The following is a 72,089-nucleotide window of genomic DNA, read 5'->3' on the forward strand; positions in this document are numbered from 1 at the left end:
CGACATGGGTATTGTACAATGGTCCAATAGTTCCTGAGCTTCTCCGCTCCACATGGTACCCAAGGCCACAGGCGGATGGAAACCCTGTGGTGATTACCATAGTTTGAATGAGGTTACCACAGCTGATCGCTACCCGGCACTGCATTTATATGACTTTGTGTCCAACCTGCAGGGATCCCACATCTTTCCAAGGTGGACCTTATCCAGGGGCATCATCAGATCCTGATCCACCCAGATGACATTCCAAAAATTACTATTATTTCACCCTTTGGAGTTTTTAAATTTAGAAGGATGTCTTTTGGACTCAAGAATGCCTCTCAGACTTTCCAACATTAATGGACAGAGTGGGATTTGATCTTGACTTTACCTTCATATTACCTAGACAGCATTCTTATCACTAGCCGCAGTAATCAGGAACATCTACTTGCGCAAATTTTTCACTCAGTTGAATGAGTTTGGGCTGGCCATCAACCCGGCCAAGTGTCAATTTGGTTTAGTGACCATTGACTTTGTGGGCCATAGAATAAAAAAAACAGAGCAAAACCCTTACCGACAAAAGTTGAAGTGATCTAGGTATTCGCTAAGCCCAGCACAGTTAAAGGCTTCCAGGAGTTTGTTGGAATGGTGAACTTTTATTGCCAGGTTCTGTCATCAGTGGCTTACTTCATGCTCCCCCTCTTCGCCCTGGTGTCAGGCAAGGCAAGGGATGTCACTTGGGATGAAGAATCGTCAGCAGTATTCAGGGTCACCAAGGAAGCACTGGCTAATGCTCCATTGCTGGTCCACCCAAGGACATATGTCCCGACAACCCTGACAGAGGATGCATCCAGTACGGGGGTAGGAGGGGTGCTTGAACAGTACATCGATTGCTATTGGAAACCATTGTCTTTCTTTAGCAAGCATCTAAGACCTCCAGAACTCAAGTACAGTGCTTTTAATTGAGAATTGTTGGCACTGTACTTAGCTACTGACTTTTCAGGTACTTTCTAGAAGACAGGCATTTCTCAGCATTTACAGACCACAAGCAACTTACATTTGCCTTCACTGAGATAGCATCAAGAGAGACATTTATCATATATTTCTGATTTCACAATGCCATCGAACACATCTCAGGAAAAGCAGATGTGCTGTCTCACCTGGCCATACAATCCTTATAGACTTTCACCAAAGGTACGGACTATGTTGTGCTCGCAAAAGCACAACAGGCAGACAAAGATATTTTGCATTACAGAACTTACTCGAACCTACAACTGAAAGAAATTCCAATCGGCCCGGGGAGTTCAAGCATACCTACAGGTCGTCCTCGCCCAATTCTTCCAGTAGCCTAGAGGTGACGTATATCTGACGAGGTACACGGGTTGGCACATCAATCGATCAGAACAACTGTTCAGATGGTAGCCAGCAGATTTGTGTGGCATGGCCTTCAAAAACAGGTCAGCAATTGGGTGAAGATATGAACTCGTCCCAGCAACACTCAAAAGCCCCACTATAATCTGTCGAGCCAATGTATTGGAGGTTTGACCATGTACACATGGGCATTGTAGGCCCCCTGCAGGTGTCATGTGGTTCCTGTTTTCTTCTCATGATACTGGATCGTTCCACTGGCAAACATGACTACTGATACTTGTGTCAGGGTCCTAATTTCCACCTTTAAATGCTCAAGTCTTGTACTAGACTCCACAGTATGTACATCGGCTTCACCACATACTCATCGACTCAACAACGTACAGCGATTCCACAACGTGTACATCGACATCCATACTTCTCTGCAGTTGAGTATATTACATGTGAAGGTGAGAATTTTGTGGGAGTGGTATATCAATGAGAAAATTACATGGAAATTTAAGCAAAAAAGTTAAAAATTTAACATGGAATTTCAAAATTCCAAGGTATTAGCAGATTGGAATTTAATAACACGTTTCAGTTTGCCGGCACACATGTCTGATGGGGCGCCCAATTCACATCAAGTCTGTGGTCAGCAATATTCACCCTGCTTGAAACCAAGTTGCACCACACAACTCTGTACCACCCACAATTCATCGGACTAGTAGGCAGGTTCCATAGGCACTTGAAATTGACCCGTATGGCATATCTGTAGGGATTTATCTGGGTTGTCGAATTGCCTTGGGTCCTCTTGGGCATACGAGCAGCACCTATGGACAATATAGGTGCCTCATCGGCAGAGCTGGTCTACAGCATGCCACTGATGGTTCCAGGGGAAATTGTATTAGACTTCCGAGGATGAGAAATGATATCCGCAGAGGTCCTAAGCAAGCTCTGTGAGAAGCTCAGTTCTTTAGCACATGGACTGTTTACATCAACTTTAAAGTCAAGAAACATTTCCTTCATCCATTTGTTGTCGAAGAACCCACACATACAAATACAATATGAAAGCTATCCTTCATATTATGACAATTAAATCAAGGATATCAGTTAGTTACGAGACAGTGATTACTTTGGGTTTTTTTTTGTGTATTTTCAGTTTTAACCATTAACAGTACAGATGGAATGGGCCAGATCACATTCCATCCCCTGTGATGTTCGCCATCTCTATAGAATTTCCTTTTCGTGTTTTTACTACTAACAGAATTTAATGGTTGGAATAGTTTTTTTCAGCTTTTCTATTAGGATGCTTATACCATGACAATAATGCAGGGGGCTGATACAGACTCCAATATGCAAGATCTGTAATAGAGGCTTGCAGCCTCATGGCATGCCTCATGGACTGTTTACATCAACTTTAAAGTCAAGAAACATTTCCTTCATCCATTTGTTGTCGAAGAACCCACACATACAAATACAATATGAAAGCTATCCTTCATATTATGACAATTAAATCAAGGATATCAGTTAGTTACGAGACAGTGATTACTTTGGGTTTTTTTTTGTGTATTTTCAGTTTTAACCATTAACAGTACAGATGGAATGGGCCAGATCACATTCCATCCCCTGTGATGTTCGCCATCTCTATAGAATTTCCTTTTCGTGTTTTTACTACTAACAGAATTTAATGGTTGGAATAGTTTTTTTCAGCTTTTCTATTAGGATGCTTATACCATGACAATAATGCAAATTTCATTGTCTGAGGTAAATTGTAGCTAATTTTCTGAGAAATAAATATCGAATATTCTATCTTGAAAATTAACTTGAATTTTCTCATTATATCATTTGAATCAATGCGGTCGAAGTCAATAAATTCTCAGTAATTTGAATTGTAATCCACAGAGATCAGATAGTCACTACCATCACAAGTAAACAAAAAAATTGATTCCAATCCTTCACCATACACAATTAAACTCTAACTACACAAGGTAATACGTCCTCCTGATGTCAACTTACAAATCCCCAATCAAGACACATTTCTCAATTCATGTGGGACTGATGAAATTGGTGCATGGTATCCTTTATCTGTGCTTTTGAGATGATTCCTGATCCTGCCCAGTTGTTTTCTACATGCGATGTATCATATGATTGAATGATACAGTTAAAGATTATATTCTCTCTCTTGCTCTGTGGCAGACTATTTGCACAAGAGTTAAATGTTCACGACCAGCATCCTACCATTCTGATGATGTGTGGCATTGAATCAATTAGACTTCACCATCAAGAAGGACAAGGGTAGTTAGAGCAGGAGAACATTGCCAACTTGAGGTTAACCTGTTTAATCTGATGATTTACTCCAGATTGTACATTAGAACACTGAGTGCATAACCGTACAATATAAGGAAGTGCTGGAGAAACACAAGAGGTCAATCATCATTAGTGTTTTAGGGTTAGGGATTAGGGTTGGGGAGGGGGAGGGGGAAGAGGAGAAGATGAACAAAGGAGAAGGGATCAGGAGCATAGGACAGCAAAAAAAAGTTAATACATGTGGAAGAGTAGAAGTAGATAAGTGATAGGGAGAGAGGGCAAAGGGCCACGAAGGGGAGCCCTCTGATAGAAGGGAAGAGGGTGGGAAAGTGGAGGAAAGGAGATAGAGGGGTAGGGAAAGAAAGAGACAGGAAGGAGGTTGATGGAAATTGGAAGATGATATTACTGGTCTCTGGTCGGAGACTGCCAAGATGCAATGCAAGGTGTTATTCTTCAGTTTACAGTGCCCTCGATTTGGCAGACATGTCATTGTGACAATGGTGTGTGGAAGTAAAATGGTTGGCTATTGGGAGGATCTTGCTGTAGCAGTGGTCTTAGTGAAATGGTGCTCAATGAAGCAATCTTTCATTCTGCATCCAGTCTTCCAGATGTAGAGTGGGCTACATCGGGACCACTAGATGCAGTTAATGATTCCTACAGATTTACAAGTGAAGTATGCTTCACTTGGAAGGACTGTTTCAGGCCCTAAATAGTGGTGAGGGAAGAGGTGCAAGCACAACACTTCTTGCAATCACAGGTACCAAAGCAAAATTGGTGGAATGGGATGAGTGACGAGGGAGTTGCAGAGGGAGCGAACCCAATGTAAAGTTGAGAGGTAAGAGGAAGATGCCTATGGTGGTGGGATCTAATTGTAAATAGAATTTTCTGAGAAAATATTGGATGCAGAGGCTGGGGAAATCCTGTCCTTGTCACATTTGTGGCAAACAATCACCATGAGCATTACCTAGTCCCTCTAACGAATAGAGAAAAATAAGCAAAAGAATTCCCTTCGGAGACACCGAGTGTCAATGTATTGACCTCCAGTGCTCCCACAGCCTCTGCAGCCTTATAGATTCCAGTTCAACCCAATGGCAGCCCAAGCTCCAGGTCCAAACCTCCAATATGATCAGGTAGCTTTCACTATCTTGTGTAGGAGGTAGAACAAGGCAGTGCAAGATTGAGAAACAGACATTAGATGCTGTGGAAGGGAAATTTACTGGAAGCGATGAGGTCGGTGATGGTGCAGAAGATGGTGGCCTTATGCATTTTGGTATGGTCCTGTTCAAAGGGTAGATAAAGAGGAGATATCTGAGAGCTTTTGTCTGACCTCAGCAAAGTGGTCACTGTGCAAATGAAAACAGCACCATAATGATTAGCAGTAGGTTAAATTCACAATGACAGAACTTCAAAGGATAGCTTAAATGGAAAGATCTGGTGAAATAGTAACCAGCTTAGGTAGTACGTGAGCTGGAAAGGAAGGTTGAGAACCACAGCTCAAGACCCAATTGTTATTGAAATATTTTGCTTGAGAAAAATTGTTATTGGCCCATTTCCTTTGGAGTTATGAAACCGTGCACATAACAAATCAATTAGGTATGATTAAAAGAGTGGTTTTCAAACTTTTTCTTTCCACTCACAAACTACCTTAAGTAATACCTTACAGAGAGCTTATGGCAAGGGGATTGTTAAAGGTGGAGTGTGACTTTAGGGAGATAGTTTGAAAACCACTGGTTTAGATCTTTTCGAAATAAAATTGCACATCTTGGTCTGTTTAGAAAAAAGTCAAAATTATTTAAAGTACTGGTTTTCTTCTTCCTGTTGATTTAAGTTGTTATAATGGTGTCTTTCCACACAAATCTCATATTCTTTCTTATGATATTTGCCATTTTTAACTGATTCACCTTCACTGCAACATCATTTATTTTCTGCAACATTCATCTCTGCTAGGAACTGCCCTGAAATTCTTTTAGTGTATTGAATGTACCAGAAGATGTAATCAGCCAAACAAAAGAAGCTGGGTAAAATTTATTATCAAGATTCATGTGGTAAAATTAATTTTTCACTTAGTTTAAACTGGGAAGATGTTATCAATAGGCAGCAGATTTGGCATAGCAGTTAGCGCAATGCCTTTACAGCGCCAGCGATCGGGACTGGATGGGGATTGAATCCCATACTGTCTGTAAGAAGTTTGTACGTTCACCCCATGTCTGTGTAGGTTTTCTCTGGATGCTCTGGTTTCCTCCCACCATTCAAAACATACCAGGAGTGTAAGCTAATGGAATGTAAATTGGGTGGCACAAAATTGTGGGCCAAAATGGCCTGCTATCATGCTGTATGTCTAAATATAAATTTGATAATGAAATTTTATATTTGAAATTTTACATTTATTTAAAGCGGAGTCGAAGCTGATTCTGGCCATTTAAACCTGTGCTACTCAATTACACCCAAATTAACTGACAACTCTGTATATTTTGAAGGGTGGGATGAAAGCAGAGCATGAAGAGGAAACCCTTGCAGACATGATGAGAACTCTTTGCAGACAGTGCTGGATTAGATCCCGGGATGCTAATCGCTACACCAATCTTACATCATGATTCTAGATGTGTATTTTACAGAATATTGATGTCAACTACAGTTGATATTCCCTGTCATTTGCTAGATCACTAGATCAATTAACTTCAGTGTGGTCAGACTTTCAAGCATTTGTTTTAATTCAACTGTTCTATCTTGGTCAGAGAAATCATATTTCATGTAATAGGTGCTCTCAAATATGTCATTCACTAAAAAGCCATCTTTATTGAGTTAATCTATGGCAGGTCAAAATTTTCTTGTGGTATATTTTTGCAACAAACCATTAATAAATACATTTGTTGCTTTTAAATGCAGAGATGTGCCAGTGGAAAAATAACATAGGAAATGTTGGAAAATAACCAGTCAGGCAGCATCTGTGGAGAGTAAAACAGATTAAATGTTTCAGGTCGATGAAACATTCTATTTTGTTTCATCCTTAAAATTTTACTTCAGCTTACATTTTGTGAAGAATTAACAGAAAAAAAACTTCCTTCTATTGGCACAAACGATCTAATTTTCAGGATTCTAGAGCATTTGAAATGCGACTGACACCTGACGAGTTTATTTCAAGGTGAAATGTGCTTAGATTTTATAATTACTCAGCAGTGATTAAAATGCCACAATCTTGCTGCACCCAGTTTGCTCTGAATATTCATCATGGAAGAAACTGTAGCTCTTATTCAGGCCTTTCCCACTTTCCTAGGATGGGCAATACTCCCACTGTACACGAGTCAGGGAAGGGCTGGCTCCTTTTATATTATATTCATTACAATTAATAAAATGAAGAAATAGATTTCCACAACATTGCACAGGTGTTCAAGCCACTAGAACTTCATGGCTGTTGAAATATTATTTAATGTATTCAATCTGGGAAAACTTAGTTGCTTTTGGCAAGGCTCCACAAATCATCAAAGATAATTGACCTGATAATTATTTTCTGATTATATTGCCTGAAGGATATCATTTGGTCAAGACTATTGTAAAATTACTCAGATTTTTATTTACAAACTCCATAAATTCTTTGAAATCCACTTAAGATAATAACTAGTGACTTGTTTCAGGCTCCTCTGAAATTCCAGGTGTTCGTCAGTGCAAAACTCCCTCTGTACCATACTGACAACTAAACTTTGATTACCGGCTTATTCTGTTAAATGAGGCCTGAATAGATTAGATTTAGATTTAGATTTCAGATTGACTGCTTCAGAATAAACTACTTATTAGTGAGTCACACTTTACTCTGGTCTTTTGAAGCTTCTCAAGACTTAATAATGTGACAAAAATGTCATGTTGTAGTCCATGCAAAGCTTTACAGTGTCAAATTCTAACATCCTTTTTCAATGGCCAGGTTTTAAAATGGCAACCTTTTAAGGAGATGTATGGTTAAATTATATTCTATATTGCAGAAAGGGCGGGTCGCATACAATTTGACTGAGATTCTGGTTCCTTGTGCAAATTATTTGGTGACTGTGAAAGGATGGAATAAGAGAAAAAAAAACTTTCAAGATGATATGTGCACATCAGGTAGGATAGAAATTGGAGTCATTGGAAAGAAATAAGGAATAAAGCATGTCATTACTCTGATCATTTGTAAAAATCTGTTGATGACTATTCTATGCTTCTGAACAAATAGCTAATACAAACTGCATTTTCCATGCTGTTATGATAAACAATGCACTGCAGGAAGCAAATTTATGCGCAAATGACTCTGATTTAATATTTTCTGATTTTAATAACTGAAGGAAATTCAGCCATTTCAACAACTGACCACATACTTCAAGTTGTAGACCCTGTAAGTGAAACACTTAACTTCCAGTGAGTGCAGATTTATTGAATTAATTGTTTATGAAAACACAGAAGAGGTACACTGATGTACCATATTAAATTTATGTTTCATAATTTGCACCATGGATGTTGGCCCTGAAAGGCTGTATGATTCTTGCAATTTTCTTCCAGGAATTTGGCAGATAATTGACCAGGAAATCCACAAGCAGTGATAAACTTGCCTGAACCAAAAACAACAATCAAATGGCATCTCAGTTATCCTGTGGCCAAAATGAATAAACAAACCTTTTCACTCTACCTTGGTACATATGACAATAAACACAAGTATGAAATCATTTCCTTCCAAGAATGACCCAGTAATGGAATAGCTTAAGTATTTTATTGTAAGCATTGAATGGATAGATTTTAAAGAGGGATGAATACAAAAAGTAGAGAGCTCAGAGTATTTGGGATAAGAAAAGCTAGTGGTAGGCAAGAATTCTCTTTGCCACTGCTCCATTTGAGACTGTTTTACTTGCCTCATTTAAGTATTTCCATTAAACTTCTCATTGAAACTCAAATGTGATTGATTGGATGGATGCAAAAAAAAAACAAGACATCATTGAAACCTAAGGAAATCGTGCATAGAATAACAGTTGGAGCAATTACACAATAGAGCAGAGAGAATACAACGGAGTTCCTCACAGGCATCTTCAATACCTCACTGCAGCAGTCCATTGTACCTGCAGGTTTCAAAAAAGACACCATCATCCCAGTACCAAAGGAGGCAACAGTAACAAGTCTCAATGACTACCGCCCAGTGGCACTGACCTCCACCAATATTAAATGCTTTGGGTTTGGTGATGGAATGCATTAAAGTGAACCTCCCAGAGACAATGGATCCATTTCAATTCACCAATAGAAGAAATGTTTCCACTGATGAAACTATAACCTGACCCTCCACTCTGTCCTGACCCACCTTGAGAACGAAGACTCATATTCCAGGCTGCAGTTCATCAACTTCAGCTCAGTGTTTAATATGATCATTCCCCAGCGGCTCATGGAGAAAGCTGTCCTTGCTGGGACTCAACTGGATTCTGGACTTCCAAACCTAAATACCACTGTCTATCTGGGTCGGCAGCAGAACATTGAGCACCATCAAGCTGAGCACTGGCCCATCTCAGGGCCATGTGCTCTGCCTGCTCCTGTTTGCACTACTAACCCATGACTGCATCATCAGATACAGCTACAACAGAGTCATCAAGTTTGCAGATATCACAACAGAAGTTGACTTCATCAGCAATGATGATGAATTGCACTACAGAGAAGACGTAGAAAATATCATGATATTGTACAAGGATAACTACCCACATCTCAGTATGAGATGATTGTGGATTTCAGGAGAACCAGGAATGACCATTCTCCACTACACATTAATAGCTCAGTGCTGGAGAAAGTGAAGAGCATTAAGTTCCTCAAAGTCCACTTAAGTAGTGACCTATCCTGGACATAAAACCTCTCCTCATTTGTCAGTGATTGCACTTCCTGAGAAGATGGAGGCAGGCAAGGCTCCATCATAACAACCTTTTTCAGGAGTTATATTGAGAGTGTTCTAGCCAGCTGTATCACAGTGAGCTACATATGCTGAAGAAAAGTGGATCAGAGCTCAATTCACAGGACTGCAAGAATGGCAGAGAGGATCAATGTCGTCTCCATTCCCCCACTCCCCCCCTCCAACTGACATGAAACACTGGGATCGTTGTCTGAAGAGATTGCACAAAAGCCTTGAGGACCCCTTCCATCCTGCACACAGCATCTTTCAGCTACTCCCATCAGGAAATAGATATAAGAGTATCAAAGCAAGCACTACCAGGCATTTCTTCCTACGGGCAATGAGAATGCTGAATAACTAAATGAACTGCTCACACTAACTATCTGAGACTCTTTTATTTATTAAACTATATATAGATAAAATATTTGTCCTCTTTCATTGGGTTGTACTTGTGCAATTGGATGATAAATAATCTTGAGCTAATGCCTCACCATCCCAGCTAATCCTGACCTCTGGTGCAGAATGTGTAATCTGTTAGTTTCTCTCAGTTGCTCCAATTTCAAAGATAAGTTGGTTGGTCGGTTAATTGGCAACTGCAAATTACTCTTCATGTACATTGACAGTAGAGTGGAACTAGGAATATGTTATCAACGGTCATTACTGGATAATGAGATTTGTAGATTTGTATTTTCTCAGAATATTGATGTCAATAGATGAGTTCCTCTGAGAAAGAGCAAGACTCAATAAGCCAAATGGTTTTCATCCCCATTACTTGAAAGCCTGAGAAATATCAAGATGGAGAATCTTCCAACTGCTGCCAGAGTTGTGAGGTGGAAGAATCTTGAGCAGGATTTTTCCTATTGATTCACATTGAATCATCCCCCCAAAATGAGGGAGAAATGGACACTTTTCTTCTGCTCCCACCACTATGTTGACAGTGAGGCTCTCCACAATCCTTATTCAAAATCGATCATGATGTCATTGGATTCTAGTTTTTCTGTTGGGGGAAAAAAAGCCTCACCTGGCTCGGTGCAAATGCTATTCAAGAAGCCCCTTGAAGTTAAGAGTCTTGGAGGTAGAATTTCATTGTGGAACATGATATAGTTTCCACCCCACAATCTTAATGTCCCTTCCCTGACTACACTACTCCAGATAGACAGAATTAAAAAGGTCCCTTTTGGAAAGTGATAAAAAGAGGTATGAATGAATGAGAACAATATTAGTGAACATGCAAGAAAACCATAAGTTGTATGATTCATTTCCTTTGTACTTCTACATTTACATTTTTCTTTTCTATTGATTTATTCCTTTGTCATTTTCCCACTATGCTGTCCTGTGGTATTTTTACATTTCCATCTCGAGGTTGGAAGAGTAGCACTGAAGTTAGTTCCTTGCTCTCGTTACTTGAATCAACATGCCACTCTATTTGTAGGCTCACGGGAGAGTCAGTGTTAGGGGGAGGAGGGGTCAGAAATCTTTCTTTCCACAGCTGAGATCTTCAACTTATGGGACCTTGGAGAAAATAGATCCCTGTGGTCATAGATCAGGCCACTTATACTAGAAGGTACAGACACAATGTGGTCAATGACATGTAATCAATACAAAAATACCTTTAGAGGATAGAAATTGCAGGCAACTTCCACCCACAGGCTTCTGTTAGAGCAACCAGATAAAATAATTGGAAATCATAACTCATGTGTGCATGGGGGCACTCAGCAAAGAAAGAGGTGTGAACAGTGGGATTATAAAAAAAGGAACATACACTTTTTAGAATTATTCATGGCACCACAAAGTATATTACAGTCAATAAAATATATTTGGTGTATCCATTGTTTGTAATATGGAGAATTCAGCAACTACTTTGCACACCACAAGCTCTCATAAAAAGACAGAACATGCCAAGTAACTGGCAATGCACATAGCATTCCTTCAGTAAAGCACGACAAAGCCAGACTGTATTATATACTCAGGTCTCTGGAGTGAGAGATAAATCCACAACCTTCTGACTTGGAGCGATGAGAAGTTACCCATCTCTTTCCTTTGAGACATGGTTGACACAATTTTATGAAGTAATTTTCTGACTTTGTGCTCTCATCTGGGAAGTGGGACAGCTGACCATATCTAAAAATATTCATACAATTTTACAGGACAGTTTTACAACCTATCAATGAAATACCTACACAATATATTCCCATATATTTCACTTGGTTCATGGTACCATGAAGGGACGGATTTATTTTGTCAATCATTGGGGTGAAATTACAGTATGGGTGAGACTGTAATGTTAACCTGGGGTTGGGGGGGGGGGAGGGGCTGGTAATATAAAACTAAAAGCAAAGTTTTCTAATGTACCTGGATTATTAATAAAAATCAAAATCTTTTAATACTCATCCATCCTGTTTCCTGTCATGTTATTTTTGTTAATAAATTAAAGGTCATAGTGTCTCTTAACATAAATTTCCCTTGTTAGTTATATTGAAAATTCATTACTAATGTTCAAATAAAAGCAAATGAAGAGGTAAAGATTCTAAGATGTACAGTAAAACAAAATCAACTCAAAATACTAATGGAGGATTTTGCCTTTTATTTTTAAGCACAAAACAAACTGCCGATAATTTTATGACATTACTAAAACGATTCTAATGATATACAGAATTAAAATGTTGGCATATGTGTATCATCAAATTTTCAAATTCATTTTTGGGGTCTGGATATTGTTAGCAAAGACATTTTTTGCCCATTCTTAATACCCCCTGAGAAATGATGGTTATCTGAACTGCTGCAGTCCTTTGAATTAAAGTAGTTATGCACCTGGTGCTGTTGGAGAGTGAGTTCTAGTATTTAATCCTGAGGACAATGAGGAACTGGTGATACATGTCCAAATCAGAATGGTGTGTGACTTGGATAGGAACTTGCAGGCAGTGGAGTTCCAAGCCATTTGTTCTTCTTGGCGATGGAAGTTATGGGTTTGGGAAGTGTTTTCAGAGTAGCGTGAGCAAATAACTGCAGTATATTTTCAAGACGTTATCTGCTGCATCTGCCATGCATTAATGGTGGAGGGGATGGATGTTTGAAGTGGTTGATGTCATTCAGAGGTTCATATTGCGTGGAGCTTCTTCAGAGTTGTTGGAGCTGAAATCAAGAGGAGAATATTCCAAAACATTCCCAATTTAGTAAATTGGGAGTGTTTTGGAATATTCACCTCTTGCACAATGTGTTTGTGGTTAATGATGACCTCTGGTATGTTAATGATAGTGGAATTGACCATGACAAAGCTATTCACTATCAAGGATGTATGGTTTAAAGCCCTCTTCTTGGATAATATCATTTTTTTGGCAATTTGATGGTGTAAAAGTTATTTGCAAATTATCAGCCCATGCCTACATATAATCTAAGTCTTGATGAATGCAAGCATACTATCATTTTCTGAGCAATTGTTAGTAGAGTTAAACATTGCAATCATCAATGGCTCATTGCTAACTTTATGGTGGAATAAATGTCCTTGATGAAATAGCTGAAGGCAGTTGAGCCTGGTCCATTGTAGTGATTTTAAGGCTGAGATAATCCACTCTTTTTTTTTGTATGGTGCAAATCCATTTGCCTGAGTGTTTTCCTTTTGATGCCCATTGATTTTGTTATCAGGATGTCTTGTTGACCCCCTCAGTCAAATGTTGACATTAAGGGCAATCACTCTAACACAATCAAAGGAATTAGCCTCTTCCAGTGTATACTTGAGACCACTGCTGCAAGTCTAACAATGTCCAGCTATTGGAGGAAATGCACCACTTGTCAATGGCATAGTTATGTTCATTTTCAACTACTGCCAATCAGTTACAGAAAACAGTGACTGAAGAATGATGCAAAGATAAAGAACATCTGTTAGGTAGAGAGAAACAAGAGTTGGAAAAATAGTTGAGTCGTTCACAGAAGCATTCAAGAACAACCCAACATTAACATACATAAGACCAGGGTCTTCCACTAACCAGTCCTCAATGCAACAGACTGCCCTCTGACAATAAAGGATCATGATGAGAATGTGATAAACATCAATCACGTCCTCTCTCACAAGAACCAACTCTTCACCAAGACATCAGTGATTAAGTTCATAGTCACCAAAAATTCGACAGCGCAAACTTTTATTGGTTGAGGAAAAGGTATTTGAAGATCAAGACCTGAGGCCAGGCATAAAGGTCTACATGGTAACAGTGATCCCTACTCTTCATTATGGTGTAGATATCTGGAATATCCGCAACAGAATCCTCAAAGTATTAGGAAAGTATCACCATTGGTTTCTCTACACAGTCATCCAGATACACATCAGAATCCTCTCCAAATCTAACTGCCCAGACATATTCAATCATTAACATTGCTCAAGCCATATAATTTGCATGCTCCATATCAGACTCCCAAAACAAATGTTATATGCAAAGGTCTGCTAAGAGCAGACAGCATTGGATGGATAGAGAATAGACATTGGTTTCATCAACCGAATTGGAGTGGCACAGCTATACAATGCTATTACAGCGCCAGATACTTGGGTTTGAATCTGGTGCTGTATATAAGGAGTTTGTTTGTTCTTCCTGTGTCTGCATGGATTTCATCCTGGTGCTCCAGTTTCATCCCATCCTTCCAAAATAGACTTGTGTTGTAGGTTAATTGATGCATTTGAGGGGCAGTCTTGTGGGCTGGAAGTGGCTGTACACCACTGAATGTCTAAATGATAAATTTTAAATTAAAATGATAATCCCCCTCAGAAACCAGAAAAATAGAGTAGAGACAATTAATCTTTAAACCCAAGATGAAACAGTAAACAGGACTGAAAGCAAAAAAATCAGACATATTTTTCAATAATTGGTTTTGTATTCACATCATGATTGATGAGTTAACTGACAAGATACTTAAAACATTAAAATAATTTGAAAAGTCATCTTCCTTCTAGAGAAATAACCATAGAATCAAGAAACACTCCACAACAGAAACCGGGGCTTCAGTCCATCTAGTCTGTGTCAATGTATTTATTCTATCTAGTCCCAATGACCTGCAGTCCTCAATACCCCTCCCATCTATGTACACATCTAATCTCTCAAAGGTCAAAATTGAACCTGCACCCACCATTTCCACTGGTGGCTCAATCCACATTCTCACCACCCTCTGAGCAAAGAATGTTTTGTTTGAACATTTCACTATTAAGTCAACCTCATTGTCTCACTCAACCTCATTGGAAAAACCCTTTTTGTATTAACCCCTAATTGTACCCCTCATAATTTTGTACACCTCTATCAAATCTCCCCTCATTCTCCGATGCTCCGGGGAATGAATTCCAAACCCAGTCAAACTTTCCCTACAACTCAGCTCTTCAAGAGCCAGAAACATCCATAAAGTAATTCTCTGTACTCTTTCAATTTTATTGATATCTTTCCTGTAGGTAGGTGACTAAAATGCACATAATTCCCTAAATTTGGCTTCACCAATGTCTTATTCAATTTCAACATAACATTTGTAGTCGATGCTTTGATTCATGTCGGCCAGTGGATTTCAAACCTTCTCTATAGGTGCTCTGTGATTAGTAAGGGATTACTTAAGATGGTATGTGAGTTGAAAGAAAATGAATGAAAACCACTGTGTTAATTGTACCTAATTGACTAGTTATGTGCATGGCTTCACAACTCCAAATTAAATGGGCCAATGACAATTTTTCCCAAGCAAAATATTTCAATAACAATTGGGTCTAGAGCAACCAATTCTTAACTTTTTATTTTCCCCACTCACATACCACTTTACTAATCCAGAGCACCTATGGTTTAGGGATTACTTAAAGTGGTATGTGATTTGAACAAAAATTTGAAAACCACAGATATAGGCCAATGAGTCAAAACATTTCTTTATAACATCATCTACCTTTGATATCAATTTCAAATTAAACTGTGCAACTAATATTTCCAAGACAACTTTGGTAAACTGAGGGACAAATTTACGGGGGTATTCTCTACTATACCAATAAGCACATGGATGTAAGAGAAACTTTCCATTTTGTTCCTCAAATATATTCCATTCATCAACAAGGAAATCATAGAACATTACAACATAGTACAGGCACTTCACTAAACCTACTCCACAACAATCTAATTTTTCCATACCTCACAGCCATAACTCTCTTTTTCTTACAAATTTCCTTTATCTAAATGGCCATTTTTCTCCACATCTCTTAATATTTTCAGTTGAACAGAATCTCTCATTTGAATACTGTATAATTATGGACCTATTGGCAATCAATTGGTGTTTATGGAAATCAGTTCCAAGTTCATGCCACATATTTTATTTGTATGATGTAGAGATATTTCCTTATTTCACTACTACAAGGCCTAAGTGTAGTTTTTAGACTATGGCCTGTAATCTTAGATTTTCAACAGGGAAAAGCATTTACCTTCATTAATCCTCTTAACATATTGAAACCTCTGATCATACTATCTGTTAAACTTTTATGTTGCAAGGATTACAATGATATTTTATGGAATTTCTACATATAATGTAAACATTGAAGTTTAGATATCATCTCTAAACTAAAGACATCTTTCTTAAATTGAATTTCATAATACTCTACATGTGGACTAACCAAGTGTGGGACAAATATAACTTATATCCTTCAATTTCCCTAAAGTATTCAAGTCCATTTGAAATTTAAAACAATATTCTTTTGGATAAATTAACATTTTCATTTTGTAATTTATATTAATTATATCCGAGACTGTGCATTCTCAATGTGGATCTTTATCAAAAACTACATGTCCTACTGATCTGATACCTTTTATCTCCCAAATGTCATACATTTTGTAAATAGCATGGCCTTTAAATGTAACTAATAGTTTTAATGAAGGATTTTGTATATTAAATAGCTTTATCAGGTTCACACAGATAACAGAATATCCCAACTCTACCTGAGTCAGCTCTTCAGGATACTCAGTTGGGTTTGTTAGATGTGACTTTCTCTTTGCAAATTATTTCTTGTATATTAAGATGTTCAGTCAGTTTTCCATTCATGTCACTTTTAATTATTTCATTCTGAATCTTCTATTCATTTCATAACTATTCCCATTGAATTTCTGGATATCGTTTACATTTCTATAAAGTATGTTCAGGGAAGTGTGGGATTGGATCGACAATTTGCAAGAGCTCCTGTCCAAAAGAAACCAGGTATCATATCATTGAAGTATGATGAAATATGATAAACGCTGGAGTGCAATGTGATAACTTATTGAACTACAGTATTGAGTTTCACAATAAATGTTATAATTTTTTCTGTTTCCTTCCAGAAATTGGAGGTCATTATCAGTGAAAATATATTTTTTATATACTTTCATGCTCCTATGAAGTTACTACAGATTTAAGTTTCTTGTTAACATGAACTAGAAGATTTCCACCTGGAGCCTTTGAGGATGGGATGTAAAACATTCACATATTATTTACATAATGATCATTTTTGAATATAAATCAAATAATATGTTTGGCAATTTCAAATCCTGTGAAAGTGTATAAACAATTCAAAATCCACAGTCCTAATGCTATGAATGCAATGTGATTCCACAAACTGAATCACATTTCATGTAAATAGTACTTTGTAAGTCTTGGCCAGGACTGCATTAATAATAATGGCAAAGATAACAACATTTATTGTTAATATGGCATGAATCATACTGCAGCATGGGGCTTCCATACATTCCCAACTAAATGTGGAAATTAGATGCTCCTCCATGTGATATGCTGCAAGATAAGAAAAGTAAAGTGATTTTTTTTTTGCCTTGCAATAGAAATACTGACTTAACGGTGGTAAAACAAGAAAGAGCAGGGTCATTTACTGTTAGTATAATTTCTGCTGAAAGATATTTCTGACCCTGGTAATAATTCAATACACGCAAGTCTTATTCTTGTGGTTAGAGTGAGGATTAAATTTGTGTTTAGTAGAAAAACTTGAATCACAAGAGATATTGAGACTCCAGTCAAGAAGGAGGCATGTGCCAGATATGGATAGTCTAGATCAAGAGGATCCATTGAGGAATATAGGTATGTAGGAGTACCTATATCAGAGGATATCAGAGGGGCAAAAGGAGGATATGAGGAGATAATGTAAGGGACAATTATAAAATATTTTAAAAGCATATTAAGAGGAAAATGGGAAAAAAATGAGAGAAAAGTCCCTTTAAGGATTAACATGGTTATTTAAGTGTGAAGCCAAGGGAGAAGGACAAGGTCTTAAATGAATATATCTCATCTGTATTTATTTTAGAGAAAGTCACGGAAGCTAGGGGGTTTAGTGAAGAAAATACTGTAGTGTCTGTAGTATCCACATTGCAAATGAAGTGGTGCTGGTGGTCTTATAGTGTATAAAATTAGATAAATCCTAGGGCCTGATCAATAATATTCCAAGACAGGCAGGAAGAAAGGGAAGAGGTTTATGCAACCTAGGCATAGATATTAGTATCATTATTATCATGGATGAAGTCTAGGATATCGTTAATGTTGTTTCTCTACTTTAGAAAGGCTGCAAGAAAAAGCTTGGGAACTAGAGACCAGTAAACCTACCATCATTTGTGGATAAGTTACTGGAAGAGCTGCTGAAAGACAGGATCTACATACAAGGACTGACAAAGAATTGTCAGTATGGTTGGCGCATGTGGAATTGAACCTCACAAATTAGTTTTTTTTGAAGAGGTGACCAAGAGGATTGATGAGGGTAAAGAAGTAGATGTTGTCTGCATGGACATTACCAAGGCCTTTGACAAAGTCCTTGGTGTTCAGGTCCTGAAGGTGAGATCACATGGGTTCCAGGATGAGCTAGTCAGCTGGATACAAAATATTGTTGGAAGGTGTCAGAAGGTAGTAGAAGAGGGTTGTTTTTCAGATTGGAAATTTATGACCAATGCAGTGAAAGCACTGCCATCTACATTAAAGGTTTAGATGAAGATGTGGTTGATATGCTTGATAAGATTGTTGATGACACCCAAATTGGTAATGTATTAGATGATGAAGATATTCTATCATTACAATAGGATCTAGGTCAACTGAAATAGTGGACCAAGGAATGGCAGTTGGAATTTAACTCAGATGCTGTGAGGTGTTGAATTTTGGACTGGCCGTTCTAACAAAGTAAAGGGTAAGGTTCTGAAAGATGGAGAGAATTAGGGCCCCAAGTGCATTGTTCTCTGCAAAAGACTGCACAAGTAAACATGGTGCTGAAGAAATCATTTGATATGGTCCTTCATCGATCAGGGCACTGAGTTCAAGTGTTGGGACATCACGTGATAGCTGTACAGAATGCTGGTGAGATTGCACTTGGAGAATTGTATGCAGTTCTGGTGGCCTAACTATAGGAAAGAGATCATTAAGCCTGAAAGGGAATATAAAAAAAATCACAAGGTTGGAGCCAGAACTGGAGAGTTTGAGTTTTTAGGAGAGAAAGGAGAGGCTGAGACTTTTGAATTTTTATATTTAAATTTAGACTTAAAGTATGGAAACAGGCCACCTAATTTACACCCAATTAAACTATACCCCCAGTATGTTTTGAAATGTGGGAAGAAAACAGAGCCCCCCCCCCCCCACCCAGGGAAAACCCATGCAGACATGGGGAGAATGCAAAAACTCTTTACAATCAGCATGTGATATGAACCCTGGTCCCAATCGCTGATGTTGTAAAGGCATTGCGCTAACTGCTACACCAACTGTGCCGTCCCATGGTTGTTTCTGGAACAAAGGAAGATGATGGATGACCTTACACACAGTAATGAATGGCATAGATAAGTGAATGCTCACAGTCTTTTTCCGAGGTAGGTGAGGCTAAAGCTAGAAGGCATAGGATAAAAGGGGAAATGTTTAGAAGGGATCTAAGGGGAAACTTTTTCACATAGTATGTGGAATGAACTACCAGAGGAAGTGGTAGAGGCAGGTATAACTACAATACCTCAAAAATATTTAGGAAAGTACATGAATAGGAAAGGTTTGGCACAGACTAGAAGCGCTGGAGGGCCTGTTTAGTGGGAAGCAAATGTGAAAGGTACTAAAGACAAATTCACATAGGCTGCCAGTGCAAACAGAGAAAAATCAGATTCTCTCTCATCAAGGAGAAGAATTACTCACTCGCAGCAAAGATTGCTTTCCCAGGTCCATAATTTAATTGCTGAAAAATGTGTTAGAGCAGAGAATAGAGAATAACAACTGATGAACAAGCATTATATTTAAATATTTACAAATTAACAGGAGAGACTGCATTAAATGTTATGCTGTAGACCAAGCAATGGTCCTCACAACCACTCAATCAAATCTTATAACAATCAAGTTTTCACCTAACTCTGGCAAACAGCTGACATCCCACCCATCCAATGCGCAGACCCAAATTTCCAATGCCACAATTACTGCTCTCTCCAAATTCACAGTCCAGGTTCAAGTTTGTGTCTATGATTCTCCACCCCATTTTCCTCTCTCCTGATCCCACCAGCCACCTTGTGTGGAATCTGTCAATTGTTGCAGTCAGGACTTCCAGCTTCCCTTCCAGTCCAGCAGCAAGACAAATTTTAAAATGAGTAGAAAGGAAATAATAAAACCATAACTAGATTGCTTCATGCAACTTGGCAGGACTACAACTTGTTTTAATTTTAGTTTTCCAATCTAATGAAAGGTTGTTGATCTAAACCATTAATGGTGCTCCTTCCTCCACAATTGAATCCTGACCTGCAGAGTGTTTCCAGCATTTTCTGTATTTTCTTTCTGAATCATCAATTAAAATGAAATATAAAGAATTAACTGTTGTCTATGAGACTTTGAAGTGACTCAATCCTGAGCGGGAAGTTGATGGAACATTTTATTTAAGCTGAAACACATCAATGACTGTCTGGAAGGATAAAGTGTCTTTCCAGATGATACAGGAAATTTCCCTTTGTGGAACCAATAGAAACAAAAAAGATTTATCTAGGGTCAATGTGAGAATTCAAAACATTTTCAATAATCTCCTCAGTCTTTAGTTCTTGAAAGATCACTGCAAACCTCCTTTGATAAAGAAGGACAGAAATGCTTTCAAGGATTCTAGTTAATGGCCTCTGAACATCTAATCTCACCAAAATCCACTCCCCGATAGGTCCGACAGACAATTAATTAACAGTATGCATGTCTGCCATGTGAATTGCAAATCCACTGAACCTGATGCTTCGACCAATCTGTAATTTTTGGCAACATTTATTAACTTCAAATTGTTATAATCATATTACAGTGAATATCTAACCACTTAATAAAAAGCAAAACAACTGCCTTTGAAATAAATTTTTGAATATTATGAAGTATGCCTCAGATGCTCAGTTTCAGACTGCCCTTGCTGTGTCAAAGTATTAGGTTAAATGGACAACATTTATGTTAGAAGTGTATTGTAGTAAGGGTCTTTACGCAGAACTATGAGTTAGAGAGGCTGTAAGGTTATCAGGGAAAATTCCAAACTACTTAAAAATAAGATTTAGTCAATTAAATCTGTATTTCTGTTCATTTGCAAGAATTAATATGGAAAATATTTCCAAACTTCATTGCTGCATTTGGAACACAATTAATTTTAATATATTTATTTCCCCCTTGGCTGTATTCCACAGAAAAATCAATTCTAATTCTCCACAGGAATACGTCACCATAGGTAGTAACTCATCACTCCATATGAAAGAGCAGGAGTAATATTCTACAAAGCTTTATATCAAATATTTTGATAGGTATGTGCAAACACAGCTGGATCTAATTTGAAAATAATAAAAGTTGCCAAAACAAGTATTTTGCATTTATAGAACCTACTTGAGGTGCATGTGTATAATCTACAGAACATTATTCTCAATTTTAAATATGCAAAATTATGCACATATTAGTCATTCAATTGGACATTTTTATATTTGTTTTTACCCTAACACTGATACTGTGTTCCTTTTACATGCAGTACACAGCATGCATTTCCTTTTAATCTCCAAAATATCATAGTGAAAGCTAAAAAATGGATAACATTTGATTAAATAGAATGAACCAGGCCTGTTCGTTATAATTGTTATTCATTATATATAATTTTTTTACCTCTCCATTGCTTCATTCCTCTATATAAATAATCAAATTCAGCACATGAAGCATGACATTGGTATCAGGAGAAAAGTACTTAACAAAAAATTGAAAGTTTCATCTAATTCCCTCTAAGTTTCAACTAATCAAACAGTACATTTCCAAATGAGTTCGGCATCAACTTTTAGAACTAGGTGCACACATGTGTTTTGAGGAGAATTCAGTTTTTAGTGTGTAAAAGGAGCCAATTAATTCATAATAATGCAGTAATTAAAAGAAGGGCAATCAATGCAATACAGATATTACTACTTGTAAAATATTGCAAAGAATATAGTAATATATAATACCTCACATGAATGAGGATTTGTCTCTTAATCAGCAGTTTGTGAGTTCATCCCCAGGACTGCTTGTCATTGGCATGCAATTCTCTCAGTTGGATACGTTTGGATTGTTCCCTGTCATAACAGCAGATTGTGTGGCTGAATGGAGTTTTGTGATAAATAATGGCATCTGAAAAGGGATGGATAAAAGCAAAAGATTGATCATCTAAGATTTCAGCAGAAGCAAGACAACAGTACACCCAAAATTGTGAATTAATGAATAACTTCAAATAATTCATTATGTGGCGATTGAATGGAAATTATGAGGATTATAAATAGTAAAATCTATACAGAAATTCATCAACTTTTCATCACTTCTTTTGAAAACTCGAATATCTGAATTCTTCTAAAAGATACAATTTACCCAAAAAGCTGGAGTTAAACTCATTTTACTTCATTCAATTGTATTTCAAAATTACTGTCGATTACAAATTAGTGCAATAATTGAAGCATGATTAGAATTCTAACAGAAGCATCGAACTGCATCTTTTCAAGCTAGAGTACCTATTACACCATGTTAAAGAGTAAGATCTATGAGAGAATGGGCTCTGAATGGAAAGAGGACAAAATGAGTGACAAAAACACAGGATTGGAGTGTTGAATTTCCACACAGAGGTCTCATTATTATCCTGTTTCCACGAGATCAGGCAAGGTGAAATTGGATGACATCCTTTCATTTCAACTATTTAAAGGCCCAATTCACAGCTGCAACATTAAAGTATATGGATTCAATGAAGTCGAATTTGAAGTTGGAATCAGGTAAAGGAAAGGTTGGGAATAATTTCAACAAAGTTTCCCAGTAAACTGAGGAAGGAAATGTACCTCTATAAGCCTTTCAGTTCAGCAAGTGTGAGCACATGTGTTTTTTTTTTTATTTGCTAAATCTCATCTTTACATTTGCAAATGAGAAATACCATCTCTGTCACAATTTGCTACTGAATGTTAAAAACTGGTGGTGGACACACACACACACACTATGAAAATAAATGTGTTTAGGGCAGGTGGAACATGATATGTGACTAACATCAGCTATTAGATATTTTATGGTGGTATTATATGTGAGCGGTAGGTCTATAATGGAAACCTGATATTGCCATGACCTCCCTTGCATTCCCGATCATTTCCTACCTCAGATGATGGGATAACATCAAGATCTAAGGGACATTAAAAGCTCCAAGCCACCACAATGGTAAACTGCAAGCTTCATCCTTAGTAACCCTTGTCCATTTTAGTTGGGTGTTCAGAGAGTCTACTAATTACTAATTAAATGAAGAGACTACTTATTATCTTTCCATACTACTTGAGCAATCTTTTCTCTTTTTTTAATGTTAGTTGGCTCTTTACAAATATCTTTTTATCTGAAGATTTGAGCAGTCTAAATCAAAATTATTTCCACAACAAAGAAGCAAAACTAAAAACATTGATTCTGACATGCACAATGCATTCACTAGTCCTGTACATAATCTTGAAAGAGGGGCAATCAGTCAGGATAAAAGCTCATGATTACATGCTGTTCAGATCTATGAATGACCGACTCAGCCAAATCTTGCATTGAGGTTTCCCATCTGTTCTGTTTCCCTCTACTCAACCCACCCTCTGAACAGGGTGTCTAGAGATGAGCACAAGACTGAAGTGCAACTAGAACTCAAAACCTGAAATCAGAATCACTACTTTATATTCTCCAGTACCTATGTTACCATGGCAATCATCTGTACAGCACAGAGCAGCAAATAACTTGGGAAGTCCTTTCAGCAGCTAAAAATGCATCTGTTAGCTCAACTGATCACATTAAAAGAATATAAAAGACAGTATTATAGTCATTAGGGAATTATTTTGCTCTTATCTTTTTTTTTCATTTTGGAGACAGTAAAACAAGCTTTAGGATCTTTTACTTTCTTACAAATATATTCAAAGAATCATAATAATTCATGATTCTTTCAGCTGTTAAAAAAACTGACTTGGCTGAAAGATGGATTGTCAGAATTTTTAAAACTACATTTTAGAATTCATAAAGATTAAAATTTTGATAAATATCTTGTTCATGAAGGAATTCTTCAGGAGATATAGTGATTAGATTAAGTGTTAAATTCATCATTCTGCTGCATTTAACTACTGTACAGATAGATGTTAAGTTTAAATGATGCTTTAAAGGTAAACTGGTTACTTTACAACAACATTACTGTTGGTTCTTGTGCAAATTATTCACATAGAAATCAAACTATTTTGTTGAGTCTTTGTTCAATAGCAGACTGGAGTGTTATTCTTCAGGCTTTCTTTTTTGTCCCCCTGTGGGGTGTACATCGCACCAAATATGTTAGCATTGGGATGAGAGGAGAAAAGCAGTACCAAATGGAAGAGAAATTGCCGAAGGAAATGCTTTATTGAGTGGGAATTCAGGACATGTGAGTGACAGCTTATCAATGAATACTTGGGTTGAGAATGAATACTGTGAGACTGGTTGAGTTCCTTCAGCATTTCTGTGTTCTGAGAATGAAAAGACCTGCATGTCATGAGAAATATAAGGAAGGAGCTAGAAGTAGAAACACAGCAGCAAGAAAAGACAGAGTTCTTTGTGATACATTTTTTTAAGAATGGATAACAGGAATGCAACTGAATATGGTTGAATTCAGCTGGTGGTGGAAGATATAATTTGAAGAAGGAATGTTAAAAATCATGGCTACCTGCAGACAGGTTCAGTGGGATAAGGAGGAATACTTTATTCTGAACACAGTTACAAGGATTATGTGTGCAATTTTACATGCAAACATACTAATTATGAACAGAAGTAGGCCATTCAGCCAGAAAATACCATAGAATATGATAGAAAATTACTGCAGAGAAACAGGCCCTCCAGCTCTTCCAGTCTGTGCCAAACTATCATTCTCCCTAGTCCCACTGATCTGCACCCCATCCATAGCCCTCCTTACCCCTCCTGTTTAGCCTTATCCTGTAACTCGGTTCTTTAAATCCTGGAAACATCCCAATAACTCTTCTTTGCACTTTTTTTTTCAATCTATTGATGTATTTCCTGGAGTTAAGTGACCAAAATTGCACACAAACTTCAAAATTTAGTCTCATCACTGTTTTGTACAACTTTACCAGAGCATCCCATGCACAATTCTTTGATTTATGAAGGCCAATATATTCTCAGGCCTTCTGTTCTACAACACTCATTAGTGCCCCACCATTTACCGTGTATGTCCTCCCTTGATTTGTCCTTTTGCAACACCTCATACTTGTTTGCATTAAATTCCATCTTAAAATTTGCAACCCAATTTTCCAGCGCTCCAAATTCCTTTGAAAGCTTTGTAAGCCTTCATCCCTATCCTCTACATCTCCAAACTTTGTGTCATCTGCACACATTGATCCAATTCACCACATTATTATCCAGATCATTTATATAGATTACAAACAACATCAGTGCACCACAATTTATTCCAGTAAAAATTTAAAGAGAGACCATAGAGAAGTTTCTGATGATTAGGAGCCTGGAGATCGACCCCCCAACACCCAGATGCCCACGCATGCTTTGTGATCTGGAAACATGATATCAAGGCGATCATCCTAAAACAGGCTGAGGTGATCAACACCAACCAGAAATGGCTCATGGTGGTCTTCATTAAGCTGGGCCCATGAGCTTTCTAGGCCATCAAGGTCTACACAGACTACGAACCTGCGATAGTTGTCCTGGAGAGCATATAAAAGCCCCTGACAAACATGGTCTATGCCCAGTACCTGCTCAGCATCAGGGTCCAGCAGCCAGGTGAGATGGCCCGCCCATGCCTGACCGAGACTGGGGTGACCAGAGGGGGAGTGGAGCAACTGATCCGGGATGCCTGCAAGCAAGGGCCCAGCAGAAACTGCTGGAGGAAAACATCCCCTCACTTATCAAGCCAATGGAGATGGTTTTCTCCTTGGAGGCTGCAGCTCATCATGCAGAGTGGTCCTCTGGTGGTCTTCGATGCCCGACTCCCCCAACCTCTGGTCTGACAGATGCAAACAACTGCTGTCACCGAAGGGCCCTGTGAGGAGGGGACTGGGGCTTTCCAGGGATTGCAGCCATCGGCACAGTTCACCCCTTGTAAGTAATGCAGGTCCCAGTATGGATCAGACAAATAATCCCACAAAGGCTTCCCAATGAGGAACTCACATTGTTCCCGATGCAGGAAGAAAGGCCACTTAACTAAGGTGTGCCTTTCCAGGCCCATTGGGAGTGCTGGGGCCCTCCACCACAAGCTGGGAGCCCTCCTGAATGCTGCCATGTGCAGGGACTGGGCAACGCCATTACTCACCCTGCCACGTTTGCCCTCTCTGCCGATGTCAATTATTTCCCAGCCACCGACCTGCAACGCTGCCATGTGCTTACCACGGGCACCGGCATCTTCCGCTGGATGACTTCTGCCCGCTCAGATGACGTCACCTCCCATTTTGCTGCCGGTCAGGTTGGCCGACTGCACCAACACCACGTGTGTCCACTGGGCGCCGCCATCTAAGGGCAGCCGGGCCCAGACTGCCTCAATGCAAGCACCACATCAACGGGGCAACATGGTCAACATGGGCACATACCCAATCACCCACCCAATGCACCCCATGGCCCAGAAAGAAGCTGTTGGCTTCTGTTTGCCTCATCCATTGGGGAGCAGCGACTCGGACCCCGAGATGGTCCACCTTAAAAAGGGACATTCTCCATGGACTCAGGGCTCAATGATGGACATCACTGTCAATGGGAAGGTTACAAAATGCCTGTTCGATAGTGTTAGTGCTGAGAGCTTCATGCATACGAACATAGCTCAGACACTAAAACTCAAAATCTATCCCACAAACATTTCCAACGCCTTCACTGCCCAGGACCACTCCATCACTGCCCTTGGGTACTGCTCAGTGGAATTGACAGTGGGGGGGGGGGTGGGGAACATACCACAGGTTCAGACTCCTAGTCATGCCCCAACTCTGTGCCCCAGTCCTCTTAGAGCTGGACTTCCAGTGTCACCACCAAAGCTTCCAGCCCCCTCCACCCGCTCACAATCCACAGCACACAGCCCAGCGACTTCCCCCAATCTACCTGTGGCCTCCACACTAAAGGTAATCCCTCCTGCTCTCCTCAAATGACCTTATGTTAGATTGCAAGCCCATAGCTGCCCAGAGCAGGCGCTATTGCGTGGCCGACAGAGCCTTCATTAAGGCAGAAGTGGGGCAGTTTTTGGCAGAAGGTATCACAGAGCTCAGCACCAATCCCTGGAAAGCCCAAGTCCTAATGGTAAAAGAGGGTAGTAAACTGAAAATGGTCATCGATGATAGCCAGACCATAAACCAATACACCCAACTGAATGCTTGCCCCCTACCCTGAATAGGCGACATGGTCAATGAGATAGCCTGCTATAAAGTCTTCTCGACAACTGACCTAAAGTTGGCCTACCACCAGCTCCCTATCCATGCTCGGGATAAACCATATACCGCCTTCGAGGCAGACAGGTGCCTATGCCAGTTCCGCCGGGTCCCATTTGGGGTCATTAGTGGGGCTCTGTTTTCAGTGGTAGATGGACCGCATCGTAGACCAGCACAACCTGAAAGCAACCTTCCTGTACTTAGACAATGTCACTAACCTAACTATCTGCAGCCATGACCAGCAGGACCACCATGACAACTTGGAGGGATTTCTTCGGACGGCCGAGGAGCTGAACCACACTTACAACGAAGAGAAGTGCATGTTCAGCACCACCCACTTCGCCATCCTAAGGTACATCATGGATCATGGTGTCATTGATCCTGACCCAGAATGCATGTGTCCACTAACAGAACTGCCCCTTCCCTACACGCTAAAGGCCCTCTGCAGGTGTCTTGGGATTTTCTCCAATTACTCCCAGTGGGTCCCCTGTGTTTTGGATAAGGTCCACCTATTGGCCCAAGCCTTTTCCCTGCCTCCCCAAGGTGCAAGCAGCTTTTGCTCACATCAGGCAGGACATCACTGATCCCATGATGCATGCCGTGAATGAGGACACCCCATTCCAGGTGGAGTGCAATGCCTCTGATGTTTCTCTCGTGGCCACCCTCATCTAAAGGGGCCGACCTGTAGTCTTCTTCTCCAGGCTCTTTCACGGTTCTGAGCTTGGGCACTCCATCATTGAAAAGGAGGCCCAGGTGATCATGGAAGCAGTCTGGCGCCACTACCTGGCAGGCAGGAGGTTCACCCTCCCCACTGACCCCACGCAGTGGCTTTCATGTTCAGCACCACCCATAAGGGCAAGATCAAGAATTATAAGATCTTGTGCTGGAGAGTTGAAATGGCCATGTTCAGCTATGACATCCAGTACAGACCAGGGAAGTTCAACAACTCCCCCGATGCATCACTGTGCAGTTTGACCAACCTCAGGCACTACATGATACACTTTGTCACAGGCGTCATGCGCCTGTACCATTTCATTAAGTCCCAGAACCTCCCCTTCACTGTTCAAGTAGTCTGGACCATGACCAACTCACGCAGGGTCTATGCAGAATCCAAACTGAGGTTCTTCCGCCCACCCCATGCCCATGTTGTCAAGGCCACACGGCCCTTCGAATGGCTTAGCATCAACCTCAAGGGCACCCTACCTTCTACAAACAAGAAAGTCTACATCCTCACAGTCATAGACGAGTATTCCCATTTTCCCTTCACCATCCCTTACCCTGACACCTCCACAGCTACCTTTATCAGGGCTCTAACGCAGATCTTCACCATGTTCAGATACTCTACATTCATCCATTGCGACTGGGGGTCCAGCTTCATGAGGGAGGAGCTGTGTTTGTACCTGGTAGCATGAGGCATTGTGGCTAGTCTCACGACTAGCTACAACCTGATGGGCAACGGGCAGGTGGAGCGTGAAAATGGGGTGATCAGGAAGGCAGTCCTCCTGGCCCTGCGGTCAGAAGGCTGGTCCGTTGACTACTGGCAAGAAACCCTCCCCGAGGGACTCCATGCCATTAGGTCACGCTTGTGCACGGCTACTAATCAGATACCTCATGCGCGCCTTTTTTCGTTCCCCAGGAAAACAGCAACTGGTATCTCCCTCCCAGCTTGGCTCACATCTCCGAGATCAGTGCTTCTCCGCAAATATGTGCGGGCCCACAAGTCCAACCCGCTGGTCGAGCAGGTGCTCCTCCCTCACGCAAACCAGAACTATGCCTATGTCAGGTACCCCAGTGGCTGTGAGGTCACCGACTCGACCAGAGATCTGGTACCAGCTGGGGCCCCACTCCTCCAGCATCATGACCACCCAGCCCAACCTCCCAACAAAGGGTACCCTTGGTCCACCCAGGATCTGGTTGCTGACACCCTCCTTACACCCCTCCAGAAAACCCCACTCCTGGCAGACCACACCCACCTGGCCAACCCCCCCCCCCCCACACCGTGGACTGACCTGCAGATAGATACCACGCTGCCCACACTGACGCCCTACACTGGACCCAGGAAACCCTCAGGCAATCATGGTCTCACAGACATTTGACCAGGAGCCCACCCTGTGACAGTCCCAGAGACCCCGACAGCTGCCGAAAGGCCTGAATTTGCAAATACCACCCAACACCATTCAACACCCCCTCCCCTCCAGGACAATTTTAAGAAGGGGGTGAATGTGGTGATATTACCACCAGCCTACTGCAGGGGACAATCCCTGTACCTGTAGGAAGACCACCTAAGGGGCTGACTTCACCTGGCTGGCTGGCAATCAGCTAACCTGAATATAAACCTGAGCTGATCATACAGGAAGCCACCAAGGCTTGAAGTGATGTTTAGACTTTTACTGGAATAAACGTTGTCGTACAGTCTTTTGAGTTCTGTGCTTTCTTGCTGCTACTTCAGCGCAGCACAAAAACCAGATTTACAATCTATACCCATAAAATCTAATAAGATCACAGATGAACTGACTTCATCAATTTTATTAAGGGCTTTACAGTATTGTGATGGGGCAGAAAGTTATTGGAGGGATTCAAGGAAGATTTTGAGGGAAGATGATTAGAGATATGAAATGTGGCATTTTCACAGCAGGGATCGGATCTGGAACCTTTGTGGCCTGCATTATTTATTAACTAGCTGGACATGGATGTGGATAGTGAGGGAAGATTTCAAAGCATAGAGCATGATACAGTTCAGAAGGAAGGTTGTGTGGTGCTTTGGCAGATGGAATTCAAACATATTAAATGTTAGATAATGCATTTTGGACATTTAATGGGGTAGGACATATACAGTAAATACTTGGGGATGAAGGAATGTTTGCAGACTTGCAGTTCAAGTCCATAGTTCATAAGCCATGTTTGCTTTCAGAGGTTAAAGTATGAAATATGAGAGTTGCTGAGCTATGTTACAACTTTATAATACACTGGTTTGATCACACTTGAAATATTCTGTGCATTTCTGGTCACCCTACGAAAGGAGAGATGTGGTTTTGCTGGAGAGGATGCAGAGAAGATTTAATAGCATGGAGGAGTTTCGTTATAGGGAAAGGTTGGCAAGGCTGTTTTTGAATTTCCTGGAGTAAAGGTGGATGAGGGATGTCTTTATAGAGAAATATGTAAGAGGCAAATATGCAGATAATCAGAATATTTTTTTCTCTCATTGGAGAGGCATCAAAAACAAGAGGCATAGGCTTAAGGTAAGAGGAATCCATTTGAAAAAGGATTTGAGGAGAATGTCTTACACAGTCTGTAATGAGTGGCCAGAGGTGTTGATTGAATCAGATGCAATCATTACATTTATAAGTCATTCAGGCAGACACTTGAATAGACAATGTATAAAAGAATATTGATTTAATGTTGGTAAATGAGATTGTTGTAGATGGGTAAAAAGGTGGGAATGGATGTAATGGGTTTGAGGGTCCATTTCTATGTTTTACAACTATATGACTCAAAATCAGCAAACAAAATAACCCATCATGTAGTCCTTACAGCAGAAAGGTTTTAATGAATGTCTTAAAATGTATCTGAGAGGAGTGTGGATGGTTCAGAAAAGAGATTTCACTGAGTAAGGCTTGAAGAGTTGAAAGCACAACCACTGAGTGGAAACAGCTATAATCATGAAGGATGGAAAGATCCGTTCATTGATGACCAAATGTGTGGCAGAGGCCAAAAGCCATTCCTAAGTAAAACTAATGAATTAAAAGGCTGAAGGAATTTAAAAAAAAATGATACTACAGTTATGTTAGACTAATAGATAAATATAGGAATAAAGAAAAATTGAGCATGGATTGTTTAAATTTCTGCCCTGCAAATTCACATTTGGTTCGAGGTGAAATTCTGGAAAAAAAATAGTACCTGTATTTGGTAAAGCCATGCTAACAAAATGCTGGCAAGACATAAATTCCTGTACATGGGAAGAAATGGTAGCTCGAGAATTGAATAGTTTAAATTGTCCTATTTACACTGTTGACAGGAATTATGTTTTGTGTGTAAAAATACTTTGTCTTGCTACCTGTGCATAAATCACATAGGCTTTGAAAACTTATGAACACACAAACAGACACACTTGTAACCTGGAATAGATTATCTGATAAGGTACAATGCTGTAAAAAGAAATGATTGCATTTATACAGGACCTCTTAAATCCACGGGATGTCCCAAAGCATTTCATAGCCAATTAAATCATTGTTTAAACTGTTGTAAATATGAAAATCTGGAAATTGTAGCAAAATCACATCCAGAAAAATATCATAATAACTAGATAATCTGGTTTTGCAATGAATATTGGCCACAACACTAAAGAAGGCTCTCCTGCTTTATTTGAAGTAACTATGTTCCATTATGCTCCAATAAAGCTTGACATAAATGTAAATAATCATTGCATTGATCTATGATTTGTTCTCTCTATCATTTTTGTTTGCCATTTTCAAATAAGAATGGAACCTTTTGCTTTCTTTTATATGGTTTACACTTTTAAAATATTATTTAAAGGACTTTGCCATGTGAAATTACCCCTTCCTTATAACCATATACAGCACAGAACAGGCCAGTTTGGCCCTACTAGTCCATGCCGGAACAAATCCCCACCCTCCTAGTCCCATTGACCAGCACCTGGTCCATACCACTCCAATCCTCTCCCCTCCATGTAATTATCCAGTCTTTCCTTAAATGTAAAAAACGTTCTTGCTTCAACCACCTCTGCCAGAAGCTTATTCCACATCTCAACCACCCTTTGCGTGAAGAAATTTCCGCTCATGTTCCCCTTATAATTTTCCCCTGCAATCTCAAACCATGGCCTCCGGTTTGAATATCCCCCACTCTTAATTGAAAAAGCCTAACCACGTTGACTCTCTCTGTCCCTTTTAAAATCTTGAACGCCTCCATCAAATCCCCCCTCAATCTTCTATACTCCAGAGAAAAAAGCCCCAGGCTGCTCAACTTTTCTCTGTAACTCAAACCCTGACATCCTGTCAACATTCTCGAGAACCTTCTCTGCACTCTCTCTATTTTGTTTATATCCTTGCTGGAATAACCTTGTTTTTTGAACAATTACAGGCACAAAGATCAATGTTGGCATGGAGCTCACTGACCATAGGCCATATCCAGGAAATCTCAACAATGCTGGTCCATCTGTGGAGTGTAACAAAGGAATGAAAGCAACCATTTGTTTTCTTGATTCCAAATTGTTCAGTGGAAATTCATGCAAATTATCTAGTCTTTCAAATTTACTGAAATCTTGTGACTCACAAATGCAAGAAAGAAAAAATTGTACCAGCATGGAACAAGGGGAATTTCATATATCTGTGCCACTCCTTTCAAACGACTCCTCAACATCTCATATATTCAACCTATAGAATTTAAAATTAGAGGTTAAAGGTTGTTGGGGGGGGGTGGGATCTATGAGAGAATATGCATTTTCTACTGAAGAAATAGGGCATAATATTCAATTAAGAATTTTGTAAAATCACAAAGCACTTTCTTTAAATCTCGTGCTTTCTTCCCAAAGTGGTCAAGGATATTGATTCAATTGAAGGATGCCAGACTGATTTTGATAAATTATCAATGTTCAGAAGAAATGCAACTTACCAATGGTCTTATCGTTAGATGTCAAAAAGGCACTTGATAAGCTAGAATGGAATTTTTTTATTTATTTAAAGTACTGGAGAAATTTAGGTTTGAACCAGTCTTTATTAGTTGGATTAAATCTTTATATAAAAATCCTTCTGCAGAGTGTTGACAAATGGCCAAGTATCATTGTCATTTTTATTAAAGAGATCTACATGACATGATGCCCTTAGTCCCTGGCACTGTTTGTATCAGCTATTGGACCTTTAGCACAATTGGTAATATTAAGGGTATTAGAGTTAATTCTGAAGAATATAAGATTGATTTGATTGCTGATGATGTTTTAATTTATTTAACAGAACCAGAAAATTCCTTCTATGAGAGATTGAAACAATATGGACAAATACCAGGTTATAAAATAAATTGAGCTAAAAGTGAGATTATGCCATTAATTATTGGTGACTAAACTCAATGTAAGAAAATTGCTCAATTTAAATGGTTAGATCAAATTAAATATTTAGGTATTAAAATTGATAATGATTTCGATCAGTTATATAAGTTAAATTATTTACCTTTATTTCATAAAAAAGATGACAAATAGATGGAAAAACTTACCTATAACATTAATAGGTAGTGTTAAATTTATTAAGATGAATATTTTTCCTAGAATTTAGTATCTTTTCCAATTTGTTCCTTGTGAAGTCCCTCATTTTTGTTTTAAAGATTTGAATTCTATAATTAGGAAATTTTTGTGGAAAGGCAAAATGGTTAGGGTATCTTTTCAAAAATTTAACTTGGAAATATGAAATGGGAGATCTACAATTCCCGAATTTTCAATATTATTATAAAGCTGCACAATTGTGGTTTATTCATAGAATGTTTGATTTGGATAATCTGTTAATATGGGCCAATATCAAGTTAACTAATATTAGTGAGAAGAATATGACACAATTTATCTATAAATGGAAATACAAGTTGTTAATCATTAATAATTATCCACCTGTTTTGAGGCATTTAATTGAATTATGGAATAGGATAAATGATGAGATAGGTACACGGGAAAATTTCAGCAAAATCACTTTTATATCAGAATAAACTTTTTCCTTTTACTCTTAATCAGTTTTTGAATATATGGAATCAGATAAATTATCAACGTATATGTCAAGCTTTAAGCTTTAGGCTTAATAGTCTACTCCTATTTCTAAGTTCCTGAGCAAGTTATTTGAATAAAATAACATTCTGAAATTTCTCTATTTACAAAGCAACAACATTCAAATCCATTGTGTAACATTAAAATTATGTAAAAAAAACATATTTGTTTCAATGTAATAAACCTGGGAATATATTGCAGTTATATTTCTTCTGTTGTAGTATCTCCAATTTGTGGATTATTGCCCAAAAATGAATGGCTGAGGGAATTTCCAGAGCTTGCCAACTCCTGCATAGAGCCTGCAGCTGTTTCTTGGTATTGTCCAAGAGCATTTTTACATTTTGACCAGATATTAAAACCTTTTCAAAAATGACTTAAAACACCTGCTAGTGAATGCTTATTTTTAATGACATGCTACAATATAATTCAATAGATTTTATTCATAGTTATTGATAAACTAACTGGAACATCACCAATGACGACTGCACATCAAGGACAGTTGCAAACAGACATTAAATCAATACAGACCCCCTATATATCTCATTTTCCAGCAGATACCTCACAGAGAAAATTCATATGCCCTTATCTGTAGCTGCCTTTGTGTAACCCACAGTGTGAGTGAAGATTTAATTCTGTTGCATTCCTTTAGATTCTCTTTCCTTCAATCATTGTTCTCTCACCACAAATCCAGCTCTGCCAGAACCTCTGGAGAAATGACAGGAAATAAAATTGTGGCTGTACACTCGTAGAATTTTCAAAGGGGTTTCCAGGGAATTCTTCATCATCACTAATTCAATGAATTTTCTTGTTTCTCTGAATCAGGAATCCAACCAATAGATTGTTTTTCTTTGTGTAAATAACTATTAAGAGTTACTTTACATTCTTGGCTGTTCAGAATATCATGTGATTGTGGTTACATTGTATATCTTGAACCACTACCTCAATGATAGAGCATAAATATGATTATTTTAAAACATGGACATTGAGTGACCGCAGCGTGCTATCTCTCCCACAGTGTGAGCTTTTTCTCAGACAATAATATTTTATTGACCCTTTTAGATGTAGAAGGTAGTGAAAATTGCCATCTGCTCAAGTTTGACCTTTAATACGAACTTTTTATTATATTCATGGGATGTTGAGATTACTGGCAATCCTAGCGTCCATATTTATCTATGAGCTGATGAAGCAGTTAAGAGGTAAAGAACAGGAAGCCAAGTTAAGGATGGCAGATTTCTCCCTTGAATAGCATCAGTGAAACAGATGAGATTTTATGATAATATTACACTATGATGGTTACTGTTACTGATGCCATCTGTTTAGCCCAGATTTATTTAATTACATTCATTTCAATTCTCCAGCTGCTGTAGTGGGATTTGAACATTTGACCTCCTGGTGCCAATTAGGTAATTAATCACTATGCTTCTGTATCTTTTAAAACATTGCAAAGATTATTAACTTTGAATGGGTTGGATGACATAGAAAGAGTGGCTTTTGTCAAAAAGAATTGACACTGATCCCATGAGCATTCTGGTGTTCATTTTGCTACTTCATCTCAGGTACTGTTAATGGCTTTTTTGGGATGTGATGAAAGTTCATCAGAATGACAGCAGCTCCTAGAAGGTTAAGTCATAATGACAAGTTGCATGAATGCCACTTCTTTTTTCCTCAAAGGAATATCAAACAAGAACGCATAAGTATTCAATTAGTTTCAACATAAATATTCGGGAACAAGATTGAGATCATTGTTTGTCACGTAAAATTATAAAGAACTTTCGAACAAATGTCAAGATAAAACTAAGGTACAAATGTGCCACTTACTTATTGAATGGCAGTGGAAGCTTGAAGGGCTGAATGGTCGACTCACATATTTGTATGTCTTTAGAAAGCCCCTAATAAAGAAACTCCAATGATTGCACTGCCATTTAACAATAAGCGCTGTGAGCAGAGTTGTTTATGTATATCTTAGTATCTTTCAGGGCTTGATTCACTAAATTAAATTAACTTTGGACAATATAAGCATATTTGCTGTCATGTGAAAAAACAGTGGTTAATGATTACCACCCATGTAGTTATCAACCAATAAAACTACTAAGTAACATCACTTGGTCAATTGAACATGACTTGTAGCTCATCTGGACACTCTAATATACTTGACCTGATCCTGTGATATCTGTGATAGGATTATATTTCTCAGGCATTATTAATTAATTATCAGTAAACCAAATTTCAAATTTCTAGCACTTTAGTGAAAGATAAATATGGGTGATATTGGAATCTACTTGAAGCTGGTTTAATATTGAACACTATAGGCCATGCACATATGTGACAGAAAACATTTTCAGGTATTTTCTCTTACATTCGAAAGCTGAATTGTAACATTGGACATAATTACCTGACAGACAACAACTTGAGTTTTATGATTTTGTAGCAAATTACCTCTATTTATAAAGTTAATAGAATGAAAGAATCAGGATGAAAAATGGTTTTGTTTCATCTGTAAAATGAGAATAAAATGTTGGAAATATCTGAAGGTAAAGTCATATCAGTTCAGCAGATTTCACTCCTCGCATCATTGCCCTACCATACCAACCTCCACCTGTTTCTTGGCACCTCTGAGGTCTATGCCAACTTGTGATTAGCTTCCCTCTTCTCTGAAGTCTGCTCCCTAGACAAACACAAAGGCTTCCATTAGTGATCATTAAAATGATGCACTTCACTGTATGCACTACTTTTTTTTATTTTGCCCATATATCTGTTCCTACTTCTCCTGCTGACTGTTAAGTGTTCTGCAGTATAACCCAACAAAATGATTGCCCCCATTTTATCATCAGATATGTGGCCTCATTTTTAGAAGCTACCTCTTTGCTGCACTAATGTAACTTTGAATTATATTGTAGTTTCCATTCTCCATTCTCCACCCCTCAAGTTTCCACACTCTGGTATGTTGTTACCCTTCAATTACATCACAGTGTGAGCAAGAACATCGTACTCTGATATGTACTTCTGCCTGACTGGTCAGACTATTTGCATTAAACTAGATGCAATCATGCCTTGCATTCTTCTCATGTACCTTATCAAACCTATCTAAATTCTGCCTACTGGGCTGATTTAATTTTCCTTTTATACATGGCTCTTCTTCACTCTTTATTGTCCTACTCTTGGACACATTACACTGTCAAATTTGTTTAAACTTTCTCCAACAGCATGGCCAATATGCGCACTAGTAAGTTAAACAATTTCTGGTTGCAACCTTTCTGGCTTGTTTAATTTATCACTCTCTCTTATACCATCTCTACCACAACATGTTAATCTGTCCTATCCTCCTCATCCTATACTTGTGAGCATCTAGACCATGACGTAAATCAGAGATAAAATTGAGAATTTTGCTTTTCAAACTGCTATCTAGCTCCATAAATTCATAGTGAAAGGCCCCTGTCCTACCTTTATCTACGTTAGATATACAAATGTGAACCACTGCTTTTGTCAATGTTTCTTTCCTCTTTAAAAAAATAATGAAGATATGCAATTAACAATCAGCTGCAAGTCACTTTCTGAATTATCCCATCATGTCCACTTCTGACACTGGTCTCTGGGAAGTGCTAAGCCTTTACATTTAGTTCGTTCACCATCTGCTATTGCTGCTGACTGTATTTGTGTAGGTTTTGTAGGCTTTGTGGTGTCAAAGGTTCCACTTACATCTTAAGCATTATTGAGCAACAATGTTGATGATGAATATAAACTGAGACAGATTAACCTTTGTACCTGTGATTTATTATACAGACTCATGATGTAAAGAATGGCTGCTTTCCTATTGCCACATCAAATATACCCGGCATGTATCAAATCTTACATTTGAAATAAGCACAGTGTTTTAAAAGGGAAACATACCAATCAAGCATAACTGTAACATAATATAGATCTGCCTCTGTCCTATTTTAAATTTAGACTTGCAGCACATAACAGGCCCTTCAGGCCATTGGGCCCATGCCACCCAATTCACCTGTTTTGAAGGAAACCAAACACCCGGAGGAAACCCACACAGACAGAGAGAATGTACGAAGTCCTTACTTACAGATGGCACCGGTTTCGAACTCGAGTCGCCAGTGCTAACAGTGTTGCACTAACCACTACACTGACTGTGCTGCCCCTTGTTAAATAAAATATTATTTTTTTAATTTTTGAAAGTACTTGTGTCACTTTGTTGCATTAATCTATCCACTTTAATCATTATCTCTGCCATCCCCTCTACTCCACCCCCCCCCCCCCATGTGAGGTTGCCATGTGCAAAACTTAAGTTGGTTGTTCACTTATGGAAGGCATCACTGTTGACTTGAAGTCTTTTTTGATTCTTCCAGTTTTTAGAACACAAACTATGCAAAGACACAATAAAACTTTGGAAAGGAAGATTTTGCAAATGAAAATTGATAACGTTCAACAGTGAACTCCTTATTTGTCAATTACAAACAAATTATCATCAGATTGTAGGTTTGTGAAATCTTGATGTTAACAGATACCATTTTGGATAATTCTTGTAGATTGACATTATGGTTGCTTAACATGCCAGACATTTTTTTTTAAAATTTTGTGTTTATCCAAATGAACTGTGCCTCAGAACTATGTCTTCTCCCTAAACAATGATTTACTTTTCTTGAACTAAAAAAGATGATGAGTGGCTACAGGATAGCAATACGATAACTTTGTAGCATAAGGCAAATGTTTGGTGCAGTCATGCGTTCATTGCAAACTTTATGCAAATCTATGCACTAAGCTGGGCCCGTACGCACTTCAGGCAATCCGAGACTGCACGGAGTTTGAACCAGCAATATCCATCCTGGAGAGCATATACCGACTCCATTCTGCCTTGGACCATCCCACCTGTGCTGCTGGCCACCTCGACCAGCCGACCCTCAGGCAGTCCTGCCCCCACTGACCATTGACCAGGAGCTTACCCTGCAACAGTCCCAGAGGCAAAGAGAACCGCTGGACCACCTGAACTTGTAAACATGCTTTCAGAGTACTCGGTACTGAGAACCATATCCCCACCACACACTCCACACCCAGGACTCATTTTAAGAAAGGGGTGAATGTGGTTATACAACCACTACACTGTCTGCTCACCTACCAGCTTACTACAGGGTAGAGCACTATATCCTCAGGTATGCAACCTAGGCGGTTGGCTCCATCTGCCCACTGTCAGTCACTGGCTCAAGTTAAAAACTCAAGCTGGCCCCGTTTGGTAGTCAGCCAGGCACATGGAGCCAGGAAGGTTCAGAGATGATGCAGTGATTTGTGTGGATAAGTTTAAGCTGATTAAAGCCTGTTGTACAGTCTGTGAACTTTGTGTCTGAATTCTTCTCACAGCAGTGCTCACACAACCTATTTAATCTCAACACAGACTGCTGTTCAGCAATGCATCGTCTTTACCCTCACACTTTTCTCCCTCACTGTAATCCTCCACATCTCTTCCAACAGAAGTGGAGATAATCCAGAGAACAAATGGGAAACTTCAACATACACCATTCTTCAATGCAGTGTGAATGTAACTCAGGTTTATTGATTTACTTGATTTTAAATGTATATTTTTAATATCGGTAGACCAATAGATTTGGATTAATTACATTAGGTATAAGCATTTGTCTTCTTGACAGCTGTAGGATCCCAGCAGGAAGTAATCCAAAATGCTGGATCAAAAATGAAGTTAATTTTGTGTTAACACAGATAAGATGCATTTCAGGCCTTTTTTCCTTGTAAACTGTAGTGGTTTTGGCCTTGGATTTGATTTATTATGTGATCTCACTGCTCAGCTTGTTGTAAACATTGGCTGCTTTCCTCAATGTCACACCTGAGGTAATGGGACAGCTTAGAAATATGCATCATCTTAAAGAGCAAATACACATAGATTTTTTTTAAAAGATAGAAATCTACATATAATGTACAGCATAACAACAACATGATGGTAAAATGCCATAATAATATAAATTTCCATTTTCTATTCAAGCACACTTCATTGGAAGTTTTATTCTCCATTGTCTACATTGTTCCATTGTAGGAAGGGTTGATGCTCCCTTAGCAACTAAATAAGAAATGCTGTAAGCCAGTAATACATATGATGCAGTGATGTGTTATTTGAAAAATTAATTGGCTGGATAAATTTTGTTAATGTGTTGCTGTGAATCAATTTATTTTTAAAACAATGGCAAATTTATCCTGACCTGACTATGTAAAGGAAGACTCTAGTAAGTGGATGAGTGTGTTAGAAAAGTGTGCAACAAACAACTAGATGTTAAAGGCTATCGGAGTTTAAAATCTCTGATTCTTACCTGAACCTTTGCAAATCTACCATCAGCTCTGTGGGAGCAAAAGCAGGATTTGTTTATATTTTCATGCTGTACTGTAAGTAGTAAGAGAGGATGCAAGGTATTCAAGTGGGCCACGTCCCAAGCTTCCTTGTGAGGTAAGAGGAGTATTCTTGGCTATCCAGGGACACCAGGAAACCTAAAATAGGATTTAAAGTATGACTTGCTCAGCTTGTTTTTGGCTTACATTCTAGCTCCCAACCTATTGAGTGTGAAGGCCTGCCTTCACTGCTCCCTCACTTATTTGGATGTCATGTGCCTTGTTACATTCATGTCAATGTCTTATCTGCTGAAAAATTTAAAGTTACATTAGGCCATGGGAACAAAAAAAGTTGTCTTATTTTAATCAGTAAAGGGAGTTGAAATTAGGGACATAGCTCATAAGCAATAATATAAACCAATTATATCTAATTTGTGCATATTTATCAAAAAATCCTTCATTTTGTAGTAAACAAACTATCTCATCATCTAAAACAGTGGTAAGTTTATTAAGTATAACTTTTCTGCGTGCTATAAGGTTTCTTTTTGTTATATATGTTCAGATGAAGCAACTCAAGCAAATCAATCAATATCCCCACATTCTGCTTCACAAATCAGTATCTAGATAGGAGAGAAAGCTGTAGCTTTTCCCTTTTTTTCCTACAGGCTATGTGCCCATTCATTCATTTTTTTCCTCACTCCATTGTACCTGAGCATCCATCAGATCTCCTTGCTGAAGTAATGTCTTTATGTCTTCCTCATCTCCCTAGTGGTCTGGCAGCTATACATCACAGTGGGAAAATTACACTTGCCAGCACTAGCCTTGGTGAGCCAAAAATCAAAGTAACTCACCCGATTGTGCAGAGCATCAGTCTCTTTATCTCATTATCTCATTGTCTCTTTCTCTATTTTACTGCTTCTGATACTTAACATTTTCCTTTAATAGTGAATTTACATCTTACTGATGTATTTGCTTCTGCTTTAGTATTTGTGTCTTTTGGCTAACAATTAAATGTTCAGAAAGGTGAAGAATTTGTTCGCAAATTGAGGTCATTTAAAAAAAATATTTGTGAATCACTGAAATATTCACACACAGACATACAGATGTGTGTGTGTGTGTGTGTGTGCGTGTGTGTGTGTGTGTGTGTGTGTGTGTAAGTGTGTGTGTGTGTGTGTGTTTCCACTTATCTGGTTTGCTGTTATTTATGTGTCTAATCTTCTTGACAATGTAGTGGGTTTGTTGAAATTCACGTTTCCTAAAAGACACAAAGGAATAAAAAAGTTATTGTTATAATCCTCATTATTTAATTTTTCTCTTTGGATTTGCTGCAGTAGCCTTGGTTCTTACAAAGAAAGTGCTCTTTTTTAACATCAGAGGTGTTTAACAAAAAAAACGATAAACAAACTGCTTCTAGGTTGAAAGAAGAAAGTCTGCAGTTGCTGTGATTGTAATAAATACACAAAAATGATGGAGAAACTCAGCAGGTCCTGCAGTGTCCACAGAGGCCAAAGATATAAAAGTATAACCAATGTTCTGAGCCAGAGCCCTTCATGGTATGAGCAAGAAAGTTCCTGAATAATAAAGGCAGGGGAGGAGCATAGGCTACCAGCCAAGAGGCCATAAAATAGAATGGCAGGAGAGAAAGGCTGAGAATTGGTCAGGAAAGGGGGGTTCGCTCTGTGAAATATGCAGTCATGATCCACATGTTAAGGGTACCATAGCTGAAATTAGAAATGCTTTGGGAATTAAAGCTGACTGTTCCATGGCTCATATTCCTGGTGCTTAAACGTTCAGTATTATGAAAGAAGTCCTCACATATTTAAAATGCTGAGTCTAAAACATCAACGCTGATCCAGCTTCTGACGGGACAGTGTGCAAATCTTTTGAAAGTCCAATAGAGTCAAACATATCTGAGAAATGAGACACAGACAGGAAGAATAATTAGGTACTGGCTCCCATGGAAGCAATGAACATGCTCACTAAGTCCAGAGCATGGCAGATTCAAAGGCAAAATATAATATCGCTTTATTCTTGTCATTGCAGTGATCAATTTTTCACCCGTCATCTACCATGAAAATAAGATAAATAACATTACTTTATATGGATTCAGGTTCAATGTTTGTTCATAGTTCCAATAGTTCAATTGCTTATGATGTACATAAGATCTTCAATTAAAAGCACAATGATGGAGAAATTCAGCAGGTCAAACAGTGTACTTGATACATAACCAACGTTTTGGGCCTTAGCCGTTTCTCAAGATATGAGCAAAATAGAGGCAGATGCGTGAATAAAATGGTGAGGGCAGGAGGAGGGGCACAGGCACACAAGCAACATTCAAGATTGTTTTATTGTTATGTAATAATATTACACAAACTTTCAAGATTCTTTTATTGTTATGTAATAATATTACAGAAACTTTATTTTAGTGTACCTTAAGGCAAACAAAGATTCGCCATCAGCATGAATTGCCTGAGCCTTTTACAGTCAGAGAAAGAGAAGCAAAAGTTAATCCTCCCTGAGTGTCCATGGATTCACATTCACTGCCCCGACATCAGGAACCACACAGCTTTCAGTCCAAATTATTGACAACCCGAACTCTGGATGCAAAACTCTGACACAATCAGGAAGCCATCAGCAGGCTTTGCACTCTTTCACATCTTGGTTCTGATACCTGTTTCCCCTATAGCTGCTCTCGAGCCAGTCTACAGCAGCCCACCATCTGGTGTGAATCCCTTGACCACAATTGCCAGCAAGTCCACACCTTGAGTTACCAAAGGCCCGCGGCCTGTGTGTTCTTCAGCATCAGAGACCTTTGCTGAATTGTTAGTAGCCAGCCATATTAATTCTGTAGCCCACTTCCATGCTGACGTGCCTATCCATGGCCTAAGGTACTGCCAAACCAGTTCAACCATAAATTCGAGGAGAAACACCTAATATTCTATCTGGGCATTCTCCAATCGAATGAAAGAAACATAAACTTCTCTGATTTCCTCTAGATCATGCCTCATTCTTCCTCTCTTCCCTATCTGTCTGTCTCCTTTCCTCCAGCTCTCCACCCCTCTCCCTCTCCATTCACAAAGCTATCCTCTTCTTTCCCTGTTATCTCTTGTCCCTCCCTTCCTTATCCATCTATTACCACTTGCCTGTGGGCCTGCTCTTCCCCCTTCACACCATTTGCCACCATTTTGTATGGGCACCTGGCTACATTGTGTGCATACCTTGATGAAAGGCTCAAGCCCGAAACGTTGGTTATGCATCATTTTCTTTGCTATATAAACTATGCTGTTTTACCTGCTGAGTTTCCGTGCATTGTGTTTTTACTTCATCACTACATCTGCAGATGTTCGTGTTTCAATCTAAGATCTTCAATTATACTGTTTCAATCTGGGTTTGAATTGCCTTAATGGTATAACACAATTCCATGTCTAGAACTGAATTTATGAGTGTTCAAATCCTTTTCTGCTCTTCTGTTTGAATCTTAAGGTACAGTTTTATTTTGTGAATACTTTTGAAATACTTCACCATAATAACATTTTGAATAGTGACAAACTGAGAAAATGGATTTTTCAGTTTAATCTAAGATAGTAAATCTTTTCATTGAAATGTTGATAGACATATATGAAAAGGAATGTGAAAGAAAGAATGGTAGTTTATGGTTTTCATATTTATAATGATATAAATCACCTCATCCACCCCTTTGAAATGTTCTATATAACTTCAAAGAAAAATTGATTGGACAATAACCCATCTTGATCTCACAAACCACTTGGTGAAATGAATGGCATTAAAGTTTTCTGGGGTTGTAGATTAGTTGCACTAGTTTCTGATGTTCAAAATCTATTATTGTTTGTGTGATGCTGGGAGAATTTGAATAGCAAAGGCTATGATTTAGCTATTGTGTGTAACAAACACTTCTGCAAAACATTAAACTACTCAGATAAATCAAAGTATTCCTAGAATCAAATCTCTTTCTTGCATGACAGTCCTCTAAGTGCAAGGTGAGATCTTTGGCGTAATTAAAATTAAGTAAATACTGAAAATCTTAAGAATGTAGAACCTCATATTTGGAGCTGAAGAATCACTTAAACATGCATTCTTGGCTCAAGCAGGAAGAAATATATTCAATCAATCATTCATTTGTAAGAAGAAGAAAGGCCTGATCACCTTCTATGTTTAATCCATGCACTTTCTATTAGGTCAAAGCAGGACATTTCAATATACATTATTATGGACATGTATAACCATTTCACTAATGAGCACAGGTTGAGTTATCTATTATCCAGTGTAAAGCAGAAGGGTGCTTTGAATTAATTCATCAATACTGAATTCATCTATCCAGTAGTTATTTTTACTTGGCAGTATTATTAACTCTATTGACATTCTATCTGTTAACTATTAGTTCTAAGCAGATCTCTGTGTTTCTGAGGAGATTAATCAGCTCATGGAAAAGACAATATCTCCATTATTCTCCCCAGCAGGATTCTCTATTTCAACAGAAATCTCTTGTCCTTGTTCTTTTTGGTGCTTTCTATCCTTGGAGCAGGCCATTCATTATTCAATACGTGTTCTGTGGAGTCATGGAATATATCGTTGACTCTGAATATAATAATCAAGTCTTCAATATACATTTATCTGTATTTTCCTGGGGTCCTGATTGCTTCAAAGACAGTCTTCTGTTGAAGACAGGTTATTTTAAGAGACATTCTCATGGATTGTTTATTTTATTTTTAGTTTTACTGCTTAAACTTCTAGCTTGGTTCTATAAAACAAAGTTTACCTTTTGTGAAACATTAATACATTTTGTCTTAATTTGAAACAGTATATAAAATATTAATGGAAGCTGAATATGATACTTCACTGTGTCCAGTTTTCTCATTTGATCACATTATACTCTGTGTCAACTTTTGATTTATAATGTCTAAAACCCCTTGCAAATCTATTGGCTACAAATTAAGTTCTGTAAATTTGGATTCTGTGAGCACCAACTTTGGTGCAGTTCTCTGCACCTTGCACATCATTTTACCATGTACAATATTTACCATGTATGTCACCATATTGAAATAGGAATTGTAACATGAACACATGCTAGAAGTATGGTTGTGGAGAAATGATTCAGCCTTGAATTTGGGATAGAGAAAACTGATTTATACACAACAGGTGTCAATAAGATTTGTCAAACATGATCTTCCCCTCACAAACTCATGTTGGGTGTCCCTGATCAGTCCCTGCCCCTCTAGATACTTATACATATTATCTCTAAGAATACTTTTCATTAGTTTACCAACCACTGACGTCAAACTTACTGGGCGATAATTACTGGGCTTACACCTGGAACCCTTTTTAAACTGATTAACCATGTTTTTGACACGCCAAATCTGCAGCACCATGACCCCCTCTAGTGACTGTTGAAAAATCACTGTCAGAACCACCGCTATTTCCTCCCTGACTTCCCTCAAGGTCCTGGGGAAAATCCCGTCAGGACCCGGAGATTTATGCCTCAAAAGTTCCAACACCTCCTCTTTCCTAATCCCTATGTTTTCCGTAATTACCCCTTTTGCCTCACTTATCCTACACAATTCCATATCTTTTTCCTGAGAAGAGAAGAACTCATTTAATATCTCCCCCATCTCATTCGGCTCTGCACACATTTGTCCGCTTTGATTCTCTAATGGACCAATTTTAACCCTCGCTCTCTTTTGTTTTTTACATATTTGTAAAAACCCTTCGGATTTACTTTCACTCTGTTTCCTATAGCCACCTCAAACCTTCTTTTTGCTATCATAATTTGTTCTTAAGCTTCTTCTGACAATCCATGTATTTTCCAAGCATCTAATCCATACCTTGCTTCCTGTATTCAATATAGGCCCCCCTTTTATCTTGAACCAACTTTCTAATCTCCCTTGAAAAGCACGGCTCTCTTGAACCTTTGGCCCTTCCTTTTATTCTAACAGGAACATAAAGATTCTGCACCCTCAAAATCTCACCTTTAAATGTCCTCCAATTCTCCTCTTCCTCTTTCCCATAAACAAATTTGGCTTTCCCCCACTCAAAAACCTTAATCGTTGGACCAGACCTATCCCTTTCCATAATTATAATTAAACTAATGGTACCATAATCACTGGATCCGAAGTGCTCTCCAACACACACCTCTATCATCTCATTCCCCAACAGTAGGTCCAATGCTGTCCCTTCTCTAGTGGGTACCTCAACATATTGCTGCAAAAACCTATCCTGCACACATTTTACAAATTCTAATCCATCCAACCCCTTCATGGAATGAATCACCCAATCTATATTAGGAAAATTAAAATCCTCTACTTACTTAAACAACCCTGTGCTTATTATAAATCTCAGCTATATCCTTACACATTTGCTCCTCTATTTCTCGCTCCCCACTAGGTGGTCTATCATACACCCTATAATTATAACCTTAACTTTTCTATTTTTTAATTCCACCCATATTGCCTCCCTTGACAAGCTCTCTAATCTGTCTCATCAGCACCACTGTAATATTTTCCTTCACGAGCAACACCACACCACCCACCCCCTACACATCCAATTCTATCACACCTGAAGCAGCGAAATCCCGCAATATTTTATATAATTTTAAGTGTTTCATTCTTCAAGAAAGCCCTCATATCACAAAATTCTCTATTGCAAAGAGCTGTGGAAGCTAGATCATGAAAGATATTAAAACAAGAATATATACTTGGTTGGCATGGTTGGCATAGCAGTTAGCACAATGCCTTTACAGTGCTAGCGATCGTGACCAGACATGGGTTTAAATCCCACGCTGTCTGTAAGGAATTTGTATGTTCTGTCCTTTTCTGTATGGGTTTTCTCTAGGGGCTCTGGTTTCCTCCCACCCTTCAAAAACATAATGGGGTGTAAGTGAATTGGGACAGAAATGGCCTGTAACAGTGCTGTATGCCTATATATATATATATATATATATATATATATATATATCTTTAATATTGGGTAATTGAGGGCTGTATGAAATTAGCAGGCCTGGAAAAGATTAGCAATGAACATATTTAATGGTGGGGTTGCATTCAGAAGCCAAATTGCCTACTCTTGGTCTATTACCTGGTGCTTTTGCATTATTATATGATCAGGGACTGTTCTCTCTCCTTTAGTCTGCAGCTTTTTATTTGTGCATCATGAGAAGAAATTCCTTACGAAGAATGCCATGTTTCAAGAAATAATCAGCACTGAATGGAGGCTTTGAGCCTGGAGCCAAGGACTATCCTCTATTTCTTAGCTTCTCACCCCATCCACACCCTACAAACACAGAAATACATTGCAGATATAATGAGAGCTATGCATGTGGAAGGATAATAGTGAATGTCCTTGGCCTCCTCAATATAAGACTGTCACATGCATCAGTTCAGGGGTGTCCCCAGTACATGGCAAATGGATGCAGAGAATCCATGCTAACCCACATTGTTGGGAGTTGTACTATGTAGTAAATTGAAGACAGCAGCCTTGCCAGAGGATGAGCAAGAAGACTGAGGGACAGAGCCTAAGTAGATGCAAAGTCAAGAGGAGCAGGATTAAGGAAAAAGCTGATTGGAGATCCATGTGCTCACCTTCCAGAATTCATCTTCAGGGTGAGTGAAGGGTAAAACGTGGTCAAAAGCAAGGTCTAAGATACTTGCTGTAGTTAATCCCTCAGAAGTAGAGGGGAAGATGGAGTTTTGTGCTAGTTTTAGTATTAGGATATATCATCAATCTTTTCAACAACTGGTTGTAGATTGTACTGGCAAACTGGGGGCAATGGTGACTTTCACTGCCAAAGTCTGCCATTTTTGAGAAGTCCTTCCAAGCCAGGGAAAGTACTCTGTGATTTCTAGGGTCTCACTGTGGATCTTCTTTATTAGGGAGCAGTTTTGTCAATTATGGTTTTTAGACTGCAATGCTGGGAAAATCGCAGAAAAAAAATGTAATTACTGCCCATGTGGTCGTTCACACTGGGTGCCTTTTTAGACTGCAAGACCTGGTGGTTGGATGTGCAGTAGAGTGGATGATTGTCAACAATTTTTTCCGGTATGATTTACATTGCAGGCCTCCTCCGTGTTGAAGGGGTCCTGCAGGATAAATCACAGTGCAGGAATTGACTCAACACTCCTGCACATTCCTTTTTCAGACTGCCCGTGTAGCGGCAAAATTCCTTGATTTTGCAGTTACATGCCTGCAATCTAAAAACCATAAAAGTGAACAATTTGGTAGAGGGCCTTTGCTTGGTGGATGTTTGGTGCAAAGCTTTTACTGCCAACTAGATATGCATCTAGGCTCACAGCCTTCATTCAGCATTCATTGTTATTTCTTACCATCATACATCATTAATCAAATTGTTTACATTGTTTTACAAGGTTTACTGCCAAAGTTATGATGGGAACCAGGAAGTTCCTCAGGGAAATTCAATCGATGGATCTGTTGGGTGGAATTTCAATCAATTTTAAACAGCATTGAATGTAAGAAGCTGAAGACATAACTCTTTTACTGGACATGAACATTTACTGGATGCAGTTGTCTTTTGTGAATTTTACTAATGAACACCTTCTTAAAATCAGCTTTCACCGAACATTTATTTACTTTCTACAATATGTAAACTATGTTATCCCTATAAAATAATTTTGGCTTTCTCAGCATTTATATCACAAAATTTATGAACTTCAGGTAGGCACCACTTAACAGCCACGATATGTTCTGTGAAATTGGCATTATGCGATGTGGACGTTGTGCGAACACCATATTATATACTTAACAAAGCTATATGAGATACTGAACTTACAATAAATTAAACTGTTCAATTTTTAAAAACTTTTAAAACCTTTAAGTAAACACTTTCTTAGCTTTTATCACACACAATTTAACAAACAGGATCAGGGTCATTCACATCACTCTTCTCAACTTCCACATAGTGTTCCACTGGAAGAGTTTCAGGTCCAATAACCTCCATTGATGAACTGTCTCTCTGTAATGCCTGAAGGACCCGGATGAGGCTCTTCTTGACAGATGTTGGCTTCTTCAGGAATATGGCCAGTGATGTTTGCCTCGTTTGCTTTTTCCTTTCTTCATAAATGTCTTTAAATGCAGCAAACACTGAATGAGCACCTCTCTATCAGTGAAAAGCATTCAGTCCATCTCTTCAGCAACTGTTAAGGTCTAAAGAATTTGGCTAACCCCTTACAGAGAACCTCTTCTACACCTGTTTTCCTTCTCCTTCTGCAGTTTCCTTACTCTGCCTTTTCTTCAGTTCTGATTACGTCTGCTATGTCCTGTTCTCAGGTTCTTCAATTGGGATTTCTGACTGAACTCCATTGTAACCCTATTGGACCATGGACAATGGATTATATATATGGTCGGACATTGCTCGATCAAACATTAAGCAGCATGCACCTGTATTTCTGTCCACAGCAGTTGATAATTGTTTTGATTTATCAACAAATATTTAGAGTTTAAAAAAAACTCTATAACTATGATATAAAAGAACTTCATTGAACTAGTTTGATAATTTGTTATGTCTATGGTTAGGATTTTATCAAATCACATGGTTTATATCCCTGCTTAAACCTATATCCCTTAATTTCTTTTCTCTCTCAGGTAATCCCTTAATGTTGTGGGTGCTGCTTCCACTCCAGTTCTGTGATCCAGAGATAGTGTGTGAGGCTCATGTGGGATCAGAGGCAAAAGGTGGCGCTCTACACGAAACAGGCTGCCAATTCAAAACAATCTACCATAACTATAATTAATCTTTGTAATGTTTTGTCCTTTAACCAACTCCTTGATCCTTGTTGACTGTTTACATTCCAATCCACAAGCACATTTATGTTTTTATGTTCATGTTGACAAAAGTTCTTGTCTGATAGCCTTTTGTCTGGATATTCCTCTTATTAAGTTAAAGATAAGTGTAAAACCAAAATAAGTAGACATGTGGATAAAATAAAGTTGATCAGAATTGTAAGGTGAAAAATGAAAGTCTGCAAATGCTGAGATTGTAGTAAAAGTATACAGAATGCTGGAAGAACTCAGTCAGTCTCACAGTGTCCACAGGAGGTAAAGAAATATTACGGACATTTCAGGCCTGAGCCCTTCTTCAAACAATATGCAAAAATTGAAGATTAAGGAAGAAAACTAAGAGCATAAAAATATTTCTGTTCTAAACACAGATGCTAATTAATCTGCTATGTGCTTCCTGTTTTCCTTGGTTGAGATTCTATTTATTTTTGAAGATACATAATTTCTCAAGTCAACATTGCCCAATATCTTTATTTCAATTTAAAAAGCAAGAAGTACCTGTACTCTTTTCTTGGATTGACTTGATACAATTTTCTGACAATTGTCATTATTGGACCTGCTGCAATAAATTATAAAGAAGTTGAAAATAAGCAATGTAAGCACATTATGTGCCAATAAAGAGCAATATTTTGTTCAGTAACACAAGTGAAAAAAAATAGATGGCTATGGATGCCAAAGCCCAACAAGATATCTCACTGTGAATTTCTAAAGCTTTGGAGAATGAACTGTTATGGGCCCAGAGGGCCCCAAAACCCCAGCAGAAATAGAAATTCACCAAATCAAATAATTACTTGAACAAAAGTTTTCTTTAAACATAAAAACAGGATCAAGCTTTAACTTAACCCCCTTCTAATTCTAATAGCGTGTGTACGTAATGAGTACAAGTTCAGAAACATTCCTTGACTCACAGTCTGATCTCTCTTCTCACTCCTCCAAGTTCACAAGTATCAGGTAATTCTTCCATTCTGCACAGACTTAAACATTTATGAATTTTCACCAAGCTTTAGTGCTTAAAGGTAATAGGTTACTGCTCAGGAAGGTTCTTGTTGGTTTCAGATAGATTTGTTACTCATTGGACATACACAAACTGATTTACTTCCATCAGTTACTTCAGTGTCTTGCTGAAGAAACTTGCCTCATCAGGTTTTATAAATGATAACCTCTTCTCTGCAGATCACCACAGAGTTCCTTTTGTTTTTATTATTTCAGGAGAAACACTCCAGCCAGCCATTTCCTCTTGTATGGACCACAAGGGTTTTCAACAGGCTGAACACAGAACTCACAACCCATCTTCAAAATGGGGTTTCAACAAGCTGCCAGCTTGCCAGGACTGCGGAAACCAGTTCTCTCTCTCTCTCTCTCTCTCTCTCTTAAAGAAAGCCTATTTAGTCTTTTCTCCCTCTTTGCTTGAAAAACCACATGACCTTCTTAGAACAGCAAACTGCAACCAAACAGAGAGCAGCTCTAGACCCAAACTTCTGAGCCAGTTCATCTATTGCTTTCAAAACAATAATCCATTTACACAGCATCAGTCCAATTAACACCTACTCATGAGCTCAGGTTCTTATATTTGCACCTCCTTGTGAAAACCTTTAGCAAAGCAGTTTTCATTGTCCCTTCAGAAGGCACCGAACCTGGAGGGTCTGGTTTGAGCAAAGCTCTTGCATTTTAAATGAGATTTGTTTTGTGAAGTGTTTGTATTTTTTTGTGACCTACATTCTAAACCCCCACAATCTATCTCCACCAAAATCATATCTACATACAATATAAAATATGATATGATCCGTCACAGAACCAAGATGTGAAATAATGAGATTAATATTCATTTTAACATTGGAGTGTGTGTGAATTGCCAATTTGTGTTGGGCACCCATTTTAGAAATCACCTAATTTTCTTAATTATTGATTAAAATCCTGGGTATAAAACTGGAGAGAAAAAAAACGGTTTTATTCTCCTGTGGTAAATTGCTAGTTGCTCCCAATGTCTTGAGCAACATGTTTCAGTTAACTTGAAGACTGATTATCAATCCAGTCTGCTCATACATTCCTTTGCCATCTGCAAAGCAGTGATTGCATCAAGGAGTGATTTCAAACACAATGTCAAAAGGCATTCATTAATCATGTGGTGTATGAACTGGCATTGAAATAATGAAAATTATATTGTTATCAACCACCACCACAGGCAATGAACAGACAAGAACACCAGATACTTAGTATGAGAATAGGTGAGGTATGTACTGCTACAGTCACCAGCTGAAGGTAAATCCAATCCGAAGAAAATTATATGTAAATTAAGCCAATGGGGGCTAACAATGACATACTATCTAGCAGCCTTGAAGCTTTATATTGTGAGACCTAACTGGAAAACAGGACCAAGTCTGAATGAAAACATTTGTAGCACATTTTGTGTCCATTAATATGGGAAATGTTAGTACAAGAACTAAGGCTATGGATCCAGGGGTTTATTACAAATTTATTGTGGGTTCAATTTTCCTCCTGAGCTGAAAGCCAGTCAATTTATCTTCAAATTTTGAGCAATATATTTAAATCAGTGGACTTTTAAAATAGAAATCCTAAGAAGATTAAATATATTAATGGATGTTCATACATACGGTACCTGTTCTATGAATTTTTAAAAAATCATTCAAGGGGTGTGGGGTTCACAGGCTGAGCCACCATTTAATTGCCCATGCCAAATTTCTCTTGAGAATGTGGTAGTGAGCTGCATCTTGCACCTCTGCAGCCATTGAGGACTGGGTATAACAACAATACTATTGCTTTTCAGGATTTTGACCCAGCAATCGTGTTGGAGAGGCTGCGTATTTGAAAGTCAGGAGAGTGTGTGGGTTGCAGAGCAAATCCCAAGTGGTGGTGCTCTTTCTGCTCTTCCAGCTCGTAGAGGCTGTGGGTTTGGAAGGTGCTGTCTAAGGATTCGGATTCTTGGTGAGCTACTGCAGTGGACCCCAATGATGGTACATTCCGCACTGTGTATTGGTGGAGTGAGCATAATGAATGGAATCACTAGCAACACAATTTAATGTCTTGATTTACTACTGTGCTATGAATGTCCTCGTGTCAATACTGGATAAGGTCAGATCAGTCTGGCCGTCATTTCACCATCTTGTTCTAAAGAGCATACCACGTATATACTGCCATCATCCCAGGATCTTTTTGTGATGCTGCTGTATCTATCTGAATGATGAATAATGCATCTGGCAAAGCTAGTGAGATAAATATTGATTTTACATTGGGCAACTTTCAGCTCTTACCCTTTTCCTGATCTGCTGCAGGATTTCCTTCTTGAGCTTTTTCTCCTAATAGACATCGGCCATAGTTTGAACTCCATGCATGGATTTAACAGTAACAGGCACTTTTGGCCCATGACCTCATGGTGCCCAATTATACCCAATTAACTCACAACCCCAGAATATTTTCAATGGTGGGAGGAAAATGAAGTACCCAGAGGAAACCCATGCAGACACAACTCCTTACATACAGTGCTGAATTTGAACCTGGCACTGTAACAGCATTATTCCAATCACTTCTCTAACTGATTAAATGCAGACCCTTCTATCTACCCTGAGAGTTCTCATCTGTGATTTTCTCAGAGTTTACATCCCTCCCGATGCCAAGTACAAACAGGTACTTGTAGAGCTTCATAATGTGATTAGTAAACAAGAGACAGCCCAGTCCAACAGACAAAAAATCTTAATTGGCGACTTTAACCAGGCTTGTGTCAAGAAAATCCTGTCCAACTACCACCAGCATGTAACCTGCTGTACCAGAGGTCCCTGCACACTCGATCACTGCTACACCAAGGAAGCCCTACTGTTCTTTCCTGATTCTGCACTTTGGCAAGTCAGATTACCTGGCTGCGCTCCTTCTGCCAACATACAAACAGAGCCTAAAAGGAGAGGCTTTGGAGGTCAGGACAGCTAGGAATTGGTGGCAAGAGGCTGAAGAAAGGTTACAGGACTTCCTCGAGTCAGCAGATTAGATGGTATTCAAGGACTCTGCTGAGAATCTGAATGAGTATACCGAGGCTGTCACACACTTAATCAAAACAGCTGTGGACAAGTGTGTCCCCACCAAATCATTTAGGGTTTACCCCATCCAGAAGCCCTGGATGAACAATGAAATCTAGAATCTGCTGGGAGCCAGATCACAGGCATTTAATTCTGGAGATCTAGATCAGTAAAGCAGGAGCAGGCATGAAAGCTATCTCTTGGGTGAAGTGGAGATTCTGTAAGAAAATGGAAACAAGAAGGGACACCCAACAGCTGTGTCAGGGTCTAAATGCCATAACCTGCTACAAAACCAAATCCAGTAAAGTAGTAGATGGCAAAACTTCTCTCCCAGAGGAACTCAATGCCTTCTATGTCTGATTTGATGACAGTAACAGTGAACAACCATCCCTCCACCCTGATGATCCCATACTGTCTACAGACGTCATGCATGCTCCCTTCAGGAGAATGAATCCAAGGAAGGAATCCAGCCTGGATGGAGTACCTGGCCAAGTATTAAAAATCTGTGCTGACAAACTTACCAATGTATTCATGGATATTTTCAATATTTCACTCTGGCAAGGTGTGGTACCCACCTATTTCAAATAGGCATCAATCATACCGGTGCCAAGAAGAGTGTAGTAACCTTCCTGAATGACTATCGACCAGTAGAATTTACATCAACAGTGATGAAGTGTTTTGAAAGGCTTGTGAGGAAGCATATTAGCTCCTGTAAGAGCGGTGACATGGATATGTTCCAATTCACCTATCATAGAAACAGGTCTATGGCAGATGACATCTCACTGGATCTACACAAAGCTTTGGAACACCTGGGCAGCAAAGATGCATGCATCAGGATGCTCTTTATTGACTACAGTTTGACATATAACACCATAATCCCCTCAAAACTGATCAGCAAACTCCAGGACCTGGGAGTTAAAATCTCTATGAGTAATTGGATCATAGATATCCTCACCTCCAGACCACAATCCACAAAGATTCTTAAGAACTTCTCCTCCACAATCTCCATCAACTGGAGCACCACAGGTCTGTGTTCTTAGCCCTCTGCTCTGCTCACTTTATACCAATGACTGTGTAGCCAATATGACAATATCACCATCTACAAATTTGCCAACAATTCCACTGTAGTGGGTTGTATAAAGGAAAGAAATGAGTCAGCATACAGGATGGAGATTGAAAATATGGCCGAATGGTGCACCAACGACCTTGCACTCAATGTAACTAAAACTAAAGAGCTGATTGTTGAATTCATGAAAGGAAAGCAGAGATATACAATCCAGTGATCATTGATGGATCAGAGCTGGAGAGGGTGAGCAAATTTAGGTTCTTGGGAGTCACTATCTCAGAGGACCTTCCATGAACCCTAATGACATCATGAAGAAAGCACATCAGTGCCTCTACTTCCTCAGGAGTTGTGGAGGTTTGGTATGACACAAAAAACCCTGATAAATTTCTACAGAGGTGTGGTGGAAAGTGTGTTAACTGCCTGTATCACGGTCTGGTATGGTAACACCAATACCCCTGAGCAAAAGGTAGTGGACACAGCCGAGGACATCACAGGGAAAACCCTCCACACTATTGAGTGCATCTACAGAGAACTCTGCCTTTGGACAGCAGTGGTGATCATCAACGATCCACACCACCCAGCACACACTCTGTTCTCACTTCTGCCAGCAGGAAAGTGGCATAGATACCATAAGACTTGCACCACCAGGTTCAGGAAAAACTTCTACCCCTCTACCATCAAATTTCTCAATGACAGTCTATCTGAGACTCATTTAAGGACTCTTACTTGTGCAAGTTATTGATTTTCTTTGTTCTATGTCAATATGTTTACATTCATTATCTGTTAACAGTTTTTTTATTTGTTAACATGTTTACACTGTGAACAGTTTATTTTTTGCACTACCAATTAGTAATAATTCTTCTGTGCCCACAGAAAAAAGGAATCTCAGGGTTGTATGTTGAGATAGTCAGATGGGTTCAATGGTGGCTAGATGGTAGATGCCAGAGACTCATGGTGGATAACTATTTGTCAGGATAGAGGCTGGTAATGAGCAGTGTGCCTCAAGGATCGGTGTTGAATCCCTTGTTTGTTGTTTACATTAATGATTTGGATGATGGAGTGGTAAATTAGGTTAGTAAATTTGCAGATGATACAAAAATAGGGGGAGTTCTGAATAGCAAATATGGTTTTCAGGGACTGCAGATTGATTTGGACTGCTTAGATGAGTGGGCTGAAAGATGGCAGATGGAGTTTAATATCGATAAGCGTGAAATTATTTTGGGAAGAATAATCAAAACAGGACAAATCATATGCAGTGAAGGGGAGGGCATTGAGGAATGCAGAGGAATAGAGGGATTTTGGAATAATGGTTCATTGTTCTTTAAAAGTGGAATCTCATGTGGATAGAGTGGTAAAGAAGGCTTTTACTATGCTATAAATGAAAGCATAGAATACAGGAGCTGGGAGGTGATGTTGAGACTATTCAAGGCATTGGTGAACCCAAATTTGGAATACTGTGTGCAGTTCTTATCCCCAAATTATAGGAAGGATATCAATAAGGTTAAGAGAGTGCAGAGAAGATTTACTAAAATGTTGCCTGGATTGCAGTATCTAGAATACAAAGAAAGATTGAGTAGACTGGGTCTTTATTCAATAGAGCGTAGAAGGTTGATGGGGAATTTGATAGAGGTATTTATCATTATGAGGGGGATTGATAGAGTAGATGTGAATAACTCTTCCTCTTGAGTGTAGGTGAAATTCGAATGAGGGATCATAAGGATGAGGGGGCAAAAGTTTAGAAGTAACATGAGAGGGAGCTTCTTCACTCAGAGCCTAGTGGCTGGATGGAATGACCTTCTGGAAGAGATGGTTGTAGCAGGGTTAATTTTGTCATCTAAGAGAAGGTTGGATGTGAGGGGATTGGAGGGTTATGGACAGGGAGCAGGTAGGTGGGACTAGAGGAGATCACTTAAATTGGTGGGGGCGAGATGGCCTGATTCCATGCTGTAATTTTTATATGGCATGTGATGTCATGTATGCACTCTGACAATAAATCTGAAAATCTGAAGTATGCCACCAGATTAAGTTTGATAAATACTCAAATGGCTGGTGCACACATAATGCTGCTCCTTTGACACTGTGAAAATGTTAGTCATACTAAGGGGGAGCCAGGATTAATTTCCCAATGGTCACTGTTTGGTAGATAAATGATCATCACTGTGATGTAATCCAAGGAAAACCATCGTCAAATGTGAGTTCCCTGTGAAAATGTGATGATGGAACCATTTTCTAGGGAACATTGCCTACAAAATCACAGACTCTGACTCATTCAAATCTGAAAACATTACAACAATAGATATGTTTAAACAGTAGGTGTTCCTGCTCCACGTTCTTTCTCAATCATGTCGCATATCAAATAGGAAATACTGTATATCACCATTTTGTCATGTGTCAAAGTCCTAAAAATACCTCAAATTAACAGTACCATGTAGTTCCTGCACACTTAGACTTTGGCAACTCACCACCATCTTCTCAAGGAATTTGGACAGATTCAACAGATGCTGTCCTTATCAGCAATGCAGACTTCCTTGGAATGAATAAAATTATGTGGCTAGTTTATCATCTTCAGCTTAATGCCTTCAGATTTAGCTTCATGCACATGTGCAAATTAATGTAGAAAACAAATTCATAGAGATATAAATTGTGGACTTCAAGCTTTTAATCTCAAGAACCAGCAAGAAATCCCTCATCCCTGTGGCCGTTTTGCTATCCTTAAAAATAAGCCAACATGTTTTAAAGTCCAGGCATGCTGCCTAATGTAAGGTAAAAACATCATGAGATGGGACTGGAGAAGGAGTCACCCAGTACTAAGGAGTAACAGAATGCAGATGTGACCTTGTACACTCAAGATAAGCTTTGCACTAACAAGAATGATGTGCAGCAGACTAACAGAGAAGGATAGCAACAGTTTATTCATTGGACAATGTAATGGTATGATAATTTACTAAGTACGTATCCTGAGGTATTAAAAAAAACACCACTTGCTGATAACGGCAGAATGTGCCTTCTCCAACTAACACTGTTAGTTGCAAGTGTTACAATCCGGTAATAAAGAACCTTGATTTCGACTCAGTCTGGTGTCTGACTCACTCATTCATGAACAAAGCAGACCTAACACTAATCAAATCCTGAAACAGCCCTCAAGCCATCATAAGGTATCTTATGACCATTCAATTAATATAATTATGTTTAAGGAACAAGCACAGTTGGTGTAGCAGTTATCTCAGCGCCTTTACAGCGCCAGCGATAGGTCCAGGTTTTGAATCCCGCACTGCCTGTGAGGAGTTTGCATGGGGCTCTGGTTTCCTCCCACAATTCGAAACATACTAGTGGTATAGATTAATTGGGTGTAAATTGGGCAGCACGGACTCGTGGGCTGAAATGACCTGTTATGCCTATATTTTTTAAATGACCTTTCTAGAGCTCTCTGAACAGTGCACAAAGTACAGTGACCAGAGATCATGACCATCATGGAATTTTCATGTGCTTTGAGATGTGAAAACTATCGCCAAACTGCCATAAGAAGTCAAAGTAAACAGCTAGAAAAAATTCAGCGGGTCAAGTAGCATTTGTGGAGACAGCGGAATGGTCGGCATTTTGGTCTGATCCAAGGTCTCAACCAAAAACCATCCCTTTGCTTCTACAGCTGCTGCTTGACCTCTTGAGTTCTTCTAGCTGTTTAGTTTTTGGTACAAATTCCAAGATCTCCAGTCTCTAATGGGTCTGCTTTAGTCTTTAGATTTGAAATATTGGTTAAGCTGGTCTGAAAAGAATATTCTTTGAGTGGTTGGAATGAGAATTATGGAAATAACAATAAACCATCTTCTGTCAATCTGCTAATGAAATGATATAATCATTTAACAGCTCCATTATTATTCTAATAATTGATATCTATTTATTCATCTACAACAGACCCAAATATGGCAGAATGTAGGCTATTTAGGGAGGGAGTTTGGAATCCACAAGTCCTAATGTATCTCTTCTTTGCCAGCAAATTACATCATACCCCTTTTGTCTACTTTATAAGGAGTCTGAGGAGATTTAACATTTTTGGATACTCTATCAAACATCTACAGGTGCACTGAGGAACATGTACTGACCAGTTGCATCACAGATGGTTTGGCAATACAAGTGCTCAGGAACACAGAAAGCTCTAAACATAGTCAGGTCTATCACAATCTCTGTGATGTGATATCTATGTGAGGCCCTGGTCACAATCTTTTCTTATTGCTACCTTTGGGAAGAAGGCATGGAAACCTGAAAACCAGCATCACTAGTTTCAAGAATAGTCTCTTTCCAATAGCAATCAGACACTTGAACCTCCCCTTGGTACAGTAACCATGGGTTGTCTGCACTATTGCAAATATTTTTTTCACCAGGATTACTGTGAATATTTATTTTCTATTTTATGTACTTTTAAGCCCTTTTTATTTAGTTCAATTATTTTACTATTATAGTTTTCCAAATTACATTAAGTAAGAATTTTGGGCATCAAGTGAGAATTCAGGTTAACAATCACTCAGAATGGAGAAATATTGGAGATAGGTTTGAGAACATTGTCCAAATACTGGGATTAGGCTGAAACTTCCTGTAAATAGTGAAAGGAATGTATTGTTTCAAAACTACTCGCCATCTTCACATAATCCCTTCCCCACCCTCATGACCAATCAAGCACCTCCTATCTTTACCTGTGGCAGATTCTGCAGGTAGCATATCAGTCCCATTAACTACCTCAAAACCCACAGAAATGGTGTGGACATTAATTATTCTTGAACACAATTAGCTGCCTTAAATGGAGGGACTTTGGCATCATTTCTGTATCAGTGAGTTTCGGGTTGGATATTTCAGATTAAATGTTGTGCAGATCTTTGGTGATTTTTTTTTTCCAAACAAAATCTTTATTGCCAGTGCAATATATCCCTCTCCCTTGTGTCTGGAGCCCATGGAGGATGTCAGACTCAGACCAAGCACTGATTTCAACGCTCTGACAAAAGGAGATAATCACACCTGAAAAGGAGCAGCTTATACAAAAGTCTTGTTTTATTTTGGATCCAATGTCTTTTTGAATCTCAAATCCATATTTAATGGTGAACCCAGCCAGTAATCCCTCAGCAATGAACAATTCAAGAATTTTATAAATCCTAACAGCAGATCTGTGTAATCCAAATCCCATACTGCAGCAAATTCCCAAATGGGTTGCCTATATGATTAAAATAGTTTTAATTGATTTAATGAATTGTACAGGTCAACTAAAAGGATTGTGAAACCAAGGTTAAAATGCAGTAAGAAGTATGGTATTTAGTTAAAAGAAATAAAAGTATTAAAGCATTTCAGGATTATATTGAATTTGATGTAACTAATCCACTGCTAAATTGTATCATTGCATTTTAATGTTTCCTTGACATATTTATATAATAAAATCATTTATACATTTCTTTCAAACAAATTATCTATAATCATCTACAATGTAGTGAGTGCATTAGCTTACCTTTGTATTAAATTATTTTAATTGAACAATGATCTTATAAATCATATGAAGTGTCTACAATTTGTAGTGTTTTTAAGCACTGCAATTATTTACATTATATTGTTAAGCAGCATGTACTGTGTATTGATTTGAAGTGATCTTTTTTGGCTGTCATGTTGATTTCACAACTCAAGCTTTGGTTATGTAATCTCCACTCACTGCGCAAATAATAAGTTTTAGAAGGTCTTATTTTTTTTTTTCTTTCACTTCAATTGCTTTTTTTATGAACCATGTGGCCAAGAAATAGATTCCATTGTAAAAATCCAAAATTTCAAAAAGTCCATTAGACTTTTAATTGATCTTGTAGTCATGTTTGTCAACAAAAAATAGCCTGGAGATTCATTTATGTGTGTAAATATGAATGAATGGCAGTTTGTTTTAGTGCCATTAATACATGAATTTCATGCATATTACTGCTGTAAGGATTTCTGCAGTCTTCTCCAGATTAGAAATTAACGTGGGCTCCAAATCGCCTCTCCAATTTAATGTAGTTCTCGTACAAGTAAAAGGGAATCTGTATCCAAGTACTCCAAGAAGTTGTGAAGTTTGGGGTCGGTAGCATGGAATCCAGCATTCCACCACAGACAAAAATCACAATATGCTGGTGTAAGAAGTAGATTGATGCAATTTTAAGGGCATACAAATGACTGAGATAAATTACCAGCAGTAGGACATAGATAAAGAGCTCATAAGCACATTCACTGTCAGAAACAGTTAAACAATCTCACATAAGTTATGAAAGTCAGTGGAACCATCAAAACATTCTACCAAGAATTCCACTGTTACACTAACAATTCATCATTACTTTCACACATATGTACTTCCAGCTATCTCATCACAATGGAAATATCACATGCACACACATTTCCACACTCATTAATGGTTTCATGGTCTTCTATCTCTGTCACAGGTGGAGATGACAAATGGAGATGACCCATTGTCCCAGCATGCTGAAGAGATGATCAGAGATGAGGACCTGGAAACATTTGCTATCGTAAAAGAGGTAGTGATGGGCAAACTAGTGGGCCTAAAGGTAGATAAGTGCCCTGGTCCTCATAGATTGCATCCCAGGTTATTGAAAGAAATAGCAGGGGATTTAGAAGTGTAGTTTCCTGCAAATTCTCTGGACTGTGGGAAAATCCCATCAGATTAGAAGACATAAAATATAATGCCTCTGTTCAAAAAATGAAGGCAAGAGGCAGGTAACTATAGACCAGTTAGCTTAATGACTGTAGTTGAGAAAATATTTGAAGCTATCATTAAGGAAGAAATAGTGAAACATCTGGTTTGAAATTGTACCAGTAGGCAGACACAGCTGAGGAAGGGCAGATCATTTTAACTAATTTACTGGAGTTCTTTGAGGATATAATGAGTGTAGTAAATAACTGGGAACAGGTTAATGTAGTAGACTTGGATTTCTAGAAGATAAAGGTGCTGCACAATAAATGTTTGCATTAAGTCAGGATGCATCGAGTTGGGAATAATGTATCAGTGTCAATAGAGGATTCTTTGGCTTGGCTTCGCGGACGAAGATTTATGGAGGGGGTAAAAAGTCCACGTCAGCTGCAGGCTCGTTTGTGGCTGACAAGTCCGATGCGGGACAGGCAGACACGATTGCAGCGGTTGCAGGGGAAAATTGGTTGGTTGGGGTTGGGTGTTGGGTTTTTCCTCCTTTGCCTTTTGTCAGTGAGGTGGGCTCTGCGGTCTTCTTCAAAGGAGGTTGCTGCCCGCCAAACTGTGAGGCGCCAAGATGCACGGTTTGAGGCGTTATCAGCCCACTGGCGGTGGTCAATGTGGCAGGCACCAAGAGATTTATTTAGGCAGTCCTTGTACCTTTTCTTTGGTGCACCTCTGTCACGGTGGCCAGTGGAGAGCTCGCCATATAACACGATCTTGGGAAGGCGATGGTCCTCCATTCTGGAGATGTGACCCATCCAGCGCAGCTGGATCTTCAGCAGCGTGGACTCGATGCTGTCGACCTCTGCCATCTCGAGTACTTCGACGTTAGGGATGTAAGCGCTCCAATGGATGTTGAGGATGGAGCGGAGACAACGCTGGTGGAAGCGTTCTAGGAGCCGTAGGTGGTGCCGGTAGAGGACCCATGATTCGGAGCCGAACAGGAGTGTGGGTATGACAACGACTCTGTATACGCTTATCTTTGTGAGGTTTTTCAGTTGGTTGTTTTTCCAGACTCTTTTGTGTAGTCTTCCAAAGGCGCTATTTGCCTTGGCGAGTCTGTTGTCTATCTCATTGTCGATCCTTGCATCTGATGAAATGGTGCAGCCGAGATAGGTAAACTGGTTGACCGTTTTGAGTTTTGTGTGCCCGATGGAGATGTGGGGGGGCTGGTAGTCATGGTGGGGAGCTGGCTGATGGAGGACCTCAGTTTTCTTCAGGCTGACTTCCAGGCCAAACATTTTGGCAGTTTCCGCAAAGCAGGACGTCAAGCGCTGAAGAGCTGGCTCTGAATGGGCAACTAAAGCGGCATCGTCTGCAAAGAGTAGTTCACGGACAAGTTTCTCTTGTGTCTTGGTGTGAGCTTGCAGGCGCCTCAGATTGAAGAGACTGCCATCCGTGCGGTACCGGATGTAAACAGCGTCTTCATTGTTGGGGTCTTTCATGGCTTGGTTCAGCATCATGCTGAAGAAGATTGAAAAGAGGGTTGGTGCGAGAACACAGCCTTGCTTCACGCCATTGTTAATAGAGGATTAGTTAACCAGTAAAAGGCAGAGGGTTTGGGATAAATGGGTGTTTATCTGTGCTTAGTAGTGTGCTGCAGGAATTGGTGCTGGACCACAACTGTTCACAAATGCATAAAGGAGTCAGAGGTAAGGGAACGTAAGGGTTCAATCAGGCAGACGCAGCATAGTTTTAGAAAGGGAAGATCTTGTTTGACAAACTTGTTAGGATTCTTTGAGGATATAATGGGTGTGGTAGGGGAACAGGTTGATGTTGTATATTTGGATTTCCAGAAAGCGTTTAATAAGGTGCCGCACAAGAGTCTTCTCAGTAAGTTACAGGAAAGTGGAGTCCGGGGAAGTATATTGGCCTGGATTGAAAATTAGTTGTCTGACAGGAGGCAGAGAGTCGGGATAAATGGGAGTTTTTCAGGTTGGCAGAGACTGATAAGTGGGGTGCCGCAGGGGTCAATGTTAGGCCCACAACTGTTCATCATTTACATTGATGACTTGGAGGAGGGGACAAAATGTGGTGTAGCCAAATTTGCGGATGACACCAAATTGAGTGGAAGAGCAAATTGTAATGAGGATGTGGAGAGTCTGCAGAGGGATATAGTTAAGCTGGATGAGTGGGCAAAGGTCTGGCAGATGGAGTACAATCATAGTAAGTGTGAGCTTATCCACTTTGGCAAGAAAAATAAAAAAGCTGAATATTATTTAAAGGGTGAAAAACTACAGCATGCTGTTGTGCAGAGGGACTTGGGAGTGCTTGTGCATGAATTGCAAAAAGTTAGGTTGCAGGTGCAGCAGGTTATTAAGAAGGCAAAAGGAATGTTGGCCTTCATCGCAAGAGGAATTTAATTCAGGAGTAGGGAGGTAATGTTACAACTGTATAAGGTACTGGTGAGACCGCACCTGGAGTACTGTGTCCAGTTCTGGTCTCCATATTTGAGGAAGGATATACTGGCTTTGGAGACGGTCCAGAAGAGGTTTACTAGGTTGTCCCCTGGGATGAAGGGGTTGACTTATGATGAAAGATTAAATCATCTAGGATTTTATTCATTCGAGTTCAGAAGAATGAGAGGAGATCTTATAAAAACATATAGGATTATGAAGGGTATGGATAGGATAGATGTAGGAAGGTTTTTTGAGCTGGCCGGGGAAACTAAAACAAGAGGACACAGTCTCAAGATTCGGGGGAGTAGATTTAGGACAGAGATGAGGAAAAATAGTTTTTCCCAGAGAGTAGTGAATGTTTGGAATTCTCTAACCAGGGAAGTGGTTGAGGCTGCCTCATTAAACATATTTAAAATTCGGATGGATAAATTTTTACATGATAGAGGAATTAGGGGATATGGGAGAAGGCAGGTAGGTGGAGTTAGGTCATAAATTAGATCAGTCATGATCGTATTGAATGGCGGAGCAGGCTTGATGGGCTATTTTTGGCCTACTCCTGTTCCTACTTCCTATGTTCCTATGTAAGTATTAAGTGGAGTGCATGTAAATGTGCTGATGACACTGAGTGGAAAAGCCCATTGACTTGAGGACATTGAGAATCTTCAGAGATATAGAATGCCTGCTGTGCATCCAGAGGTGTTACAATCTGCCATCTCTCCTCCAAATAGGTAACTTCACACCAATCCTATTGCAGCCAATGGTGGAAGTATTGTGTAGAAATACCATGGCAGTCAAAGACTCACAAAAAGACAAATACCAAGTACACAGGCTGTCAATCAATGATACTTTTGATTGTTTTTGCTTATAACCAAATGTCTACAAATACTTGCCACGTTGATGGACTTAACTTTGGCTATCATCATTTGTCCAGAATAAGATACTCAAATGATGGCTAACAAGAGAATGACAACTTGGGAACTCAAGCAGAAATGAATTTGGAATTCACCTTATTCATTATCTCTTGGATAGTGAGTATTGCTAGAAGGTGACTTCTCTAATTGGTGGTGAGGTTACTGAGGTGTTCCACTCCTGATTCGTGGTACTGCTTATTGTGAAAGATTGCTGTCAATGGAGTGACTGCACTAGCAACATGAAACATACTTTGCAACCCAAGCAACAACAATCATGTATTTCTCAATGAGATAGCATAAGGACAGAGGAAGATTTAAAGTGATACTGTTATCCATTTGATTCACAGTACAGGTGCTTATCCTTTTATCCAAAATCCTTCGGACCAGACACTTTTCGGTATTTGAATTATGGAATTAAAATGGCGCTGGTACAGATTTGCACAAAACAAAGACATACGATGACGCTGGATAGGGAGAGTTAGAAGCAATGCTTGAATTGTTGGTACTTGCTCATTTAATTAGTTGTTTTTGACATTTTTACAGTCTTCAATGTCAGTGAGCAGAAGAGGCACCCGACATCAATGACCTCTGACATCAATGTTGTGCATCTACAGTGAATCAGGCATTCTTGTACGGTAGCACTGGACTCTTTTTGTCCAGTAGCACTTATAAAGTAAGTATTCCCTCATATTCCAATAATTAATGATGCAGACCAACATGGGATTTTCAAGCATGAATTGTGTATGGGTTGCATCAGGTCATGTTTGGGGAGCCCAAAACATCCATGGAAAAAAATGTTTAGTATTTGGAATTATGGATAAAGAGATAAGCACCTGTACACATTGCAGACAATGGTAGACTGGAATAGAGGAGGTGAATAAGGTCCTGGTGTTCTGTACTGCTATCTAGGGATTTCTTACTGTTTTTGGAACGACAATGATGGAGGCAAGGAAACATGGTCTTTGAAGCTCTTGAAAGCATTGCTCATAGCACTCCCTTATTGGTTACAAATAGTGGTGAACTTCACAAAGTAAGAAGCTGAGTTGTCCATTAATCCAAACATAGCCTCCACTTTGCTGTTGCAGCCAATTTACACAGCAAAGACACAGTCCATCATATAGTGTGGCGTTTCATTATGCTGAATGGAATTGAATTGTAACATTTGGAGAATCTCAAAAATGATCACCCACAAGACATAGCAGAACTTCTGCAATGGTAGAAATGTGTTTCACTACCATCTGCAAACCTCGTGGGCTGGCATATCCTCATTCCACCATTACAATCTAGCTCAGAGATCAAAAGCAGGTCAGAAAAATGAGCCAACCTGTTAAAACAATGCCACAAGTCTATGTAAAATATGAAAGCTGCAAACAACAGACAACCCAACGATTCCATAAACAGATCAGATCAAGTGGCTACATTTAAAATATTATGAATGACGGTGAATAAATAAACAACTAATTAAATGAGCAAGTACCAACAATTCAATTTTCAACATTTGTGTGTACATGTGATAAAAGAATTATTGAGCTACTCAGACCTAAAACAGACCCTTTCGCCCAGTTTTCCCATACAAACCAAATTGCCTATTTGAGCAACTTCCATTTTTTCTGCATTTCCTGCAACTCGCTTCAAGTATTCCCTGTCCAAATATCTGTTAGAATGTATAATTGTACCCACCTCTACAGTTTCATCTGGCAGCTCTTTTGAAATGATCTGGGCAATGCTTGAGTGACCCTTTCAGAGATATTCCATTTGTCCTTTCCAACCTTTATAACTCAAAACAGATATTTTCACTTTTCCAGCTGTCATGAAGATCTTCAGTCTGAAGTATTAACTTTATTTTTCTCTCCAAAGATGCTGCAACCTGCTGAATGTTTCCAGCATTTTCTGCTTTAACATCAGATTTACAGCATTTGCAGTGGAAAATTCCCAAGGTACATCTTATCCACAAAATGCAAAGGAAATCCAATCTGGATAATTGCCACCTTATTAATCATTACTTTAGCATCAACAAAAGGATGGAATATAACATTAACAGTATCATCAATATGCCTTTACTCACTAATAATCTATTCATTAATGTTAAGGCTGGGATTTTCCAAAATTGCTTGATTCCAAATCCAGCTTTGCTGAGATGTGAGTTAAATTCTAGAGGTGAACCAAAAGTGATTGCCCTTGACATCCAAGGGAAGAGCACTCCAATATTTAGAATCATAGATTGCACAAACGTTTGGAATGTTGGAGGCCAATCATTCCAGCACATCACTGCAAGTGCTCCTCAAACAGCAACCCAACCACCTTCAACCATTTGATCATGGCCTTTTTATTTCTTTTTAAGTCACAATGTTCAGTTCCATTTGCAGGAAATTAAATGGTGATGCTAATGAGTTTAGTGTCACACACTTAACAACAATGTACCTATGCTCCAAAATTCTTAATTACTGCTGCCAAACGGAAATTTTTTGCACAAAAAACTACAATAGTAGACTTTATGAAAAAGAAAATAAATAGATAGATAAATAAATATTGAGAGTGCAAGAAGTAAGGGGCATTTCTTCACAGATGACTCGTTGTACTGGTTCCAGGAGAGGTTCTTTGATATGTGGACTCCCGCAAACTTGGAACCGTCTCTTTCGCCAGAGCATCAATACAGATAGGTGAGTGGTCCCTCCGCTTCGCCTTCCTAAAATACACAATAATCTCTTTTGGCTTGTGATGTTTTGTTTAGTTTAGGTTAGTTTATTTTATTTATATAGCACATTTAAAACAACTCACATTGAACAAAGTGCTCTACGGATCATAAATTATATCTTAACTTAAGCAGCTATTTAAAGGGCAATGTAACGTGGGTACCCGAGGTTTAGAATTATACATGCAACATGTTAACAATTCGCAATCACTTCTAAATGCTTGCAAAAATATACAACTTCAACCCTGGTTTTAAAAGAGTTAAAGGAAGGGTTTGATTTGATGGAGGGAGGAACGTTTTTCCACACTTTGAGGGCTGCAATAGTGAAGGTGTGATCTTTCCTGAGTTTGTGATTTGAGTGCAAAACAACCAAGTGCCCTAATTTGGCCAATCTGAGAGGTCTTGAAGTGGAGTAGGGAATTAGGAGATCATTGTTCTAGAAGGGGCCTAGTTCATAGATGGCTTTGTAAACAAACTGGAGAAGTTTAAAATCTGTCCTGAGTCATACTGGATTGTTGCTCAAGCAGAACCCAACCAGTTTCTCGATCTTCTACCCTTATTATGACCGAAACCAACAACAATGATGAAATCAACAAATTTATAGATTTCATTAGAGCTGAGCTTAGATGTGCAAACACAAGTGTATGGGGAATAGTTGTCTTGGGTAAACTTATACCTCTCATTTTATTCATTTTAGATTGGTCACCGAAAGAAAATAGACACACACACCGAGAGCAGTTCAGTTTATACAAGGCTTTATTACTAAATTTAAAGCTCAATTCACACTACAATATGCAAGCCTTTCCCAATTATATTCCCCCAAATGGCCACTCTGATCGTTTGCCCATCGAGCCAGGGGGACGGTATCGGCATGGCTGATAGTGTTCGTCATCGCATTGGTATGGGCGTCAATGTGATATACAGTTATCTCATGATGATGGGAAGCATCCCACAACAGCTGCCACAACTGTTTTCCCCATACTGGGCAGTCATGTATCAGCCAGTCGTTCATCCATACCACTAGTCCATTAGCCATAGCCCAGGAATCAGTAAACAGGCGAAGAGGGTGATCATGGGGGTCTAGTGGTAAAGTGACCGCCTTCAACTCAGCATACTGACTGGAGCCACCATCCCCCTCCTCCAATAAGTGAGTTCCTGACCTGGGATGGTAAGCCACTGCCTTCCACTTCTGCTTTCCTTGCACCCACCGGCTGCTACCATCAGTAAACCAGGCATCCTCTTGTTCTGCTGGAGTGAGCGAATCATAAGGTTTACCCCACTGAACTGGTGAAGGGGGTAGGGGAAGGGGCAAGATGGGTTCAACGTCCTCATGACGAGATGGAAGATCAGCCACCTGTTCGTGTATGCGGCCCACCCCTTCAGGCCCTCTGGTTGCACGACTCTGAATATACCACTTCCATTTAACAATAGAAGACTGCTGAGCCCGCCCGATATTTAGATTAGCGTCATTAGCCAGGACCCAGTTCATTATTGGAAGTGCAGGTCGTAATTTAACATCTGCATTGCCTGTCATTCTTTCAGTCTCCAGCAGGGCCCAGTAACAGGCTAGTAACTGTTGTTCAAAAGCAGAATAATGAGTGGCAGCCTCGGGCATGGTACGTGACCAGAATCCCAGTGGGACTCGGCGGCCCTCTTGTTTCTGCCAGAGGCTCCAGGATGCCACTTCATCAGTAACGGAGACCTGTAGTTCGTAGTGGGTATCTGGGATGCGGGGAGCAATGGGCAGGGCCAGAAGAATAGCCTGCTTCACGGACTGGAACGCCCTTTCCTGATCGTCACCCCATACAAAGTCTGTTTTCTTTCGGGTTACCTTATATAGAGGACGTAAAAGCAATGCCAAGTGTGGAATATGGTGTCGCCAGTATCCCAATAACCCCAGGAAACGCTGGGTCTCTTTTTGGTTAGTAGAAGTAGCCAAGACTGCGATCTTATTGCAAACTTTTTCGGGAACCACCTGTTCTCCAGCATGCCACTGAATTCCAAGGAAGATAATTGTCTGGGAGGGGCCCTGTACCTTGGTGGGGTTAATGGCCCACCCTCTTTGCATCAGGGTATCTTGGACACTCTCCATACCTTCCTGTACCATCTCTTCTGTGGCCCCTTGGATCATCACATCATCAATATAATGGTGAATTGAGAGGGAAGGCGATACTGTCACCGTCTCCAAATCACAAGCAATTAGGCTGTGGCAAATAGTGGGAGAGTGTACATAGCCCTGAGGGAGGCGGGTGAAGGTATACTGGCACCCCTTCCAGGTAAAGGTGAATTGATCCTGTGAGACCTCAGCGATAAGAATACTGAAGAAGGCGTTAGTGAGATCAATGACAGCATACCATGTTCCTGAGTTCCCAATAGCAATGTTTTCAATAAGGGTAACAATGTTCGAAACTGCCGAAGCAAGTGGTGGGGCATGTTTGTTCAAAAAACGATAGTCAACTGTCATTCTCCAGGAGCCATCCGGCTTCTGAACCGGCCAAACTGGGCTAATAAAGGGTGACGTTGCGGGCCTCACTACCCCTTCTTCTTGCAGGGCATCGATGGTGGCAGTAATCTCTTCCTGCCCCCCAGGGAGGCGATATTGTGGAATGCATACTGGTTTTGGGGGGGGGGAGGCACCATCACTGGATCCCACTTAGCCCGACCCACCACTAATCTTTTAGTAATAGTCTGAATTCCAAATGCAAATCCTCCTTGGCTAGTATTAAGGGCTGCACCGGCCAACATATTAATACCCAGGATACACTCGTCAGTGGCAGCCCCCAGGGCATGTAACCATATAGGGGAAGGGCCATCACCCATCGTGGCGCGGAGTTTTATTTCCTTTGCCAGGGTGATCACTCCTCCCATCCCCTCTATTCGAAATGTCGGTCCAGTCCAGAGGTCAGGGTTACCAGGAATCACCGAGTGCTCCGCACCGGTGTCAACCAAGGCCAAATATTGGCGGTCATTACCCCCACCCCAATGGATTGTTAACGGTATGTAGGACCGCGGGTCCCTGTGTATCCGCTGTGTCTCAATAGAGTAGACACGGGGGCCCTGCCCACACCTTCATGCTTTAGTAGGGTTCGTGGGCTTCCAGGCCCACATGCCACTATTATCCATAAGAGCCTTTTTAACCATTTGTTGTATCTCATCACGGATAACTGGAGCAAGGGAAGCTGGCTCGATGGGAGCAGCAGTGGGAGCAGAAGGCACAGCTGGGCCAGGAGGACTCAACAGCTGAGGAAGATGTTCCCATGCCGTCCTCTTATACAGGGCATAAAGGACTACAGTAGGTTTCCCATCAATATCACTTTTAGGTATGCCTAACTTTAACAAGGTTAGAAAAAGGTCCTTTCTTGTCGGTCCGTTATTACCAGCAGCCCCTCTCTTTTCATCCTCCTTGTCTGATTTAACCTGGGTTGTACGTGACTGGATTTTACCTCCCAACTCTAATTCTCTAAGCCCAGATAAGGCATGCACCGCCTCAGACACAGGGTGCCCAATTAGCGGACTAGTTACCGTCAGAACCAGTCCCCGTACAATTGGTTGGGCAGAACAAACCAATCTGGTATGCATTCCAGCTGTGAATATCTCTTCATCAGGGCTCCCCCCCATGTACCCACAGCCTCAAATGGCCTGCATACAAGGCAGAGGCCAGGTCCTGCTGACGAATTACTGCTATACCCTCCTCTGGGGTGTCCCAATTGTTCTGTAAATGTAAATCCCAATCTATAGATGATGGGTATACTCATAGCAGGGCATCCCCTAGAGTGACAAGTAAGTAATCCACCTCTCTTCCTCTACCCCACAGCTCAGCAGTGACCCGGATATCAGTAGTCAATGTTCCTAATCCCAACAATTCCTCAGGGGTTAAATATACATTACCCCCTCCTTGCTCCCAAACACGCAGGAGCCAGGCTGCCAGAGTTTCTCCCGCCTTTGGCCTAAATCGATCTCCAATGGCAGCCAGCTCTTTTACAGACAAGTCACGCATCATTGACTGCTCTTGACCTCTGCTCCCACTGTGGCCCACAGGGTCCTTTGCCCA

The sequence above is a fragment of the Narcine bancroftii genome, chromosome 7 (genome assembly GCF_036971445.1).
Source record: "Narcine bancroftii isolate sNarBan1 chromosome 7, sNarBan1.hap1, whole genome shotgun sequence".
In the NCBI taxonomy this organism is placed as follows: Eukaryota; Metazoa; Chordata; class Chondrichthyes; order Torpediniformes; family Narcinidae; genus Narcine; species Narcine bancroftii.